The sequence below is a fragment of the Furipterus horrens genome, unplaced genomic scaffold, assembly GCF_987537825.1.
Source record: "Furipterus horrens unplaced genomic scaffold, mFurHor1.1.pri manual_scaffold_6, whole genome shotgun sequence".
NCBI classification, from domain to species: Eukaryota; Metazoa; Chordata; class Mammalia; order Chiroptera; family Furipteridae; genus Furipterus; species Furipterus horrens.
Window position 1 is genome coordinate 86,543,778 of NW_028327176.1, and position 69,928 is coordinate 86,613,705.

General features: G+C 43.3%; 2 protein-coding genes and 1 pseudogene across 2 annotated transcripts; 2 read left to right on the plus strand and 1 right to left on the minus strand.

Moving 5' to 3' along the window:
- Positions 1 to 27,010: 27,010 nt before the first annotated feature.
- LOC150006808 (HLA class II histocompatibility antigen, DP alpha 1 chain-like) lies at positions 27,011 to 28,296 on the minus strand (the record flags this gene model as incomplete). The annotated part of the gene is given in 4 exon segments (XM_090280788.1): positions 27,011 to 27,037; positions 27,040 to 27,161; positions 27,371 to 27,652; positions 28,035 to 28,296. Coding segments are annotated over 4 exon segments (693 nt in total), but the record flags the coding sequence as incomplete, so codon positions are not given.
- Positions 28,297 to 41,230: 12,934 nt separating this feature from the next.
- Positions 41,231 to 53,079, plus strand: LOC150006809 (HLA class II histocompatibility antigen, DP beta 1 chain). Its single transcript, XM_090280398.1, has 5 exons — positions 41,231 to 41,385; positions 50,187 to 50,450; positions 51,213 to 51,494; positions 52,002 to 52,112; positions 52,853 to 53,079. The coding sequence occupies exons 1-5, from the start codon at positions 41,286 to 41,288 to the stop codon at positions 52,864 to 52,866; spliced, it is 771 nt and encodes a 256-aa protein (XP_090136524.1). The 5' UTR covers positions 41,231 to 41,285; the 3' UTR covers positions 52,867 to 53,079.
- A 2,436-nt stretch (positions 53,080 to 55,515) lies between these two features.
- On the plus strand, positions 55,516 to 58,440 carry LOC150006810 (PDZ domain-containing protein 4 pseudogene; annotated as a pseudogene).
- Positions 58,441 to 69,928: the final 11,488 nt, after the last annotated feature.

The following is a 69,928-nucleotide window of genomic DNA, read 5'->3' on the forward strand; positions in this document are numbered from 1 at the left end:
GAAAGTTGGAAACGCCACGATAAGGACTTGAATTTTTATCCCAAAGACTTGAATAGCTCACATTTATTGAGCATTTACTACGCCAAGCACTGTACTAGAAAGAAAGAAAGCAGGAAACTAATCTCATTTAGCTCTGTGAGTAAGTCTTTTCTCCATTTAACAGATGAGGAAGTTAGTTGCCCAAAGTCGCAACAGCCAGTGAGCGGTGGAGGGGGGACTTGAACCCAGAAATCTGTCTCCAGGAGCTACTACACTAGGGTCCCAATACTGTGAGCTGGTGAGCAGCTAGGAGACACATACTTTGAAGAAATTACAGTAGAGAAAATCGTGGGTTTGTGAGGGGTCAGGAATGGACGCAGAGTGATAATTTAGAAAGCAGTTGCTGCACTTGGCCCCGGCAAGTAGGGATACTGGTTTGGGATGGAGAGGCAGTGATGTAGATGCAGAGACACGGAGAGACCCAGAGCTTTGCAGTAGTGGAAGTTTGATAGTTTGTTGACTAAATGAGTGTCACCTGGCTGACTGGCGGTGGCGAGTGAAACCCCAGCAGCTAGCAGAAAAGGCTGGCTCTGAAACACTTGTTGATCTGAGTCACAGAGGGTCTTTGGCGCCACCTGGTGAGCATGTTATTCATGACTTCCTGAATGTGCAGATATTTCTGTGCCCACCCTCCCATCTCTAGGTTCTTTCCTTTCCTTCTTTCTTCCCTACACTTTAACTTTTCAAACATGAGCTTCACTGTGACGGCGCAGAGGCCTCATCTCCTGTGACCTCTGAAGCACCTCCCGTGCTTCCCCTGGTCCCGTGACGCCGCTTGTACCCTCCTACTTTTCACACAGCCTCTCCTAGTCTGCTCCTCAAGTCAGCCTCAGCCTTCCACAAGATATTGTTGTCCCTGTTACTTTCTTTGGTCCTCTTCTCCTTATTTGCACGATGTCACTAAGCAATTCTACCCATTCCTCTGGAGGCAACTCCCACCCATAAAATCTGTCTGTTCAGACCTTTCTCCAATGTTTCAAGTCCGTTTCTCAGCCCCCTGATGGCAATGTCCCACAGGCTCCTGGCACTCAATACATGTCCAGAAGATTCTATCTTTTTCCTGAAACTGTCCTTCTATGACTTCTCTGTTTATGTAATAAGCACTTATACAAAATTCATTAATATGTCAGACACTTAGGAGAACCTTTACAGTTTTAAGTCCTCACAATAACGCCATGAGGTAGTCATCATCCTTTACAGATGAGGAAATTGAAGCTCAGAGATATTCGGTAACAGAGCCAGGATTATTAATGTATCATTGTTCTCCCAGTCATTTAAACCAGAGCCTGGTGATCTGCCAGGATTTCTGCCCCTTGTTCTCTTGCCCCTCACTGTTCACCCATCACACCTGTTCACCTTCCTCTGTCACTTCTTTCCTATCAGCGCCCCCTTTGGGCCATGACTCTCTTCTTACTAGTCTTCCGTCCACAACCTCATTTCTATCTGATTAATCTAGGTCCCACACTGTAGCTGCCAGAGAGATTCTTCAGAAAATAAATCTGCCTGATCATATTGCTTATTACCTTTAAGTTTTAAAGTTCTTTGCAAGACTTACAAGGCCTTTATATAGCCCTTTTTACCTCTATGAGGTTATGTCCCTCATTCACCCTTCCTTGAACTCTGTGATCAACTCAGAGCAAAAGACGGGCATTCTCAGATTCTCTCCCATGCTGTTTATTGCCACTGGGACTTGACACATGCTGTTCGCTCTGCCCAGAATATCCTCCTTCTCCCATCAGCAAATCCTACAGAATCTCCAAGAACAACTTGTTATCTCCAGTATAAAGACTTTTCTAACTGTCCTTTCATCCCCTATGATCTCACACACACACACACACACATACACACACACACACACCCTTCCAAGGGACCTCACTGAGCTAACTATACTGGGCCCTCTCCATTCAACCACTCTCCTACCTCCAAACTCCAGCAGCAGGGTCTTGTATTGAGTTAGCATGGCCTATCGTGGCTGTTCTGCTCATCAGCCATGGAGGAGAACTCTCCCAATGAACAATCAGACTGACCTTCCATTTTCAGTTCACACTTAAGCACTTCCTTCCTCCTTAATTTTGCCCCCTCGTGCATACATGTCTCCCACACCTGCCTTTTGTGGTGGGGACTGTGTCTTGTTCTTTATAGCCTTGACCCTCCCAGTGCCTGGAGACACAGTTTAAATATAAGCATAAATGATGGTTATACCACCTCTTGGCATTTGTATTCATTCAGGTTCCACAGCACAGATTCCAACAGGAGGCTCATGAGCCCTGCTCTAGGGCTTGCGGATCCAAGAGCTGAGGTTTGGACAGGTGTATCATCCAGGTGTGCTAACCACACGGTAACCAACTCTATCTGATTTGCTCGAGGCTGAGGAACTTCCCAGGACATGAGACTTGTAGCAATAAAACTGAGGAGATCCCGGGAAAATTGAGACAAGTGGTCAACTCATGAATGGGAGAGATTATTGTCATTTTAGTCATGTAGAAAGATAGTGAGAACTAACGTACACTAGGCATTTATCATTTTCCAGTCCCTATTTCTGCCACTTTACGTACATCATTTCATGATTCTCAAAATATCCAGTTCCTGGTCATTAGATTATATTATGCCCACTTAAAAGAAAAGAAAACAGAGGTTCACAGGGGTCTATTAACTTGGCCTAAGTCATCGATTCCAAAGTCCATGCCTTCTTGCTGTGCCATGTTGTCTCTGGGGGCCATCAGTCACCTTCCTCCCTCACACCCTGCCCCACCCCCTGCCAATAGACCTCTCTCCCTGAGGACCAGGCCTGTCACCTCCAGTTAAGGTGGCCAAGATAAGAATAGCTCTTTATGCAAGTAAGAGGAACCAATCATCCTTGCCAAATTTCATGTATTTTGAGGTTCTCGTATAACAGGTAAATATCTATACATAATCTTTCTTGTGTGTGTTTGCCAAATGAGGACACTGCAAATCTTGCCAGTTAAGTTAATGTTTGATTCGAGGTTGGAGGAGAAAAGGAATTCTCCAGGAATAAGAATTTTTGTCAGGTATTAATTTGAAAAAAAAGAATGTTTCTAAAGTGAGCCTCTACCAACTACAACTGTCATCCCTCCAAGAGGCCATTGATAATTCTTGAGACTATGAGAATGGGTCAATTGATAGATATTTTCTCCTCTTCTGTACCTGCGATGTATATATCAGAACTGGCTTCCCATAAAGGCAGTTTGTAAAGACACCGAGAGTTCTTCTGAAAATGGTTATTACCTGTCTGTCCTCCTGCCTAGTCTGTATTTCTCAGCCAGAGTTGCTGCAAAAAAGGGGACAGTTTTATAATTTCCTCATCTTTTTGCTTCTTTCTTTCTCTCACTATCTCAAAAAAAGCAGTTATCACAGTTTTCTAAGTTTGTTTGTGTGCTTTTAATTGTAAGTAACCCCAGGGAACTAAAAGCTGAAAAGTTACTAACAGAGTGGTAGTTACAAACAGCCAGGAGTCCTCACCCCTATCAGCCTGAACTGTAGTGCTCTTTGATGGGAAGGAGAATGATGGTTGTTCTAGATCCATGGTTTTTTGTTTTGTTTTTATAATTTATATGTTTGTTTGTTTATGTTTAGAGAGAGGGGAAAGAAGAAAGAGGGAGAGAAACATCACTGTGTGATTGCCTCTCACTTGCACCCCCAACTGGGGACCTGACGTGCAACCTAATCATGTGCCCTGACTGGGAATCAAACCAGCGACACTTGGTCCGCAGGCCGACGCTCAATCCACTGAACCACAGCAGCCAGGGCTTAGATCTATGGTTTTTTATTTGAGAAAGAACAGCGGTGCCCAGTCCCGTAGAGTTCCTGTATCAGATTTCTGATTACACCTGCTGCCTTCCCTAAGGGACTCTCCTACGTGGCCCCCAGTTTTCTAGGGTCTAGTCAATGACCTGTTCTTGAGACTGGCCATGAACCTGTGCTTAGACTTTCCCTTAAAATTCTGCATCCTGTTCTAGACCTGATTCTAACCACAGTGACCCAAACCACTGATCTGCTGTTCTTGAGTCCATCTCCTGCTCCTCAAGCTGATCCCCAGTATCATTTTCTTCCATCACTAACTTTGGTCTCTCAAAGAGATCCTGCAGAACCCCATTGTGACTTGATCAATGATTTGGCCAGGAGAAAAAAATTGAGTGCAGGAAAGAATGATGAGCAACTCCGGGGCCAGCTTGGGGTTGAGAGGCTAGTTCAGAGAGCAGTCTGTGAGTGGGAGTGGTGGTGAGGGCCCATTTCAGAGAGATATACAAAACAAAATAGAAAAGACCTTGTTTCTGGGGAGTCTAAGGAAGCTGAGAGTGAAGAAGAAAACTGGGGAAAAGGACACTGACACTGAGCTCTTGCTAACTGCCAGGTATTTTGATGGACACTTTTTATACTTACCTCTTTCAGTCTACACAACAGCCCTATCACCTATGCATTGCTATTCTTGTTTTAGAGATAAGGAAAATCTAACAATGTGCATAACATCATTAAGCTAGTGAGACAGGATAATGCTGATTTCACAGTTTATATTCTTTCTTCTATTCCAAAGGTGTGTGACTATGTTCTAGATATAAGCAAGAAAGAAATTCAAATGTGAAACTTAGAAAAAATATCCAGATATGGTCAATTCTACCAATTTGAACCAAAGAATAAGGCTGAGGGCGTGCACACACACACACACACACACACACACACACACACACACACAATTCTTTCTCTCTTCTCTCTCTCTCTATCTATCTATACCTTTTTAAGTGTAGCTTCTGCCCAAGATTCCTCCCTGCTGTAGGAAATTAATTTATTTCACCAAGCCCAACTAATTGAACTTAGCTGAAGGACTGTTAGGAAGTGTGAAGACACAATGAAGAAATGAAACAGCCTTTTCCCCAAATACAAGCGAGGGAATTCCCAGCGATTGCTTTTGCTGTGTGAAGAGGAAGAAGGCTAAGTGGAAATTATTCACTTTGGACTGAGTAATACCTGAACAGTGATTATTTGTATCTACTATCTCTCCTAATCCTCCCTTCAGGCTTGGCTTAGACACTGGGACCTTTATGAAGGATAAGGCGTATGGGAACAGGGGTGTAGGAGGTGAAGGAGATGGAGCTGTGACTAGGTGGGCAGGACTGTGAGAGGAAAATGGGGTGAGGTGGTGGTCTCTGGGCTTGCATTGACCATGAAAGAAGGACAGAAAAGGATGACAAAAATTATAGACCAGGAGTAAACAATTACAAGAACTATGTAAGATTTTGTATCTTCTTCATTTTTACTATGTTTTATTAATCTTGTCTGTTTTCTGAATAGGATTGACAGTAAAATCTTTAACATGGAGAAAAGTAAAAAATTATAAACCATCTTATTATTTTTACAATTGAATTCCCTCTTGGTGTTCATAAGATGACTATAGACAGCGTTATAGTACTTTTGACTATAGTAGATTTTTTTCAAAGGATAAGATTAACTGAAGCAATTGTAGGACTCCAAGATAAAATGAGACTGTGCTTTGAACCTATGGATGAAAAAGTCAAATTTCATGTATATATTTAATCATGCAATGCAGCAAAATGTTAAAGGCATTACATAATGCTTGTTTTATTTTAGTTAAAATATGAGAACTAAATATTTTAAATATTTAAATATCTATTACAGAGGAGTAATTACTTGTTCAATAGGTGGCATACATCAATTCATGGGTTCAGATTCCAGTGACCTCTCATTTAGTCTTCTATTTTCAAGTATGGCATAGCATACACACACACACACACACACACACACACACATTGTGAAAATTCTAAACATACAGAGAAGCTGGAAAAAGTACCAAGAATGCTTGAATACCCATAACATAGATTCAATGACTGCCAAGATTTTTCTATTTGTTTCAACTGTGTAAGTTTGTGCATCTGAAACCATTTCAATAAAGACATCATGGCATTTCATCACTAAATACTTTAGCATTAAGATGTCTTGCTATGTATTCATAGTACCATAATCATAATGAACAAAAATGAAAGTAATTTCCTAATATTATTGATTACCCAGTCCATATTTAAATGTTCCTGTTTGTCTCAAAAAGTGTCTTTACATGTGTTTCCCCCCAATCATGTTGCCTAGAATCATCCACTAAATTGTATTGTAATGTCTCTTAAGTCCCTTTTAATCTCTCCTCACCACATTATTTTTAAAAATATTTTTAAAATTTATTTTAGAGAGAGGGGAAGGGAGGGAGGAATAGAAAGAGAGAAACATCTCCCAGGGACTGAATCTCCAAACCCACAACCCATACATGTGATATGACCACGACTCGAACCAGCGACCTTTCTCTTTGTGGGTCAATGCCCAGTCAACTGAGCCACTCCAGTCAGGGCCCCACCTGAAGATTTCTTACGCTGCCTTTTTAAAGAAACCAAGCAGACTGTCTTGCAGAGTATCTCACATTCCGAATCTGTATGATGTTTCTTAATGGTTTCACTTGACTTATTCCTCTAATGTATTTTCCACAAATTAGAGCTTTGAGCCAAAGGCTTGATCAGATTTAGATTAAAGATTTTTGCAATAATTCAGATCTCTCTCCTCTATAAAGATATTCTCTCCCTTTTGCCACTAGCAAGCAATCTATGGGCATGAGACTTTGTCACAATGTGACTCTAGTTCCCCATCACCTGTTCTCCTAATGGTTTAATATCTACAGTGCTGTCCCTGATTGTTGGATCACATTAGAGTGCAAAATGCTAACTTTCTAGTTCTATTATTTTGTCTACATTTATTAGCTGACAGTCATCTAAAGTGAAGAACTTCTCTCTTCGTAGTTCCTTCTGAAAAGTTAGGATAGATAGGCTTGTTTTCTTCAAGTACCAATTTTCTGTGTTAGGAATTCAAATATGACCTCCAGTGGTGACAGTAAAGTTCTGTTGTTGCCTGTTTGTTCCATCTTTATTGGGTCATTATTAGGGACACATGGATTTTTATATATTCAATGATTTAAGTCGATTGTGGTCATTTTTCTGATGCTCAAATTGTCCAAAATAAAACCCCTTCAAGATGGCTGCTCATTTGACAAAACTCTATTAGTCTTTGAACACGTCCTTGTTTTCTAAAACATGCTTGTCTTATATTTTCCCTAATCCAGACTTCTCCAAGAAGCTCCATCTCTTTTGTGAATAGTGGTATTTGGAAACTACAGTTGGTTGGTGCACTAGGGATGCTCATTGCTGCTGAGGTATCATTGGTTCCAGGCTCTTCATTGGTTAGGACTAAGATTTATAGATATATAATAAATTATTATTTAAAGTTGACATTTGTTATAATTCAGCTTCTTTTTTCTTCCTTTATATACACTCAAGATCTTGGTTCCTAATTACATTACATCAGTAATTACTGATTTGCTCTATCCTATAATATACATAACATAGTTTCAAAATGACATACAATATTACTATTAACAATGACTATTAAAACTATTGAGTGATACTTGACATTTTTGGTATTTTTTGTCCTTAAAATAAATTCCACTAAAAATATACAGTATTTTTTCTAATTACCTTAACTAATATTTTAATTAATTGCTTTAACTAACATTTTCTCTGTGTGCTTCTGTTTTAGATTTTATAATTTTTTGTTTAATTTTTATAAAAATTGTAAAGCATTTATATGTTCCAAAAGTCAATGTTGCCCTGGCTGGGTAGCTCACGTGGTTAGAGTGTTGCCCCAATATGCCAAAGTTGCAGATTCGATCCCTGATCAGGGTACATATGGGAGACCACTGATCAATGTTTCTCTCTCACAATGATGTATCTCTCTCTCCCTCTCCTTTCTTCTCTCTCTAAAAGCAATAAAAAATGTCTTTGGGTAAGGATAAAGAAATCAACAACAACAAGAAAGATCTTCCTCATTCTGTCAACTCTTTTTTACCCCATTGTGGATGTGCCATAGCTTTTTCAACTATTCCACTCTTATTGAATATATTTCCAATCTTTTGCAATTGCAAAAAATTGGCATGTCCATCTTCAATGGCAGATGACTATTTAATAATGACTACTTACATAAGTTTGGCATTCCCTTACACATATTACAATATATTTTAGAAGAAAAATATTACTTATTTTGATTTGTTTTTAATTAACATTCTTCAGAACACTTGAGTTTCATGATAATTCAGGAATACTAGGTGTGCTTCCTGGTGAATGTGCAGACCAATAAATTTGACAAAAGTAAGATGTTTAGACTAGTGCTTGGCACAAGAGTTCAGTAAATGAAAGATAATAGTAATGAAAGTAATAACAGCAGAAATTTTATTATTTATTTTTCTTTATTTGGGCATGCCATTAGAAAATTGAGAGCTGAATGGACACATTTTACTTTTTAGTCAGTTTGTGGTTTCAACATTTATTGAGTGATCACCATGGTCCAGGTGTCATGTTTTGAACTTGTACTTGGAGCAGAGTCACAGACCGAAGGCCTGAATGAAGGGGTGAAGGGCAACTGGGAATCCATCCACATCTCAGGAGTGGGTTTGAGGCTCTAGGGAGGAGGCAGCAGAAAGTTTCCAGGGGCCAGAAATGCCAGGAAGTCCTCTCCTTGGGAGACTAGGGCTTGCTCAGATTTGGAGCCTCTGACCAGGGGAAGTCAAACCACAAGATGGAGCCAGATCACAGTTAGTGCACCCTGAGAAGTGACTGCTCCCCTAAAGGCATGGTCACTTCCCAGGAGGCTTCCCAGGAGGTTAAAGAAGAAAAGGAGCCTGCGAGGATGGCTGCAGAAGCATCATCCAGAACTTGTCCAAGACCAGAGACTCCCTGTCCCTTCCCCTCCCTCCCCTGAGAGCCTAGTTCAGTAGATCTGGGTGAAGCCTGCACTTTATAAAGGGCTTCCTTTATGTTCATTCTGATTTGAAAACCACTACTCTATACCACTCATTTGGTCCTTGACATAAACTAGCTTTTCTCTGTGTTTGTATTTTTTATTTTATTCACAGTAAACCAAAATCTTCTAGGCCACATATTTATGAAACCAGAAAAATCAGCATTTGTATTGCCTGTCACTACCAGAACCAATAAGTAAAAACAAGAATTGAATCTTTATGGTTGCTTTATTCAGATGGCCAGCAATCTGAGAAGATGGCAGGTTATGTACCCTGAAAGACCATCTTACATTTCATTTCTAGCTGACCTTTTTTATAAGAAGAAAAGTGTAGGTAAGGGGTTTGGAACTCAGAAAAAAGGTTAATCAAATAGGAGCTGCAGTCTGGCAATTTTCCTAGCATCCTTCCATCTGTTGACTGGTGATTCTTCATCTGTGTCCTAGGCTGCAGACATCACTTCCCTGGAGCACAAGGGCTCAGATATCCTCTTGATTGCTTGCAAGTCCTCCTAGGGCACAAAGGTCAAGTTGCTTATGATCTCCTGGAGTCAGGGTGGGTCATACCTTCGGCTCCTGGAAGAATAGTGTTTTACATGCATTAATTACTAAGCTTATTAACTATAACTTAAAAATTTTTCCAACTCTTGAGTTCTCACATCATTTAGAGTGTTCAAGTCAGTCTTTCTTACACTTCCCTATTTTTTTCTCTTTAATCCTCATCAGAGGAGACTTATTAATTGCTTTTTAGAGAGAGAGGAAGAGAGGGAGGAAGGGAAAGAGAGAAGAAAGGAGGAAGAGAAACATTGATTCGAGAAAGAAGCACCAATTTTATCCAGGCTCGGACCAGGTCTCGCATGTGCCTGGACATGGGACTGAACCTACAACCTAGGCATGTGCCCTGACCAAGAATCAAATCTACAACCTTTCGGTTTTGGTACGACGCTCCACCCAACTGAGCCACACCAGTCAGGGCTAGACCTCCCCTCTTACCAGACACCTGCAGAGCTACTCTGCTGCCTTCTTAACTGATATGACTGATCCCAGGATGAGGAAGTAGCCATCTTATTTAAGCATCAATACACTCTTTGTCATGCAAACATCTCTAGGAAATGTAGAAAAAGATGATGCTGTAGGTCATAGCTAGACACCAATGACCTCTTCATTACAGGGTAAATCTGGTCAAGAATGGAATTCTCATGAAACTTTCCTCTTCCTGCACCTTTCAGAACTGGTGTTGGTTTCACATAGTTGCAACAAACAGACTATTCTGCATCCCATTCACTGCACATCTGAATTCAGGATGCAAATTTCTTGAAGTCCTTGTGAAACAGTTCATTCACAGTAACAGACAACAAGCCTTGAATTAGAGTCAAGTGAAGCTGGACCAGCCTGAAGTTAACTGCCAATCCCTAGTACCAGGTGGTCACACTCAGTGGCCATCACCCAGGATCCTCTCTTCCAAGTCCCAGCATCCCTCACACCCTGGGAGAGGTAGCGAAGGGCTGGTGAAAGGATACAGTGTAAACATCACTAATAAATTTTTTGCTGCTAGCCAGGGCTTTTGGTAGAGCAAGAATGCGTGTGTGTCACCTGTCAGGATGGCTATCATCAATAAACCAACAAACAAGTGCTGGTGAGGATGTGAAGAAATGGGAACCCTTTTATACTGTTGGTGGGAATGCAGATTGGTGTAGCCACTGTAGAAAGCAGTATGCAAATACCTCAAAAAATTAAAAATGGATCTGCCTTTTGACTCAGCAATCCCACTTCTGGAAATATATCTGAAGGAACCCAAAACACTAATTCAAAAGAAATAAGCATCTCTGTGTTCATTGCAGCATTATTTACAATCATCAAGATATGGAAGCAGCCCAAGTGTCCATCAGTAGATGAGTGGATAAAACAAGAATGGGACGTTTACACAATGGAATACTACCTGGCCATAAAAAGAAAATTTTACCCTTTGCAACAATATGGATGGACCCAGAGAACATTATGCTAAGTTAAATAAACCAACTAGAGAAAGACAAATGCCATATAATTTTATTTATATGTGGAATCTAATGAACAAACTGAACTAACAAGGAAAATAGGGATAGACTGATAGATGGAGAGCAGATGACAGCTAATGGGGGAAGGTAAAGAGATGGAGGAATTGAGCAAAAAGGAAAAAGGATTCATGGACATGGACAAGAGTGTGGTGATTGCTTGGAGGAGGGAGGTATACAGGGACTAAATCATACTGGGAAAAAATACCATAAAGATTAAATCAAAAAAGAAACAAAAAAGAAAGTGTGTGTGTGTGCAGCTGCATGAGTATGTGTGTACCTGCGTGTATGTGTCTGTGTGCCTGCGTGTGTCTGTGTGTGTATGTTGGGAGAAGGAAGGGTTGCTAATTGGTGCCCCACAAGTCCATAGGAGTCCATGTTGTCACCTGAGTTAGGTGAGTTCAGGGGTCAGGGAGAGAAAAGAGAATGTGTCAGTCTCATCCAGAATACATGATATGCTGAGTCTCTGAGCTTGTGTCCCATCCTGGGTTCTCAGGAGACAAGCCCTGTACTGACCTGAGCTGGTCCTCGGAGAGAGGAAGGGTTGCTGGGGGCAGAAGGGAAAGGACAGAGGGAAATGAGCGCGTGCCCAGCACCGGCCAGCACAGGTGCACAGGTGCAGCCTGGCCCACCAGGCTGGGAAGAGGAGAGGCTGCCTAACACCATGCTTGGGATCCCCAGGTGAAATCCTGGCTGTGACCCTCTGCTCTAGTTGCGCTATCAGGGCCTGTGGGTGGGATGAGGTGTGTGGTGTGGGGTGAGGAGACGATGATTAAGGACAGGAGCACAGGGGCGCTTTGGGCAGAGATGCAGCGTGAGTGGGTGTGAGGGGAAAGCCGATGGCGGCAGGAGGAAGATTTGTGACACAGAAACCAAAGGGCTAGGACAAGGCAGCCCAAGGTATAGCTGAGAACACTGGAAAAGGAGTCAGAAAGTCAAGGTTCATGTCCAACTCTCCCATCTCAGAGTATCATGATTGAACGAGTCTTCCCATAACTGAAGTTCAGTTTTCTGGAAATTAAGGGTTAGGATTTAATTTTACAACAATAGTGGTTAGACAATCATATACTTTATAAGTTGTTCTCCCAATATTTATTTTTTAAACATTTTTTTGGTTTATGCTATTACAGTTGTCCCAATTTTCCCCATTTGCCCACTACCCCCAGCCCACCCCTCATTCCCACAGTCAATCCTCAGACTGATTTTTATGTCCATGGGTCATGCATATATATTCTTTGTCTAATGCCTTCACCTTCTTTCAACCAGTTCCCACCTCCTATTGCCCCTCCTACAGCTGTCAGTCTGTCCCGTGTTTCTGTGCCTCTGATTCTGTTTTGCTCATTAGTATATTTTGTTCATTACATTCTAGTTATAAGTGAGATCATATGGTATTGTCTCTCATTGACTGGCTTATTTCACTTAGCATAATAGTCTCCAGTTCCATCCATGCTGTTGCAAAAACTAAGAATTCCTTCTTTTTTACTGCTGTGTAGTATTTTATTGTGTAAATGTACCATGGATTTTTTATCCATTCATCTACTGAGAGGCACTTAAGCTGTTTCTAAATCTTAGCTATTATAAATAACATTGCTATGAAGATAGGGTTACATATATTCTTTTGAACTGGTTTTTCAGGATTCTTTGGATATATTCCCAGAAGTGGAATCACTGGGTCAAAAGACAGTTCCATTTTTAATTTTTGGAGGAAATTACATACTGTTTTCCTGTGTGGTTGCCCCAGTCTGCATTCCCACCAACAATGCACTAGGGCTCCCTTTTCTCCACATCCTTGCCATCACTAGCTGTTTGTTGATTTATTAATGATAGCCATTTTGGCAGGTGTGAGGTGATATCTCATTATGGTTTTAATTTGCATCTCTCTGCTGGCTAGCGATGTTGAGCATCCTCTCATATGTCTGTAGGCCCTCTGGATATACCTCTTTGGAGAAGTGTCTATTCAGGTCCTTTACCCATTTTTTAATTGGTTTGTTTGTCTTCCTGGTGTTGAGTCATATTCATTCTTTATGTATTTTGGAGATTAAACCCTTGTCCGATGTTTCATTGGCAAATATGTTCTCCCATACAGCCACTTCCTTTTTTATTTTGTTGATGGTTTCTTTAGTTATGCAGAAGCTTTTTAATATGATGTAGTCCAATTTGTTTATTTTTTCCTGTTTCCCTTGCCCTATGAGATATATCAGCAAAATACTGCTACATGAGATATCTGAAATTTTACTGCCTATGTTCTCCTCTGGGATTTTTATGGTATCACAACTTATATTTAAGTCTTTTATCCATTTTGAGTTGATTCTGGTGTATGGTGTAAGAAGGTAGTCTAGTTTCATTTTTTTGCATGTACCAGTCCAGTTCTCCCAACACCATTTACTGAAGAGACTGTCTTTACTCCCTTGTATGCTCTTGCCTCCTTTGTCAAATATTAATTGACCATAAAGACATAGATTCATTTTTTTATTTAAAGATTTTATTTATTTATTTTCAGAAAGAGCAGAAGGGGGGAGAAAGAGAAGGAGAGAAATATCTGTGTGGGGGGGATATATTGGTTGGTTACCTCCTGCACACTCCCAACCGGAGACCCAGCCCGCAACCATGTGCCCCGACTGGTTTTGCAGGCCAGTGCCCAATCCACTGAGCCACACCAGACAGGGGAAGGCATGGGTTTATTTCTGGGCTCTCTATTCTGTTCCACTGATCTATGTGTCTCTTCTTATGCCAGCACCAGACTGTTTTTATTACAGTGGCCTTATAGTGTAGATTGATATCAGGTATTGTGATCCCTCCAATTTTGTTCTTTCTCAAGAGTGCTGAGGTTATTCAGGGTATTTTTTGGTTTTGTATAAATTTTTGGAATATTTGTTTAGATCTTGGCATTTTAATAGTAATTGCATTGAAGCTATAGATTGTTTTGGCTAGTATTGACAATTTAATGATGTTAAATCTTCCAATCCATAAACATAGTATATATTTCCATTAATTTGTATCTTCCTCAATTTCTTTCCTCACTGTCCTACTGTTCTCCAAATACAGGTCTTTTATCTCTTTGGTTAAATGTATTCCTAGGTACCTCGTTTTTGTTGTTGTTGTTGTTGTTGTTGTTGTTGCAATAGTACATGGGATTTCTTTCTTAGTTTCTCTTTCTGATAGTTCATTATTGGTGTGTAAAAATGCCACCAAGCCCTGGCTGGTGTGACTCAGTATATTGAGCATGGGCCTGTGTATGGAAAGGTCACCAGTTCAGTTCCTACACGGGCTGTCCATGATTGGGGGCATGTGAGAGGCAATCAATTGATGTACCTCTCACATGTCGATGTTTCTCTTCCTCTCTGTCTCCCTCCCTCTCCCTTCCTCTAAAAATAAATAAATAAAAAATATTTTTTAATGCCACTGGTTTCTGAGTATTGATTTTGTATCCTGCTACTTTGCCAAACTAATTTATTAATTCTAGTAGCTTTTTGGTGGAGCCTATGGGATTTTCTATTTACAATATCATGTCATCTGAGAATAATGACAGGTTTACTTCCTTTTTTCCAATTTGGATGCCTTTTATTTTTTCTTGTTGTCTGACTGTTGTGGCTAGAAATTCCAGTACTATGTTGAATAAGAGTGGTGAAACTGGACATCCTTATCTTGTTCCTGATCTTGAGGGAAACACTTTTAGGTTTTGCCTATTATGATGTTGGCTGTAGGGTTAGGTTGTTTATTTGAAATTCTTCTATCCTTTTTAGGTAGGCCTGTATTTCTATGAACTTCCCTCTCAGGGCTGCCTTCACTGTGTCCCATAGAGCTTGGGCTGCTGTGTGTTCATTTTAATTTGTTTCCAGACACTTTTTTATTTCTTCCTTGATGTTGTTGTTAACCCATTTATTATTTAAAAGCATGGTATATAGTTTCCATGAATCTGAATGTTCCTGAGTTTTTTCCTTGAGATTGGTTTCCAGTTTCAAGCCATTGTGATCTGAGAAGATGCTTGATATAATTTCAATTTTCTCGAATTTGTTGAGGCTTGTTTTGTGTCCTGCCATGTGGTCTATCTTTGAAATCATTCGATGTGCATTTGAAAAGAATGTATATTTGGCTTCTTTGGGGTGAAAGGTTCTGTATATATCAATTAAGTCCATTTGATCTAGAGTGTTTTTCAATGCCACAATATCCTTGGTGTTTCTTTGCTTGGAAGACCTGTTTATTGTTGACAATGGCATGTTAAAATCCCCTACTATGAGTGTGTTGCTGTTGATATCCTTCTTGAAATCCTCTAAGATTTTCCTTATGTATTTGGGTGTTTCTATGTTGGATGCATATATGTTTACAAGGGTTATATCTTTTTGAATGATTGTTCCCTTAAGTATTATGAAGTGTTCTTCTTTGTCTCTTTCATGGCCGTTGTTGTGAAATCTATTTTATCTGATATAAGTATTACTACCCCAGCTTTTTTTTCATGTGCTTGAAATATTTTTTTCCATCCCTTTACTTTCAGTCTGTGTAGATCTTTTGTTCTGAGGTGGGTCTCTTGTAGACAGCATACTTGTGTGTCATGCTTTCTAATCCATTTAGCTACCCTATGTCTTTTGACTGGAGCACTTAATGCATTTACATTTAAGGTTATTATTGATAGGTACTTATGCATTGTCATTTTTCCCCTTTGTACTTGTGTTCCTCTCTGTCTCTTTATCTTCTTAAAGCAGACCCTTTAGCATCTCTTGCAATGCTGGTTTAGTAAAAATGTATTCTTTTAGCCTTCTTTTGTGTGGGAAACCCCTTATTTTGCCTTCCATTTTGAATGAGAGTCTTGCTGGGTAGAGTATTCTTGGTTGTAGGCCTTTGTTTTTCATTGCTTAGACTTTTTTCCCATTCCCTTCTGGCTTGTAGTGTTTCTGTTGAGAAATCTGATGATATCGTTATCGAAGCTCCCTTGTATGTTATTAGCTGTTTCTCTCTTGCTGCTTTTAGGACTCTTTCTTTGTCTTTAAGTTTTGCCATTTTAATTATTATGTGTTTTGGAGTGGGCCTGTTTGGGTTCATCTTCATTTGGACCCTCTGTGCTTCCTGGACTTGCATGACTTTTTCCTCTCATCAAGTTAGGGAAGTTGTCTGTCATTACTTTCCAAACACGTTTTCTATTTCTTCCTCCTCTTCTTCTCCTTCTGGTATTCCTATGATATGGATATTATTACATTTCATGTCATCCTGCAGCTGTCTTAAAACCTCTTCATTCTTTTCCAATCTTGTTTTGTTTTTGTTTTTTGCACCGTCTGGGAATTTTTTTCAATGTTGTCCTCCAACTTGCTGATCCAATATTCTGCTTCCTCTAGCCTGCTTTTGATTTCTTCTACCATGTTATTCATTCAGAAACTGTATTTTTCATTTTCTCCTGGCTCTTACTGATAGTTTCTATGTCCTTTTTAATGCTAATGTAGTTCTTAGTAAGTTCCTCATAGCTTCCCTGGCATTTTTTGTAGTTTTCTTTGAGCTTGCTCAGCTCATTGAGCTTCCCTATAATCATTATTTTGAATTCCATGTCTGATAGTTTGCTTATCTCTATTTCATTTAGCACTCTTTCTGGGGATTGCTCCTTTCCTTTTGATGGGGGGTTGGTTTTTTGTCTCCCCATTTTTGTTACTGTTCTTCTTTGTTTCTCTTCTTAGATTGATCTGCTTTGAGTTCCTCTCTTTGTGTTGTGACCTTCTGTGGTAGGAGACCTGTGGGATTCAGTAGTGCAGTCTCCTTGGTCTCCTGAACTTGATGCTCTTGGGATGCCCTTTATACCATTTATTTGGGCTGTCTGGTTGTACTTGGGTTTTGGTTGTTGTTGTCTTGCTCTTTGGTGAGCCCTTACCTCCAGCTAGCTGAATGAGACTCACTCCTCCCACTGTGTCTTGTGTACTGTTACAAAGGTGTACTTTCTTTACTTCCCAGATCTGCCCCTGTCAGATCCTGTCCCAGCCTGGGCCTAGGCAGCCTGTTGGAGACTATGCTTCTTAATTCTTGTACCATCTCCCTCCCTTTCCCCCTTCCCCCTCCCTGCTGACCTCCCCCCATAATGTTCCCCATACCTATAATTCTTTTCACACTTTCATTGCCTACTTAGTTTGCCTTTGTTTCAGTTCCCTAGCTTCTGTTGTTGGCTGTTGTGATACAGTTTCATTTTAATGTTTATAGTTTCGATCCTCTTTCTCCTAAACAAGTCCCTTTAACATTTCATATAACACTGGTTTGGATCTGAAGAACTCCTTCAGTTTTACTTTATCCTGGAAGCACTTTCTCTGCCCTTCTATTCTGAATGACAGCTTCACTGGATAGAGTAATCATCGTTGTAGGTTTTTGCTTTTCATTACTTTGAATATTTCTTGCCAGTCCCTTCTTGCCTGCAGAGTTTCTTTTGAGAAATCAGCTGACAGTCTTATTGGGACCCCTTTGTATGTAATTCTCTTCTCTCCTGCTGCTTTTAAGATTCTGTCTGTCTCCTTTAGTTGTTAATCTATTCAATCTGTGATTAGCCATCAGGTTTAAGCACTGAGGGCAGGGCAGATTAATTCCTGCAGGTGGAACTTTTGCTTCCCCTCAGGTTGACACCACTTAGACGGGAGTGGTCTGCCTGTAGTATGGAGAATGAGTCAGCACTGGGACCTGGTGGGCTGCTCCCTTCGTTCTCTCAAAGCCACTGCCCCAAATTCTCCTTAAGTGTCTCTAGTTCATTCTGCCCTCCCTCTGCTGGAGCCTAGGGTAAGTGAGTGAGAATATATTATTGTATGTGGTCGCTTTATGAGCTCTTTGTCTCCAGCCATTTCTCTCTGGTCAGCAGAAAAACCCGTGGCTTTTTGCTTTTCACAGCTGAGTGCTATTTTATTTTCTGCTCTGTTGCTGTAGGCTAGGAAGCCCAGCTGGTGGTTTAGATCTCACACTTCTCAGGTGGAACCCCTGGCTCTGAGATGTTTCTCTGTCCCTTCAGCTGTCACCCATGGGAACCCAGCCAGCCCTCTTGTGTCTCTGCACTTCCTACCAGTCACATTGTAATGAAGCAGACTTTTCTGTCTGCCCATGTTTATAAGGCTTCTCTCCAGCTAGTGTTTGGTTGGTTATTCCAGATGATATCTCCACAATTAAGTTGTAATTCCAGATTGGTCCTGGGAGGAGGTTAGTGTAGCTTCCACTTACTCCTTCACCATCTTGGATCTCAAATTCTTTTTTTTTCTCATTGTTCTGATTGGTTTTTTTTCTTCCACATGTTCCAAATCATTTGATTCTCAGTTTCATCCACTCTACTGTTGATTCCCTATAAATTATTTTTTATTTCCATTAGTGTGTCATTCTTTTAAAAAATTTTCTCCCCCCACCTGGCCCACCCCTTCTCCCACAGTCAATCCCCACCCTGTTGTCCATGTCCACGGGTCATTTATACATGTTCTTTGACTAGACTCTTCCCCTTCTTACCCCCTCATTTCTGACTAGATCTTTTTTATGCTGTTGAGGTACTCACTAAATTCCTTGAAAATCCTTATAAACAGTGTTTTGAACTCTGCATCCAGTAGCTTGCTTGTCTCCATTTTGTTTAGTTCTTTTTCTGGAGTTTTTCTCTGTTCTTTCATATGGGCCATGTTTCTTTGCCTCCTCATTTTGGCAGGCTCCCTGTGTTTGTTTTTATGTATTAGGTAGAGCTGCTATGACTCCCTGTCTTGGTAGCATGGCCTAATGTAAGAAGTGTCCTGTAAAATCCAGGAGCACAGCCTCCCCTATCACCCAAGTTGGGTATTTGAGGTGTGACCTCCATGTGAGCTGAGTACATTTTCCTCTGTTTTTTTTTTTTTTAGTATATTTTATTCATTATGCTGTTACAGAAGTTCCAATTTTTTCCCCTTTGCTCCCCTTCACCCAGTAACGCCCTTCCCTCCAGCAATCCCATCCCCCTTAGTTCATGTCCATGGGTTGGGCATAGAAGTTCTTTGGCTTCACCCTTTCCTATATTATTCTTAACTTCCCCTGTCTATTTTGTATGAACAAATTATGCTTCTTAATCCCTGCACCAATTCCCCATTTCTCCCCCTCTCTCCTCCCAGCTGATAACCCTCCAAATGATCCCCATACCTATGATTCTGTTGCTATTCTGATTTGTTTCGCTGGATTTTGTTTTTATTTTTTAGATTCAGTTGTTGATACTTGTGAGTTTGTTGTCATTTTAGTGTTCAGAGTTTTGATCTTCTTTTTCTTAAGTAAGTCCCTTTAACATTTCATATAATAATGGCTTGGTGACGATGAGCTCCTTTAGCCTCACCTTGTCTGGGAAGCACTTCATCTGCCCTTCCATTCCAAATGATAGCTTTGCTGGATAGAGTAATCCTGGTTGTAAGTTGCCTTTCATAACATTGAATACTGCTTGCCAGTCCCTTCCTGTCTGCAAAGTGTTTGCTGAGAAATCAGCTGATGGTTCTATAGGCAACCCCTGTAGGCAACTCTCTGCCTCTCTCTTGCTGCCCCCAGGACTCTCTCTTTATCTTTCACCTTTGACATCTCAATCATGATGCATCCTGGTGTGGTCCCCTCTGAGTCCAGATCACCCGGGACCCTCCATGCTTCCTGGACCTGTATGTCCATTTCTTTCGCAAAATTTGGGAAGTTTTCCTCATTTTTTTCAATTCTTGCTTCCTCATTCTGTACTGGTTGACTTTTTTTTTTTCCCCTTATGTTCCAAATCATTGGTTTGAACTCTGGTTTCCTTCACTTCACCATTGGTCTTGTGTAGATTTTCCTTCATTTCACTTAGCATAGCCTTCACTTCTTCTTTTATGCATTTGCCGTACTCAAGCATATCTGTCGAGCCTGTGAGCATCTTTTCAAGCATATCTTTCAAGCCTGTGAGCATCTTTATCATCAGTGTTTTGAATTCTGTGTCTGTTAGGTTGTCTTTTTCCTCATCTGTTAGGTTGGCTATCTCCTCGGCATTTAGTTCTCCCACTGGAACCTTGATCTGTTCCCCCTTTTGGACCATACTTCTCTGATCCTCATTCTGACAGGCTCCTGTGTTTGTTTGCCTCCATGTCTCAGGTAGAGCTGTCATTCCTGTTATGTTGTAAGGGGCGGAGCCTTAGGGATTCGTCAATACAGGGCGACCTGTTTCACCACATTGTGGCGCTGTATGTGGGGGAGGGGTCCTAGAGGAAACAGTGCTGCCTGCCCAGCACTTGCCCCTTTTCCAGGCACCTCTCCTACTTCTGTACCAGACTGGTGCCCTTCTAGCCGCTGCCCTGGCCGTCATTCCCAGTGTGGGTGGGTCTGTGGGCATTCTAGGACCATGGAGCCCTTTAAACAAGCAGACTCTGCTGAGAGACCAGCAGTTTCTGCCTCCACCTCAACCCCACTGGTCTGCACGGTCAGAAGCAATGAGACTTGATTTTCCCCAGTGCTGGGACTGTGAGCTGTGAGGTCTGGTGAGGAGCTGGGAACGCTACCCGGGCATCCCTCCTGAGTTTTTAAAACGTGTGATTGCACTTTCTGCCAGTCTGCTGCCACTGTTGCTGCCATCACACCGCGTCCTCTCCACCCCTCCTACCTGTCTGGATGAGTATTTCTTTTTTATATCTTTATTTGCTGGACTTCCATGTAGTTTTATTTTCTGGAACTTCTGGTTGTTTCTAGTTTTGAGGTAGTTGTATTCCTTCTAGTTGTGGAGGGAGATGCAACATGTCTGTCTACACCTCCTTCTTAACCGGAAGTCCTTCAAGGTATCTTTTGATTTCTCCCTTGATCTCATTGTTGATCCATTCATTGTTTAATAACATGTTATTTAGCTTCCATGTCTTTGTGTGTTTTTCAGTGTTCTTCTTGTGATTGATTTCTAGTTTCATAGCATTGTGGTCAGGTAAGATGCTTGATATGATTTCAATCTTATTAAATTTATTGAGACTTGTTTTGTGTCCTAACATATGGTCTATCCTAGAAAACGTTCCATGTACACTAGAAAAGTATGTATATTCTCTTCTTTGTGTTAAAATACTCTGAAGATATCAGGTAAATCCATTTGACAATGGGGTGTGGAAGTCCCCTTCTATGACTGTATTACTGTCAACCTCTTTCTTTATGTTCATCAGTATTTGATTTATATATTTATTTAGGTGCTCCTATGTTGGATGCATAAATGTTTACAAGCTTTTTGTTCTCTGAGAAGTTATTTAACTCTCCTTCAATTCTAAATGATTACCATGCTGGATAGCGTAATCTTTGGTACAATCTTATTTTTAATCACTTTGAATATTTCATACTAATCCTTCCTGGCATGAAAACTTTCTGTTAAGATATCAGTCAACAGTCTTATAGTAGCTTCATTGTAGGTAACTGTGTGGTTGCTTCTCACTCGCGCCCTCAACTGAGGATCTGACGTGCAACCTAGTTATGTGCCATGACTGGGAATCAAACCAGCCACACTTGGTTCACAGGCCGATGCTCAATCCACTGAGCCACACCAGCCAGGGTTGATCTCTTTATTTTTAACTTTTGGCATTTTAATTTTAATGTGTCTTAGTGTAGCCCTCTTTGGGTCCAACTTGCTTGTGACTCTCTGTGCTTCCTGGACTTGTATGTCTATTTCCTTCATCAAATTAAGGAAGTTTTCTTTCATTATTTTTTCAAATACGTTTTCCATATCTTGCTCTTCCTCTTCTCCTTCTGGCAACCCTATAATTTGGATGTTGGTGCATTTAAAGTTGTCCCAGGACTTCCGGCCAAGATGGAGGCTTAGACAGACATGCTTGGTCTCCCTCTACAACTAGAAAGGAATACAACTACCTCAAAACAAAAGATAACCAAAAATTCCAGAAAATAAGGCTACATGGAAGCCCAATGTATGAAGTTATAAACAAGCGTGCTTGTCCGGATGGGTAGGAGGGGCGAAATCGGAGCTGCAACAGAAAGGTCGGGCGGCGCTGTTTATGGTAGCAGTAGGGATAGCGGCAGGGGGAGCAATCCTGGCTGCAGTCGAGTCCCAGCAGCTCGCGACCCAATGCTGGGAAAGGCAGCCTCAGACAGAGAGGCCCAGAGGGCGGGGGTGGGGGGGTGGATTCCGGTCTGCCAGCGCAAAATAATGGCAGGAATCCAACTTGGACCCCAGCCCCCACACAAAGCGCTACAGCGCAGCAAAAAAGGTTGCGGAGGGCCGCCTGTCGCTGGGTAGTGATGAGTACACAGGGCTCAGCCCCTCACAGCCTGTCCAGGAAGCAAAGCAAAACACAAATCTGTCAAAATGAAACAGACAACGATTGAAATCCCGGTGACATAGCTCACCAGGCAGCAGATGAGGAATCTGACAGATGGACAAATAGGAAACCTTTCAGAGGCTCAATTCAGAGCTATAGTTATAAGGTGGCTTACAGAATTAACAAAAGATTTGGAACAAGACAGTGAAGGAATGAAAGCCACTCATACTGAAACAAACAAAAACACATACAAGACAAGTGGTGAGGAAATAAAATCCAGAGATCAAGTCAACAAACAGGAACATAGGGAAGGAACAAACAGTCATCCAGTACAGAAAGAGGAAACAAAAAGTAAGGAAAATGAGGAGAGGATCAGAAACCTCTGAGACACCTATGAGACTGAACATTCAGATTATAGGATTGCCAGAGGGCAAAGAAGAAGAACTAGAAAATGAAAAATTATGTGAAAATATAACAAAGCAGAACTTCCCGAACTTGGGGAAGGAAATAGACTTACAGGTCCAGGAAGCACAGAGAGTTCCAGAAAAATTGGACCTAGGGAGAACCACTCCAAGACATATTATAATCAAATTGTCAAAAATTAAGGATAAAGAGGGAATCTTAACAGCAGCAAGAGAGAAGAAAAGAATCATGTACAAAGGGGTCCCAATTAGACTATCAGCTGACTTCTCAAGGGAGACCCTGCAGGCAAGAAGGGACTGGCAAGAAATATTCAAAGTAGTGAAAATCAAAAATTTACAGCCACAAATACTCTATCCAGTGAAACTGTCATTCAGAATAGAAGGGCAGAGAAAGTGCTTCCAGGACAAAATAAAACTGAAGGAGTTTATTAGATCCAAACCACTATTATATGAAATGTTAAAGGAACTGGTTTAGAAGAAGAAGGATCAAAACTATGAACATTAAAATAAAAACTGCATCACAAGAACCAACAACAGAAGCTAGGGAATCAAAACAAAGGCAAACTAAATAGGCAACGAGAGTGGAAAAAGGATTATAGGTATGGGGAACATACTGGGGAGAGGTCAGCAGGGAGGGGAATGCGGGAGAGAGAGGGAGATGGTACAGGAATTAAGAAGCATAGTAGGAGGGAATGGAATAGACAAGAAGAGGTTGAGAAGAACTATATGCACAACCAATGGAGATGGACTAAAAGGGGGGATCAACTGGAAGGAGGGGGGCCACCGGGTGGAGGGGAGCAGAGGGAAGGGAAATTGGGGCAACTGTAACAGCATAATCAATAAAACATTTTTAAAAAGAAAAAAGAAAACCAGTAGGGGTTGGGGTGGCAGAAAACACTGGCAGTCTGTCAGAAGAGTCCATTTAGAGGACCCCCACGGTCCTTGAACATATGGAAACACACCCACTCAGAGAACCATCACCAGGGCAGAAGCTAGAGGGGGGCCAATTGCATACGGGAAGCTGGTGACGTGACTGGAAAAGGGGCAAGTGCCAAGCAAGAGGCATTATTGCCTCTCTGATCCCTCCCCCTCATACAGCAGCACAAGACAGTGAAACAGGTCACCCAGCACTGACAAATACCTAAAACTCCACCCCTTACAATATAACAGGTGTGACAGCTCTACCTAAGACAGAGGCAAACACGGGAGGCTGTCAACTACCTAAGACACAAAGGCAAACACAGGAGGCTGTCAAGTTGAGGGGACAGAAACATAGCCCAAAAGAGAGAGCAGATCAAAGAGCCTGAGAGACTTCCAGCCAAGGTGGAGGCATAGACAGACACGCTGCATCTCCCTTCACAACTAAGAAGGAATACAACTACCTCAAAACTAGAAACAACCAGAAGTTCCAGAAAATAAAACTACATGGAAGTCCAGCAAACAAAGATATAAAGAAGAAATACTCATCCATACAGGTAGGAGGGATGGAGCCCAGGCGGAGAGGACGTGGTGTTGTGGCAGCAGCAGCGGTGGCAGTGGCAGTGGCAGTGGCAGGCTGGTAGAAATAGAAATAGATATACAAATCCAAGAAGCAGAGTCCCAAACAAGTTGGATCCAAAGAGGACCACAGCAAAATACATCATAATTAAAATGCCGAAGGTGGAAAGATAAAGAAAGAATCTTAAAGGCAGCAAGAGAAAAGAAGAAGAGTTCCCTACAAAGGGTTGCCTATAAGACTATCAGCTGATTTCTCAAAAGAAACTTTGAAGGCAAGAAGGGGCTGGTAAGAAGTATCAATGTGATGAAAAGCAAGAACCTGCAACCAGGATTACTCTATCCAGCAAAGCTATCATTTGGAGTGGAAGGGCAGATGAAGTGCTTCCCAGACAAGGTAAAGCTAAAGGAGTTAATCATCACCAGGTCCTTACTATATGAAATGTTAAAGGGACACATTTTAAAAAAGAAGATCAAAACAATGAACAGTAAAATGACAGCAAACACAACTATCAACAAATGAATCTAAAAAACAAAAAGAAACTAAGTGAACAACTAGAATAGGAACAGAACCATAGATATGGAGATCATATAGAGGGTTATCAATGGGGAGGGGGAAGGAGGAGAAGGCAGGGGAAAGTACAGGGATCAAGAAGCATGACTGGTAAATACAAAATAAGCAGGGGACATTAAGAATAACATAGGAAATGGAGAATCCAAAGAACTTTTATGCGTGACCCATGGACATGAACTAAGGGTGGTGGTGATTGCTGGGGAGAAGGGAGATACCAGGCAGAGGGGGACAAAGGGAAGAAAATTGGGACAACTATAATAGCATAACCAGTAAAATATACTTTTTAAAAGATGAATAAATTTCTACAAAAATATAGAGGTCAAAACTACAGGAAGAAATAGAAAACTAAAATAAGGACATGAATATCAAAGCTATTGAACTGCAAGGCAAAGAATACCTTCCCAAAAGCCCTGTCCAGATAACAGTGTAGTTGGGTAAATCCAGCCACATTTCAAAAACAATTCATTCCTCTCCTGTGTTTTAAGTGTTGTTCTAGAACATAGAAATAAAAAAAAAAAGCTTTCCAAATCATTTTATGAGGCTGATACATCTTTATTTCCAGAGACAGCTAAGAATAGTACAAGCAAAGATAATAATAGAATAACTTCATCCATGTCACTGAATCCAACACTGTCTTACAAAAGTAATTCATTTTTAGCAAATAAGAGCTATCCTAGCACAGTGTGAGTGCCTGACAATTAGCTTTCTTGATTGTAAAGTAAGTGCCTGACATTAAGCTTTGAATGCAGAGGCATCTATTCAAATCTACCCAACTCAGATACACACACGACCAGCGACTACACAACCAGATAAAGTTCCCCTTTGGAAAGCCCTGAGAGAACTAGACAACTGACTGCTTGAGGGACCCTGTTGTTGCCTTCTCGTGCTTTAGGTCTTGCTCTATTGTTTTATTGTTTTAAATTCACCAGTAGAGTGAACCATGAAACCCTAGGCAACCTACCCTCAACCCCAGTAAAGGAAGACCCCCAAGTCTCTCTCTCTCTCTCTCTCTCTCTCTCTCTCTCTCTCTCTCTCTCTCTCTCTCTCTTCCTCTCTCTCTCTCTCTCTCTCTCTCTCTCTCTCTCCCCCTCTCCCTCCCTCTCTCTCCGCCTCCCTCCCTCCCATTTGTGCAGCCCTGGACATGCTACCACAACACTTCAGGACCTGTCAGTAACAAATCTTGCTTTTCAAAGTTCCCTTATGGTGATTGCTTAGATGCATCTTGCAATCATAATAAAACCACAAGGGCCAGTCCATCCACGACAATGGCTCTGCTTGGGGGAATGTCTGGGATGGCTCTCCACAAGAGGTAAGGGCCCATGTAAGGGTCCCAGGCACTCAAATCTGATGGCCTCACTATTGATAGGCTGAGACCTACACAAAATGCTCAGGAATACAATAATGGTTCAATGTCAAGAGAGCTATAGCGTGACCAAAAAATTAGTAAATCAAAAAAATTCCATATTAATGTCAACTGTATTCAACTCAATAAATGCATAAACAAAATCTGATAAATTCACCACATGGCAAAGATTATAAACCAAAAATCTATAACAAATATATTTGTGGAGAAATTAGATGTGTTCCCTCTGAGAGTATACAAAAAGTAGAATGTCCCTTATTATTACAAATGTGAAACTAGTATCAGAGGTTCTAGACCTCATTATGAGAACAGAAGAAAATCAAGGCTATGAAGATTGTAAGGAAGAGATATACTGGCTGCAGATAATAAAACTAAGTCTGCAGTCTCTGGAGCCCTAATGCCCAAGTTCAAATCCACGCTCTGCACTTATCAAGCTGTGTGACCTTGGACAGACTCCTTCACCACTCCTCATGTCTGTTTCCCCATCTGTACCATGAGAAATAATGGTACCAACATCCAAACATAAGTAAGGGAATACATAAGAAGCATACAGAATAGTGCCTGGTTCATAGTAAGCAGCTCAGCTGAAGTACTTCACATGGCATTTGTTGTTGTTTTCATGTAGCTCAGAGACTAAACACTGTTGAAGTGTTTCTCCTTCCCATCTGTAACACAGAACTAGCTCAAACTGGACCTATGCTGTCTCTAACATGACCCAGACCAGAGTTTAAACTGTAGATGCATAACTTACCAGTAGCAGGTGTGAAATACCACTCACAAGTAACACCCGTGAGAGTGTAAAACCTGGCCCCCAACCTCTATCCCAAGAGACACACTTGATCCAGCCTCATGTTTCCTTGCCAGTTGACTCACAAATAAAGCCTTTTCTTCTCTTAGAAGCTATTGCCAAGGTAATGGCTTCTATGTGGTATGGCAGCAGGCCCCTCTTCAGTAAGACATGCCACCTCCTCTCCCCACTGTGTCCCTAATACTCCCACACTTGGGATGACTCACTGGGGTCCCTGCACCCAGGGATGCTGTTCGGTCTCCTGGTCTTCAGGACGATGGCACCAGCAATGATTCCCGCCAGGCCCACCACCAGGCCCAGGGCACAGACCACAGTCTCCATCGTCTCAGGCACCTGGATCGGCTCCTGGGCCTCTGGGAACAAAGGAGAGATGAAGTCAGAAGTGCAAAGAGCAGGAGCTGGCCTCAGGTGTGGGGGCATTAAGAGTCAGAAACCATGCGACGTGAAGTTTGGATAAAGTGACAATAAACCATGCAATTAAGGAGAGCAGGTGCTGAGGAGAGATGAGTGCCAGGGATAAAGATGGTGTCAGGATGGCATTGGCAAAAGGCGGGCTCCCTACCCCAGTGCCGGAGGAATGGTCCATCCAGGCCCCAGTGTTCCACCTGGCAGTCGTAGACATCATCCGCTGAGGGCACAAAGGTCAGGTAGTGGAACTTGTGGAATTTGAATTCTGTGCTGGGCAAGAAGATGGTCTCAGCCACCCCTTTGGTTACCACCTGCCCATTTTGCAGCCAGGTAACACTGATCACTGGTGGGAAGAACTTGTCCACGTGGCAGATGAGAGTGTTGGGCTGCCCCAGCTCAACAGGCTCCTTGGGAAACACAGTCACCTCAGGGGGCTCTGTGAGGGGACAGCAGACAGGAGACAGGAAACAGGAAGTGGTGAGTCTACTGCCTTCATCTGCAACTCAAAGGTTCACCTCAGGCCCAATATTCTCAGATTAGAGGTCATGTGTGTCCAGCCTACCCTGTGCCCCCAGGGCTCCCGGGTCAGAGTCACAGCTTCTCATGTTCCTGACCTGGCCTTCCTCAGCCCAGTCTCTTTCTTGAGTACAAGAAAAATGCCTCCTCTGATGGCCTAAGTGTCCTGCTTTGTGGACCAAACACTGCTCACTCTTGGGGGCTCCTCACAAGTGGGCACTGGGTTTCCCTTCCCCTGTGCAGCACAGGGGTTCCCCCACCCTGCACGGAGCTGGAGAGGAACAAGCAAGGGGAAGCAGTACCATTTGTGGCCCTGCTGTAGTTGGACCGTTTGATCAGGGTGTTCAGGTTCTTTCTTGCCATAACGATGTCAGCAATACCCCTCCGAGCATCATAGTCAAAGGCATGAATAAACTCTGGCAGATGCCAGACAGTCTCCTTCTTATCCAGGTCCACATAGAACTGCTCATCCTCATTAAATTCGAACATGTACTCTCCGGAGGGTCTGTGAGTCTGGACAAACTCAGCGTACGTTGACACATGGTCCACTGCATGACGTGCAAGAAGGGAGATTGGAGGACAGGTGAATAAGTAGGCAAAGTAAACGGAGCACAGAAAGCAAGTAAATAAAGGAAGTTTGTTGGCAACATGAAGGAATAACACAGAACATGAGAGATGCAACAGGGAAGAAAAGAAAAGAAGATAAAAGAAAAGAGAAAAGCAATGAGAGAAATGACTTCTTGAAAATCAGGTTGTTTCTCTTATTCCTGAAGACTTAAGCATCCATTGCTCCAGTACAATAATAATAATATTGAATACAATAATAAGATAGTATTTATTGAGGACTTACCATGGGCTCAATTTATTCACTGAATCTTCACTCCTTCCCACCCGCTCCCCACCAGGTGAAGCATTATTTTGCTTATTAGGGCACTGACCACAGAGGTTAAGTAACTGGCCCAAAGTAACACAACTCCTGGTAGAAGCAATACTGAATCATCCCGATTTCCACCCCACTCCCACAGTCTCTCAGAATCCTTACAGGACCAGACATATAATTAGTGATAACGCCATAGAGCAGGGCAGAGGTAAGGGGAATAAAAATCCTTCAGAGTGGAAAAAATTTTAAGTAGTGAAATAAATGAAAAGACCTCCAGAGCCTTGGTGCTATTTATAGACTTCAAGTTACCTTCTTTATTTAATAAGAATGGTAAGTTATCTAATTTTTTATAACACAATTCATTTTAGGCATATTAAATTTAAAACTATTAATATTCGCACAGCATTCACAAATTTTCTTATTGAATTTATGTCATAAAATGAAATTGCCATTGGAAATAAAAGTTGTTGCATTCAGAGATCCAAGATGGCAGAGGGGTAAGTAGAAGCTACACTAACGTCCTCCCACAACCAATCTGGAATTACAACTAAATTGTGGAGAAATTGTCTGGAATAACCAACTGAAGACTAGCAGGAGAGAAGCCTTATAACCACAGACAGGCAGAAGAAACCACTTCATCACAACATGTCTCGTATGGAGTGTGGAGAAGACATGAAAGGGCTGGTTGGACTCCCACAGGCGGCAGCAGAAAGTATAGAGAAATATTTCAGTGCCCTGAGGGATCCCCCTGAGAAGTGTGGGGACTAAACCCCAAGCTGGGCCCCCCAGTCTATAGTATCAGAGCCAAGAGTAAAACAGATAGCATCCAGCTGTGAAAAGCAAAAAGCGATGGTTTTGTTGTTGTTGTTGTTGCTGTTGTGGGTCTGAGAGAGACAGCTGGAGACACAGGGAGATTCTTAAAGGGAAAACACACAAAATTTTATTTGCACCCAATTACTCTGGGCTCCGGCAGAGGGAGGGCATAGTGGACTAGAGAGGCTTGAGGAGAGTTTGGGGCAGTGGCTTTGGGGAGAGAACTGAGGGAAGAGCTGATGGGACTCCAGTGATGACTCATCTCCCATACTGCAGGAGCCAAATAGCTCAGGAATACCACTCCCCTTCAAGTGACATCACCTTAGGGGGAGCAATAGTCCCGTCCACAGGAATTACTTGACCAAATCCTGGGTGCTTAAGTCTGACTGCTGATTATAGGTTGAATGGATTAATGTTTGAAGGAGACAGACACAGAAGGTAAATCTCTGGTAGTCTCAAACAGGCTATCTAGGCCCAGACTGGCACATGACCTGACATCACAGGGGGCAGATCAAGAAAGGGAAGAAAGTGGTCTCCTAAACAGAAGATCACACCACAAAGATAGGAAGTCAAAGCAGATCAATCTAAGAAGCAGAAAGAAACAAGAAGAGTCACCTAAAATGTGGAGACAAAGTAACAACCCCAAGCAAAATGAAAAGATAAATCCCCAGAAAGAATGCCAAATGAAATAGAGGCATGCAAACCATCAGACATTGAATACAAAATGATGGTTATAAGGAAGCTCAATGAGCTCTGAAAACTCAGAGAAAACTGCAAATAATTCCAGTGAAGCTACAAGGAACTTACTGAGGAACTACGCCAGCATTAAGAAAGACATAGAAACTATCAATAAGCGCCATGAGAAAATGAAGAATACAATTTCTGAATTAAAGAACACAGGAGAAGGAATAAAAAGAAGGCTAGATAAAGCAGAGGATTGGATCATCGAGCTGGAGAACATGGAAAAAAATTCCCAGACAATGCAAAAAAATGAAAAAAAGAATGAAAAGGATGTAAGAGAACTGCAGAACAACATGAAATAAAATAATATCTGTAGCATATGGATACCAGAAGGAGAAGAGATGCAAGGGATAAAAAACCTGTTTGAAAAAGCAATGACAGAAAACTTCCCTAACTTGATAAGAGAAAAAGTCACACAAGTCCAGGAAGCACAGAGAGTTCCAATGAAGATGAACCCAAAGAGGACCGCTCCAAGACACATAATAATTAAAGTGGCAAAACTCAAAGACAAAGAGAGAATTATAAAGGCAGCAAGAGAGAAACAGCTAATAACATACAAGGGAGCCCCAATAAAGCTATCAGCTGATTTCTCAACAGAAACCCTACAAGGGAATGGCAAAAGATATTCCAAGCAATGAAAAGCAAAGGTCTACAACCAAGACTACTCCACCCAGCAAGACTTTCATTCAAAATGGAAAGTGAAATAAGGAGTTTCCCAGACAGAAGAAGGCTAAAAGAATACATCTCAAAGAAAACAGTTTTGCAAGAGATGCTAAAGGAATGCTTTAAGATTAATAACCTTAAATGTAAATGGATTAAATGCTCCAGTCAAAAGGGATATGGTAGCTGAATGAATAAGAAAATGTGACACACATTTATGCTGTTTACAAAAGACCCACCTCAGAACAAAAGATATACACAGACTTAAAGTGAAAGAATGGAAAAAATATTTCAAGTAAATGGACATGAAATAAAAAAGCTAGGGTAGCAATAATTATATCAGACAAAATAGATTTCACAACAAAGACCATATAAAGAGACAAAGAAGAACATTTCATAATACTTAAGGGAACAATCATTCAAAAAGATATAACCCTTGTAAACATATATGCACCCAATATAGGAGCACCCAAAGACATAAGGAAAATCTTGGAGGATTTCAAGAAGGATATCAACAGCAACACACTCATAGTAGGGGATTTTAACATGCCATTGTCAACAATAAACAGGTCTTCCAAGCAAAGAAACACCAAGGATATTGTTGCATTTAACAATACTCTAGATCAAATGGACATAATTGATATATACAGAACTTTTCACCCCAAAGAAGCCAAATATACATTTTTTTCAAGTGCACATGGAATGATTTCAAAGATAGACCACATGGCAGGACACAAAACAAGCCTCAACAAATTCGAGAAAATTGAAATTATATCAAGCATCTTCTCAGATCACAATGGCTTGAAACTGGAAACCAATCTCAAGGAAAAAACTCTAGAACATTTAAATTCATGTAGACTAAATAACATGCTTTTAAATAATGAATGGGTTAACAATGACATCAGGAAGAAATCAAAAAGTGTCTGTAAATAAATGAAAATGAACACACAGCAGCCCGAGATCTATGGGACACAGTGAAGGCAGCCCTGAGAGGGAAGTTCATAGAAATACAGGCCTACCTAAAAAGGATAGAAGAATTTCAAATAAACAACCTAATCCTATAGCTACAAGAACTAGAGGAACAACAAACAAACAAAGCCCAGAGAGAGTAGAAGGAAGGAAATAATCAAGATCAAGCAGGATTAAATGACATAGAGTCTAAAAGAACAATTCAAAGGATCAATAAATCCAGAAACTGGGCCTTTAACCAGACTCATCAAGAAAAAAAGAGAGAGAACCCAAAAAAGGATATCAGAAATGAAAGAGGACAAATCACCACCAATATGACAGAAATACAAAAGATTGTAAAAAATTACTATGAATAGCTATGTGATGAGAAATTTGACAGCCAGGGTGAAATGGACAAATTTCTGGAAACTTATAATATTTTAAAACTGAATCAAGAAGAAGCAGAAAGCCTAAATAAACTGATAACAACTAGTGAAATTGAAGCAGTAATCAAAAAATTCCTAGCACACAAAAGCCCCAAACCAGATAGCTTCACAGGCAAATTATACCAAACACTTATGGAAGAACTAACTCCTATCTTCCTCAAACTATTCTAAAATATCCAAGAAGAGGGAAGACTTCCAAACTCTTTCTATGAGGCCAGTATTATTCTAATTCCAAAACCAGACACAATAGAAAGAAAACTACAGGCCAGTATCATTGATGAACATAGATGCTAAAATCCTCAACAAAATATTGGCAAACTGGATCCAGCAACACTTTGAAAAGTGGGATTCATCCCAGGGATGCAAGGATGGTATACTATTTGCAAATCAATAAATATAATACACCACATAAACAAAATGAAAGACAAAAATCACATAATCATATCAATAGATGCTGAAAAAGCATTTGATAAAGTACAGCACTGATTTATGATAAAAACTCTTGGCAAAATGGGAATAGAGGGAGCATACCTCAATATAATAAAGGCCATATATGAGAAACCTGCTACCAACATCATGCTCAATGGGCAAAAACTAAAAGCTTTCCCCCTAAGATTAGGAAAAGACAAGGGTGTCCACTCTCCACACTTCTATTCAACATAGTTTTGGAAGTTCTAGCCACAGCAATCAGACAAGAAAAAGAAATTAAAGGCATCCAAAATGGAAAGGAGGAAATAAAACTGTCATTATTTGCAGATGACATGATAGTGTACATAGAAAACCCTATGACTCCACCAAAAACTACTCAATCTAATAAATAAATTTGGAAAAATAGTGGGATATAAACTCAGTATTCAGAAATTGAAGGCATTTTTGTACACCAACAATGAAATATCAGAGATAGAAACTAGAAAAGATAAATCCCACTCACTATAGCAACAAGAAAAATATAGTATCTAGGATTAAACTTAACCAAGGAGATCAAATACTTGTACCCAGAAAACTAAAGAATGCTGAAGAGAGAAATTAAGGAAGATACAAATAAATGGAAGCAGAGACTTCCGGCCAAGATGGAGGCTTAGACGGACACGCTAGGTCTCCCTCTACAACTAGAGAGGAATACAACTACTTCAAAACAAAGGATAACTAGAAATTCCAGAAAATAAAACTACACGGAAGCCCAACATATGAAGTTATAAACCAGCGGTGCCATTTGGGCAGGTAAGAGTTAAAGAGGGCAGTGCTGTTTGCGGTCGCACCTGGGACAGCTGCGGGGCGGCGAAAAATCCCAGCTGCAATCAAGCCCCTGGCAGTGCGCGACCCCAGCGCTGGGGAAAGCAGCCACCGCATCGCCTTGAACAGTGAGACCCAGGGGGGCGGGAGGACGGATCCCGGTCTCCTAGCTGAATAACTGTGTGAATCCATCTTGGACCCCCGCCCCCAAAGAAAGCGCCACAGGGCTGCGAAATAGGTCGCCGACAGGCGCCGGTCGCTGAATTGTGACGCGTACACAGGCGCTGCCCCCTACAGCCGGCCCAAGAAAACAAAACGCATCTGTCAAAATGAGGCAGACAACTATAGAAATCCTGGTGGCACAGCTCACCAGGCAACAGATAGAGAACCTGACAGATGAACAGATAAGAAACCTGTCAGAGGCTCAGTTCTGGGCCATTGTTATCAGGTGGCTTACAGAATTCACAAAAGAGCAGGAAAAAGATAAGAAAGAAGCGAAAAACATTCATAACGAAAGGAACAAAACCACATACGAGACAGATGGTGAGGAAAAAAAATCCAGAGTTCATTTCAACAAACTGGAATATGGAGAAGGAACAAGCAGTCAACCAATGCAGAGAGAGGAAATGGGAAGCAACAATGAGAGGATCAGAAACCTCTGGGACAGCTATAAAAGGCCCAACATAAGAATCATTGGTTTGCCAGAGAGTGAGGAAGATGAACTAGAACTTGAAAAATTGAGTGAAAATATAATAAAGGAGAACTTCCCAGACTTGGGGAAGGGAATAGACTTGCAGGTCCAGGAAGCAAGGAGAGTTCCCAAGAGACTGGACCCAGGGAGAACCACTCCAAGACACATTATAATCAAAATGTCAAAAATTAAAGATAAAGAGAGAATCTTAAAAGCAGCAAGAGAGAAGAAAAGAATTATGTACAAAGGGGTCCCAATTAGAATATCAGCTGACTTCTCAAGGGAGACCCTACAGGCAAGAAGAGACTGGCAAGAAATATACAAAGTAATGAAAATCCAAAACCTACAACCACGAATACTCTATCCAGCGAAATTGTCATTCAGAATAGAAGGACAGAGAAAGTGTTTCCAGGACAAAATAAAACTGAAAGAGTTCATTAGATCCAAACCACTGTTATATAAGATGTTAAAGGGACTGGTTTAAAAAAAACAGAAGCTAGGGAGATGAAACAAAGGCAAACTAAACAGGCAACGAGAGTGGAAAGGAACTGTGGGTACGGGAAGCATATTGGGGGGAGGTCAACAGGGAAGGGGAGTGGGGAGAGGGAGGGAGATGATATAGGAATTGGGGATCATGGTAGGAGGGAATGGAATAGACGGAGAGAGGTTGGGAGGAACTGTATGCACAACTAATGGACATAATCTAAAAGGGGGGGACAACTGGAGGGAGGGGGGCCACTGGGTGGAGGGGAGCAGAGGGAAGGGAAATTGGCACAAATGTAATATTTTAATCAATAAAACACATTAAATCTGAAAAAAAAAAAAAACAAATAAATGGAAGCATATACCATGTTCATGGATGGAAAGATTTAACATCATTAAAATGTCCATACTACCCAAAGCAATTTATAGATTTAATGCAACCCTTATTAAAATACCAATGGCATATTTCACAGATCTAGCACAAATAATTCAAAATTTTATATGGAACCAAAAGAGATCCTGAATACCCTCAGCAATCTTGAGAAAGAAGAACAAAGTAGCAGGAATCACAATACCTGATATCAAACTATATTTCAAAACCACTGTAATCAAAAGAGTCTGGTACTGGCCAAAGAACAGACATATAGATCAATGGAACAGAATAGAGAGCCTAGAAATAAACCCAGGTCTATATGGTCAATTAATATCTGACAAAGGGGGAAGGAACATAAAATGGAGTGAAAAGAGCCTCAACAAAAAGTGTTGGGAGAACTGGACAGGGACATGCAAAAAAATGAAACTAGACCAACAATTTACACCACACACCAGAATAAACTCAAGATGGATTGAAGACTAAATGTAAGCCATGGCAGCATAAAAGTCCTAGAGGAAAACATAGGCAGGAAAATTTCAGATATCCCATGGAGCAGTATTTTCACTGATATATCTCTTAGGGCAAGAGAAAGAAAGGAAAGAATGAATAAATGGGACTACGTCAAACTAAAATATTTTGCTCAGCTAAAGAAAACATCAGCAAAATGAAAAGGGAACCAACCTGTACGGGAAAACACATTTGCCAATGATACCTCAGACAAGGGTTTGATCTCCAAAATATATAAAGAACTTACATGACTCAACACCAAGAAGACAGACAATCCAATTAAAAAATGGGGAAAGGACCTAAACAGACAATTCTCCAAGGAGAACATACAGAGGGTCCATAGGCATATGAAAGAATGCTCAACATCACTGGCCAACAGAGAAATGCAAATTAAAACCACAATGAGATACCACCTCACACCGGTCAGAATAGTCATCATTAATAAATCAACAAATAACAAGTACTAGTGAGGATGTGGAGAAATGGGAACCCTAATGAACTGTTGGTGGGAATGCAGACTGGTGCAACCACTGTAGAAAACAGTATGGAATTTCCTCAGAAAACTAAAAATAGAACTGCCTTTTGATCCAGTAATTCCACTGCTGGGATTATACTCAAAGAATCCTGAAACGCCAAGGCAAAAGAACCTATGCACCCCTATGTTCGTAGCAGCACTATTTACAATAGCCAAGTACTGGAAACAGCCTAACTGCCCATCGGCAGGTAAATGGATAAAAAAAAAAAATGGTAATACATTTACACAATGGGGTACTATGCAGCAGAAAGAAAGAAGGAACTCTTACCTTTTGCAACAATATGGATGGAATTGGACAGTGTTATGCTTAGTGAAATAAGCCAGGCAGCAAATGAAAAATAGCATATGATCTCACCTAATACAGAAATTTAATGAACAAAACAAATGAGCAAAATGGAACTTGAGGCATGGAAATAAGGAACAAACTGACAGTGGCCACAGGGAATGGGGAGGGGGAGAAGGAAGGAAAGAATGAGTAAGGGTCTAGTCAAGGAACTAATAAAAATGACCCATGGACATGGACAGCAGCATGGGGATTGACTGGGAGAGGGGTCAGGGGTGGGTGGGGCAGGAGAGAGCAATGGGGGAATGAAATGGGACAACTGTTACAGAACAACAATATAAAAAATTGAAAAAAAATGTTGTTGCATTTAAAATACCTCTGGGATCTTAGTTTTAACTGATATGTAAGAAGCAGCAACAGGTTGACAATAAAAAAATCTATTAGTATTACAGTAAAACAATAAAAATTTCAGAGTTTGGGGTTGATAAAGGTAGAGGAAGTCAGGGGGGATTGACATCACAGGGTTCAATGGTCTAACTTCCTAATTAAAGATTTGTTCTTACAGCCCCAATCCATGTGTAACAGTGGAAAAAATGTAACGGTGAAAATTGTAACAGCATGTTTGTATAAGAATCATAGGAACTAGTTCCAAAAGATATAAACTCCCACCTTCAATCATCTCGGCTCCAGGAGATTTGCTGACTGACTTTTAACCATGGAGCCAGGATGACATGAAGGCAGGATGACGCACACCAGACCATCACTTGTCTTATCAGAATGGACTGTGCTCGTCTGCACATAGAGAATTTAGCAATTCCCTTCCTTGATCTCTTTGTTCTGGTCCCTTCTCCATCCTTATAAAATCCTCTGCCTCCACTGAGAGAGGGAGGTGGGCTTCGTGACATGGATCCCCCATCTTCCCAAAAGATGGGCTTGAGGCATGAACCCCCCCATCTTCCACGTGGCCAATACCTGAAAATAAACCACTTTCTTTTACATCAGCACCTGCCTCTCAAGCATTGGCTTTCATAAGCAGCTGGCAGCTGGACCTGCTTTCAGTTACACACGGAAAACAACTCTCTCCTTAGACACTTCTAGTGACAGTATTCATTGTCACGCATGGCTGCTTGGGGTCATTTACAGTACTTAGTGGCTAGTTAATTGCTCACCTACACAAAAGAAGCTAAAAGAAAAAGGCTGAGGGGAAAAAATGGTACAGACTTAGCTATATGGATGTAGTTTGCTCACCTTAGGATATTTCATTTTTATCATTTTCACAAATTCTTAAAACTGAAGGTCTGCGTTTTGAAGAAATAAAATGTTGATTCTTATTCAGTCAAGAAAACATTTGTTGTGAAGTTCCACTCTCCAGGTCCCAAGAATATATATAACTCAGAACACATGGTCCTTGTCCTCAAACCGCTTGGGATGCAAAGAATAAGAAAGACAAAGGAAAATGGCTACTGTACATACTACGTACAGTCTGATCACTGCTGAGGAATCACAAGGTGCACCCAAGAGGTTGCTTGGGAGCAAAAGGAAAGCATTAACGTCAAAATGAGATCTGAGTGAGGCTTCCTAGAGGTGGGGTTCACTTGTGGTTAGCGAAGCAGAGAAAGGGGGAAATGGCTTTGCAAGCAGGAGACGTGGGCTCAGGAGCAGAGAGGCGAGAAAGTGCCTGGAGAAGTGAAGACGTCATCGGTGTGACGGAGCTGAGGGGGTGGGGGCTGCACCGTGACCTGCCCTGTGCTGAGCAGGTGCTTGGATTTTATCCCACAGCCCCCGGGAAATCACGGGAGGCTTTCAATCAAGACAGTGACATGGTCAGATTTGTACTTGGAAGTGGCAACAGTAAGGCAGGTGAACTGGAAGAGGCCGGTGTGAAAGCAGGGCCCTACTACCAAGTGTCGCTGGTTCGATTCCCAGTCAGGGCACATGCCTAGGTTGCATGTCAGGTCCCCAGTTGGGGGCGTGTGAGAGGCAACCACACAGTGATGTTTCTCTCCTTCTCTTTTTCCTTTCCCCTCTCTCTAAAAACAAATAAATAAAATAATTTAAAAAAATTTTTTTAAGGATGAATCTTGCACTAGACAGGACTAGGGATGTAGCCTAAGTTCTCTTGTGGGTGAAATTATAAATTTGGATTTGGTCACCCAAGAAAAGTATATAAAGTCATGATAGCAGGGTCTCAGTGTGCGGTCCTGTGTCTTGGCAAAAATGGACATTTTTTTAAAAGGTTGTAAAGGACAGGTTTAAAAAGCAAGAAGAGAGCAAGAAGGAAGTGTGCTCATAAAAGATAAGGAACAAGAGAAAATTTCCAGGCAGGAGGAAGTGGTCACATTGCAAATATTACTAATCACACAGGTAAGATACACATAGAGAAGTGATCACCGGTTTCGTTGTATGGAGACTATCAGAGGTGGGGGAGGCTTAGGGAGAATGCAGTGGGTTAAGGACTCAATGAAACAGGAAAAAGTCAAAAACCGACATTGCAGACTTTTATTTCAAGAAGTTTTCCTCTGAAATGGCAGAGAGACAGACTGTCCTGGAGGATGCAGAGCTGTGACTCTTCAGTCATCAGTGCTGCGACATGGGGCTCATGAGATATTTATTCATCTCTTTGAGCCTCCATCTTTTTACTTCTAAAATGAAAATAATAAATGCCTTCCTGAAAAGGTTGTTGTGAAAATGGAATGAGATTTGGCACTTGGTACGGTTCAAGAAGCGGTGAGTATTACCATTGCTAGAACAAGAGGAAAAAAGATGGCCTCACATGAGAGGGGAAAAAACAAAGAGACTCAGAATGGAAAACAGCACCTGTGGACTACAAAACCTTCTGCAGTCCCCACCCTCTGTGGCCCACCTGAGCACTCACCCCTGATGGCCCCATTTCCATAGGGACTCAGCAGGGCAGCCAGGGCGATGGCGGGCAGGATCATGGCTCTGGTCTGGCTCCTCTGTCTCCAGGTGCGTCTCAGTGGCTAGTGAGCCAGGCGGTGAGGAGGAAAGGAGGCCGTGCAGGGCAGTGAGGAACTGACTCCTGCCTTTACTTCCCTCCCCTGTGGAGGGAGAAGAGGGAGGTGGAACAGCTTGATGGGGCTCAGCCAGCAAGACAAGGTGAGAGGGGGCATCTCAGTCGGAAAGCAGGTGCTGGCCCCACTGGGAGAGGAGGTAGGAGAGCTGTGAGAACCTGCATGTGGGATTGAGGATAAGAGAAGGAACACTAAAAGGACACATCATGATCACCTTCCTTTTATGGGGATGCTTGGAAATATGTCATTGAAGTTGACCCTCAAGTGTTTTTATTTGTAATGACTTTTCTGAATGGATAATTCTTTATAATTTCATGTTGATTTTTAGTATCATATAGGAATTCATTTTATTGTTATCAAATGATATTATATTTATCATTTTATAGCTTTGATAATTTTAGATGAATTCTTTGATGTTTCCAGACATATAAACAGAAGGCAATTATTTCAATCTTTCATTCCCAATTATTACTCTTTATATTTCTTCCTCATGTGAGAATATGCTTATATAAAGTACCTTTATTTAAAACTTATTTTTAACAACAATTTCTCTAATCATTTCATATTAAGTCTAATTTTAGATCTTTCTTTTATAATCTTTGTTTTATCACAGAGAGGTTTGAAACTATAGTAAAGGACAGTAGAACTATAGCAAGTTTCTCTGGTATTTATTGTAAAAAACTAGAACTTATATTGTTGGATTAAATAATGTGTTGTATTGAATAAAGACTTTTTTGGTGTTCTGAACTAGCCTTGCATTGTAACAATTAACATTTCTTGAAGCCTTGCTTTGTGCAAGGCTGTATTAGAGATTCACAAATACTGAGTATGATCCCAATTAGTTTTCCCAATAAACCAGTGCCATGGGACCCACAATAATCTTCATTCTACATGAGAGGAAACTAAGCCACAGATGGTGAAATAACTTGTCCATGGTCAGGAACCCAGGAAGCAGAAAAAAACAATGGTCCCTGGTAACTTTGTTGGTCTATTCAAAACTTCTCAGGTCTTCTTTGAGTTTCCGAGGCATTTCACATGGTGCTCCCTCCTCACCCTCACAGAGTTACGGAGGAGGCAGGTGCTACCATCCCCGTTTCAAAAATGAAGAAACTCTGGCCCAGAACAGACAAGAAATTTGCCAAAAGTTGTACAATTACTTCCATGCCTTCTCTGGTATTAAAACGCAGAGACCTTATTCCACACCTTATAATTCTAAGATCAAATGGAACCTTGGACAGGAGAGGACGGACACCAGACACCTGCATGACTGCTGTACACCCCAGGGTTAAGTCAGAGCTCTGCAGTGGACAGTCTAATCCCCCTGGATTTTTTATCATCACCCAAGGACATTTTTTAATTGATTTTTAGAGAGAGAGGAAGGGAGAAAGAGAAGTATCCACCGGTTGCCTCCCATATGCATCTGGACCAGGGATTGTTCCCACCTGGACAAGAGATCAAACCCACAACCCTTCTGCCATGAATGACACTCCAACCAAGTGAGCCACACCAGCCAGGGCACCCCTAGATCTTTAACACATTGTTTAGTACCCACTTATTCCCAGAACACAGCCATGAGAGGGTGGGGTGGGGGGTGGTATTCACCATGGAGGGAGGATGATGTGCCTGGTGTCTGAACCAGAGCGAAGAAAACAATAAACAAACCCTCGTGATGCACCCAGTTGATCAAAGCAAGGATCACTTTTCTTACACTGTTTCCTTACACCTTGAAGGATAATACACTTTACACCAAACCTCTGCCTAGAGAGTAACAATTCCTACTAATTGGTTCCTTTTGTGGAACCTGGCCACACCCAGGGGATGTAGGAGGCTGTCCTGGCTCATCATCTCTAATGTTTTAGGAGGGACGCCCAAGGAGTGAGAGCTGCTCTGACTGTGATCCTCTCACCCCACCTTTCCCAGGCTCCAGGATGGTGGTCCTGCAGGTCACTGGGGCCCCCTGGATGACAGCTCTGATGACGTCCTTGGTGATGCTGAGCCCCCCTTTGGCTCAGGGCAGAGACACCCCAGGTAAGTGCAGAGCTGCTGCTCTTGGAGGCCCTGGATCAGGGAAATGACCCTGGGGGCTCTCCCATGTGGGCCTAATCCACAGAGAGGCCTCAGGGGTCCGACATCACCCAGGGCCACTGTTCCCAGCAGAGAGAGGAGGAGATCAGTGTGTGTGCATCTGCTGGACACAGTGGTACCCGGTGGTCTGGACTGATTTTGGAGGGACAGGGTTCTCACAGAGGGGGCAAGATGACATTTCAACATTAAAGATCAGGAACGGGAAACCGTGGTCACTCTGCAGTGTCCGGGATCCCAGGAATATGCTGTACAAACAGGACTTCAGGTGGAGGCCCTTCCACAGTCCCGGGCAAGACTCATACAGTGAGCAGCGATGGCCAGAGGAGCAGGAGGGCAGTGGGGACAAGCAGAGGTTAAGGCCCACAGGATAGTTACTGCCGCTGACAGTCCTCACGTCAGGAAATAGATCAGGCATATCAGGATAGGACCACAGAGGAAGTGAGAAACAGGAAACTGCCTCTTTTAGTTCCAATTTACCACCAAGCCCATGCATAACAGAAGAGGGACTAGAACAGTGAAGTCGTTTATGTTAAAATTCCCCAACCTCTCCATCTCCACCCACAAAGCCAGCCCCACTTCTTCCTGAGAATCAGGTTCTCTCAGGTTTCTTCCCCAATTTCCATGGTTAATAGCCTTTGAAATCCCCAATTCATCTGCTCAAACTCCATCCTGCTGTACCCATGTCTCAGCTAGAGGGAAGGAGAAGGTTTTCTGCCGTTCATCACTCAGGTGGGCAGAGAACCGGACAAGGGCAGCCCAGCCGTGCAGCCCGCAGGTGAGAGAAGAAATGGGGATTGAGTCTCGAGGGCAGGACGGGCTGCGGGAGCAGCTGGTGAGATGGGACGATGCCCAGCAGGAGGTGAGAGGAGAGGGGGTGCAGGAGGAGCACAGGAGAAGCTCTCCTGGGAGCGGGGGCAGTGGTGGGCATCGGTGTGAGGTCGTTGAAGTCAGGGCGTGGGGCTTCTTTGGGGTGAATAGTGAGCAGCGTGGTGGGTGAAGGTGGGAGAGACCGATGGGTTCCGGTCAGTAAGAGGAAGGAGATGAGTGTTCATCATGTGAGAGTCTGCTGGGGGAAGGGGAGGAACTCCAGAGCTCTCTGCACAGTTTCGATGCTGAGGAACTCCCTGCTGAGAGGAATGAGTAGTCCAGGGGCTGGACTCCAGGGGGCTGTCAGACTCTTCCAATTCCTTCTTCCAACTCCTCAAGGTTTCTTCAACTTCCAACAGAGCATGAAAAAAGAGGTGGAAACAAAGATACTATCAGCATGAAGTTAATAAAAACTCCTTTTGGAGAGTTAAGGCTGTGCCCCAAGGGCAGCGTTTTTGAGTCATTCTGAACAGACCAGGGCTCTGTCTTTGTCTCCACATAAGCCAACCCATCACAGCTTGACAAGGGGAGGAGCTCTAACCTGCAGTGAGTGTGAGCAGGACAGACACTATGCTCTAACTTTTATTTGCATCATCTTCTTTAATTTTAACAGTAGTCCTTTAAGGTAAAAGAATAAGAATAACATTCCCTTTTATAAGTGAAAAGACTGAGACTTCAAGAGGTTGCTTTATTTGTCCCAGGTTACACAGCTGGTCTTGGACATCCTTTGTGTGCTGCCAACATTGCCTTCCTTATGTCCTGGAGTAATTATATATTCTTAATATGATATGGTCTGAAAAGATGATTTATTTATAGAAGTTTTCAAGCTTTGCTCTAGAAAGTTCAGACATCTTCAAGTTTCACAAACTCTAATATTTTTCTTAAAAAAAAAGATTTTATTTATTTATTTTTAGAGAGAGGGTAAGGGAGGGAGAAAGAAAGGGAGAGAAATATCAATATGCAAGAGATACATCCATCAGTTGCTTCTCGCACACCCCCAGCTGAAGACCTGGCCCGTAACCCAGGCATGTGCCCTGACTGGGAATCAAACCACAACCCTTTGGTTCACAGGCTGGCACTCAATCCACTGAGCGACACCAGGCAGGGCTGTAATATTTTTCACACACACACACAAAACAGGAGTTTTGAGAAACCCTTCTGTGACATTTACCTGCTTTGCAAATAATGTTCATTAAAGAGGGAAAATAAATGCTTTTAAAAATAAAAATTCAAACCACTATTCAGAACCAACAAAAATGTGTCTTGATTGAAAACAGGTGGGGAAAGCTATTAGTAGAACAGGAAATGAAGTTAGACATGAGGGAGTAGAGCAGAGATAGCACGTATATGACAGGTGTCACAGGGACCCCCAAAATGGATAAGGCCAGGAACTCACAGACTGAGGAGCAGGGCATTGGACAAGAAGGCAGGCTCAGAAAGTCAGAGAAATGAAGTGAAGCTGGACACCGATAGGCTAAAAGTTGGGTGTGTGTCCCTGAGGCTTGTGTGGTGGCTCCTGAGGCTAGCTCTCCTTCCTCCCACCTGAGCTTCCAGTGGAGAAGCTTCAACGTGGGGCAAGTGGGACACTGAGGAAGGACAAGAACTGTGACAAGATCACCCAAATCAACTTGGGCCCTCTTTGCAGTGACAGAGACAAAGGCCAGACCCCCCTCATACTCTCTTCCTTCTGTTCCTGGAACCTCCACGGTCCTTGACAGCCACTCAGTGAGGCTCCTGAGCAGCAGGAAAACAGGCACAGAAGTGTCATATGGAGCCTGGTTTCCCTGTCTCAACCCTCAACTGACATGGTGAGCCTTGAGTTGACATACTTTTCAAATTCCTTCCTCTGCCTCTGGGAAGCATTGCCCTCATTTCTGTGGCCTGGAAAGTTGCATGACAAATTCAACCTGGAGTTTCCATTTATGATACATTTTAAGTAATATAGAGAAGCTGAAATTTAAAGACTCCTTCAATAGGCAACCCCCAATTAGATTACAGACAGTCATTTATAATCAATTCTCTCTGGCTATCATCTTGAGCAAGAACAAGGAGGAATCACACTTCCTGATTTCAAAATATATTACAAAGCTGCAGTAACCAAAAGAGTATGGTACTAGCATAAAAATATATACACCAGTTGAATGAAATAGATAACCCAGAAATAATCTACACATCTAGTCAATTGATATTTTACAAGAGTTCCAAGAACATACAATGAGGAAAGGATTAGTCTCTTTGATAAGTGATATTGAGAAAACTGTATATCCACCTGCAGAAAAATATACAATAAGACCCTTACCTCACACCATATACAAAAATCTTCTTTTTCTATTTTACTTATTTACGTTCAGAGGAAGAGAAAGAGGGGGAGAGAGGGAGAGAAACATCAATGTGCTCAAGATGATGGCCCCCCAACTGGGGACCTGGCCCACAACCCAGAAATGTGCCCTGACTAGGAATCAAACTGGTGGCCTTTCAATCTGCAGGCTGATGATCAATCCACTGAGCCACACTAGCCAGGGCATGAGTCTATTTCTATTCACTATCTATTAACTTGTTAATGCTACTTCTGCTTAACAGAAGTATTAAGTTTTAATGTAATCCATTTTGTTATATTTTTGCCTTGTGCTTTTATATTTGCTTAAGAAATGATTCCTCACTCCCATGTTATATTCTCCTGCAAAAGCTTACATTTATCTTATAGTTTACTATTTATATTTATGTCTTTAATCCTTCTGGGGTCCAAGGTGTGGGTTTTTTGTTTGTTTGTTTGTTTTCTTTTGTTTGGTTTGGTTGAGTTTTTTTTTACCAAGGGTTTTTTTTATTGCTTTTCTATTATGGTTGTCCAATTTTACTCCCCTTTTTCTCCTCTGCTCCACCCAACTCCTTCCTCTCCCACAGTCAATCCTCATTTAGTTGTCAATAGCCATGGGTCATTTATACTAGTTCCTTGATTCTGCCCTTTAGGGTCCAAGTTTTTATGTTAAGTACAGATTGGGGGGGGGGTCCTTCACATCAAGGCCAGTTTTTCCCACTCCATCTACTAAGTAACTTTTTTTCTCCTCATCTGCTGAGGACTTCTTTTGTTGTGTGTTAAATCCCATATATCCATAAACTCTGAGCTCTCTATTCTGTTTCGCTTCACTATTGGTAAGTTTTGCACCAGTGCTTCACTGATTTTATTATGTAGGCTTTCTGAGAGGTCATATCACAGGAAGCATCATGGTGTATAAACTCCCAGGACCTAGTTAGAGTGGGAAAAGTAAAAAGAGTTAAAGTTAACTCCTACATTTCCAGTTTGCTGAACCTGATGGATGGTGTTGTTCACTCAACCAGGGATTGTTGGAACCAAATTCAAGGGAAAGAATAAAGATTATGATTCAATCTGTAAACAATGGGAAACAGGATGTAGAGTTATACACAGAGAACATTTACAGGTATACAAGGAGTTACTGTGGATGTGGGAGCAGAAAACGTTGGAAAATCTCTCAGAAAAGTTAATATCCAGCTTGGTATTGAAGGATAATATGGAATTGGGCATTTTTAGTTTGAGCACTAGAGCCAAAGTATATTATTTAATTTGCATTTTATTTTAATTTGGATAATATGCATATATTATGCAATGTGAAATAAGCAACACAAAAAGGCAAAGAAATCACAAAGATAAAACCATAGAATGACTGAATGGAAGGGTGGGGGGCAGGAGGAAAGGAACCTGGTTCAGTAAGCACGGTTGGATTGTAAAGAGCCTTGCTTATTATGTTGGAAGCCTGGACGTCACACTGAGGCAATGTGTGACTTTGAGTCAAAGGATGAACTGGCGGAGGCACAACTGAGGCAGGGAGAAGGTAAGTGGCCACTGAATGAATCTAGGTTGGGAGTGACAGCAGTCTGAGTTACCTATCATGGGGGACAGGAGGGACTAGAGGCAAAATAACAGTCTTGTTATCTGATCAGAAGTGGTGAGTGAGGAAGAGAGTGAGCTCCGGGTGACTGAAAAGTCTTAGCTAGAGGATGAGTGACTGATAACACCACATACCAAGGACTTGGGAGGAAAAGCAGGTGTGAGGGAGAAGTGGGTGTCATCTGCATGGGCTGATGTTGAGGCTCCTGTGGGATGTCCAGCTGGAGGCGCCCAGTGGCCATGTGGGCAGACATGTGTAAGACTCAAAAGAGGACTAGGTGGAAGCGTACACGTGTGAGCTACTAATTATGGTTGATAGGCAATGATATAAGTGAAATAACCCTCATTGAGAATATTCAGAAGTGTGTCAGGAACAGAGCATGAGGACACACCAATGTTTAAGGGGCATGTAGGCGGGTTATAAGATACAGTTGACATTGGCCTTTGACATGGCTGTTTGGGGACAGTAAGGGCTGAGAAGTGTACACTTTAAATTGGGTGAGTTTGGGGACTTCTGGCCAAGATGGAGGCCCAGACAGACATGCTGGGTCTCCCTCCACAACTAAGAAGAAATACAACTACCTCAAAACTAGAGACAACCAGAAGTTCCAGAAAATCAAGCTTCATGGAAGTCCAACAAACAAAGATATAAAGAAGAAATACTCATCCAGGCAGGTAGGAGGGGTGGAAAGCATGCAGTGTGGTGGCGGTAGCAGTGGTGGTGGCAATGGCAGGCTGGCAGAAAGCTCAGTCACACATTATAGAAAGTGAGGAGGGACACCTGGGAAGTGTTCCCAGCTCCTGACCAGACTGCGCAGTTCATGGTCCAAGCACCAGGGAAAATCAAGCCTCATTGATTCTGACTGTGAAAACCAATGGGGGTTGGGGCAGAGGCAGAAACTTCCAGTCTTTCAGCAGAGTCCGCTTGTTTAAAGGGCCCCCACGGTCCTAGAACGTCTGCAGACCCACATACTCTGGGAACGACGGCCAGGACAGCAGCTAGAGAGGCACCAGTCCCATACAAAAGTGGGAGAGGTGCCTGGAAAAGGGGCGAGTGCTCAGCAAGCGGCGTTGTTCCCTCTCAGACCCCTCCCACACATACAGCACCACAATGTGGTGAAACTGGTAGCCCTGTACTGATGAATACCTAAGGCTCCGCCCCTTATAACATAACAGCAGCGACAGCTCTACCTAAGACACAGAGGCAAACAAACACAGGAGCCTGTCAAGATGAGGAGACAGACAAGTATGGCCCAAAAAGGGGAACAGATCAAGGTTCCAGTGGTAGAACTAAGTGACAAGGAGATAGCCAAAATAACAGATGAGGAGATAGCCAACCTAACAGATGAAGAATTCAAAACACTAGTGATAAAGATGCTTACAGGCTTGACAGATATGCTTGAGTATGGCAAAAGCATAAGGGAAGAAGTGAAGGCTATGCTAAAAGAAATGAAGGAAAATTCAAACAAAACCAATAATGAAGGGAAGGAGACCAGGGTTCAAATCAATGATTTGGAAAATAAGGAATAAAAAAACAGGCAACCAGTACAGAATGAGGAAACAAGAATTGACAAAAATAAGGAGAGGCTTAGGAACTTCTGGGACTACTTTAAACGTGCCAACATTTGAATCATAGGAGTGTCAGAAGGAGAATAGGAAAAGCAGGAAATTGAAAGCTTAAGTGAAAAATAGTGAAGAAAAACTTTCCACATTTGGCAAAGGAAATAGATATACAAATCCAGGAAATACAGAGAGTCCCAAACAAGCTAAACCCAAAGAGGACCACACCAAGACACATCATAATTAAAATGCCAAAGGTGAAAGATAAAGAGAGAATCTTAAAAGCAGCAAAAGAAAAGCAGAGAGTTTCCTACAAATGGATGGCTATAAGACTATCAGCTGACTTTTCAAAAGAAACTTTGCAGGCAAGAAGGGACTGGCAAAAAATATTCAATGTGATGAAAAGCAAGGACCTATAACCAAGATTACTCTATCCAGCAAAGCTATCATTTAGAATGGAAGGGCAGATTAAGTGCTTCCCAGACAAGGTAAAGCTAAAAGAGTTCATTATCACCAAGCCATTATTGTATGAAATGTTACAGGGACTTATTTAAGAAAAAGAAGATCAACACTATGAACACTAAAATGACAACAGTCATGACTATCAGCAACTGAATCTAAAAAATAAAAACAAAATTCAACTAAGCAACCCAGAATAGGAACAGAATCATAGGTATAGAGATCATTTGGAGGGTTATCAGCTGGGAGAGGGCAGGGGGAGAAATGGAGATATGGTGCAGGGATTAAGAAGCATAATTGATTGGTACAAAATAGACAGGGGGAAGTTAAGAATAATATAGGGAAGGGTGAAACCAAAGAACTTATATGCACAACCCATGAATATGAACTAAGGCGGGTGGGATTGCTGGGGGGAGGTGGGTACTGGGAAGAGAGGAGCAAAGGGGATAAATTGGCACTACCATAACAACATAATCAATAAAATATACTTTTAAAAATTTGGGTGAGTTTGGGAAGGGAAAGGTCAGGGTGGAAGTGGACCTGGCAGATGTTCAATACTGTTAAGGAGCTTGAAAGTGAACAAACCCGAGTGATGGGTGGCAGCCAGGCAAGAATGTAGTGTTGACAGAACGCTGTCATTCTATGTTCTCACTCCAGCTTCATGAATAAAAGCCTAATGTGATCACAGCCACTGTCAACTGAACTGGTACTTTGTTGCAGGCCCAGTGTTATAGCTTATCTTCTCTATCTCAGTTAATCCTCACGGTGCTATCAGGGAAACATCATTGTCCCGTCCTAGTACAAGGACACTGTATCTCACTGAGGCTGCACAGCTACTCAGTCATTGAGATGGAAGAGGAGCGAGGTCCTCTCCACCCAGAGTCCATGATCTTGAACATCACAGCTACTGCTCTTGGCACTGTAACTGGGAAGAGGCTGTCCTCCCGCTCCCTCGTTCGTATAGACTTTGCTTCATAATCTCTCTCGTTTTCTTAATTCCAGTCTACGCCCGTCACTTCTTGCCTGTTGTAAAAACATCCAACCCATTCCCCACACTCCCCGCAGGACCTTCCTACTGCACAGATCAGATGACACCTATTCCCTGAAGGAAAAAACCCCCAACCTCCTGGGCACAGACAGCTGGCAGCACCATTGCCCACCTGTCCCGTCTGCTGTCACCTCAGCCACCCACTACTCACTTTCCTGCTGCTCCCTCTGGTCCCTGGGCACCTCTGCCAGCGCGCTCTTGCCCTCTGCTGCTCCTTAGACCCCAGATGCAGGTCAGCTCCCTGCACATCTCCCTCAGCCTCCAACTCTCAGAGAAGTACAGACACGCCTCCTGTGCCCCTGCACCGGCCCCCATGCCTCGGAGACCCCGCCAGTCACTGCAGCCACACAGTGTCCCCTGAGGCAGGCCTCTTTATTATTAATGCTGGAAATGACTTCAGATATTATTTAGCTAAGTCCCCCATTTATTGGGTAAGAAAACTTCAGTCCAGAAGGGTCTATGATTTATCCACGATCATGACTGGGTGTGAGAAAAATGTGTATTTTCTAATTTAACTGTGGAAGGTGACAGGAGTAAAGCAAATTACATTTATAGCAACAGTAATAAATAATAGTTATCAGTTTCTTGATTTATTGAGAGTGACAGAGATTAGAGGTGAAGTGAAGAGACAGAGAAAACCCTGAGAAGGTGGTGAACACAAAGAGTATTTCAGCCAAGCTTAGGCCCTGAGTCAGAGGGCAGGGTGAGCCCTCTGGGTTCTATAGTGGACACTCTTCTGGAAGGGAGATGGGGAGCCAGAAGAAAAGACAGAGCCAGGGACTATGTAGCCCTGGCTGTGCCGCTCAGCAAAGAGGTAGGGGCCCACACGGGGACGTGCGCAGCGTGTCTTGCGGGGGCATCAGGGCCTCTCTGGCTCAGCGCTGCCCTGGTCTTTCACACTCACAGAGCTTTATGTGTACCAGAGGAGGAGCGACTGCTTTGAGTTCAATGGGACGCACCACTTCTTAGAGCGATACATTTACAACAGAGACGTGTTCGTCCAGTTTGACAGCAGCGTGGGGGTGTTTGTGGCTGTGACTGAGCTCGGGCTCATAACCGCTAAGAACTGGAACCTCCAGCAGGAGTTCCTGGAGCTGAGGAAGAGCGCCGTGGACACGGTGTGCAAACACAACTACGAGTTGGACAAGGGTTTCACCCTGAGGCGCAGAGGTGAGCGGTGGGAGGAAAGAAAAGACCCTGGGAGGGCTGCGCTTGGGCAGCAGAGGTGGGGGGAGGTCTCCTTCGCATCTCCAAGCCCCAGTGTGTCCCAGACTGGCTGGCCTGACCCAAGGGTTTCATGATGCACAGGGGCCAGACCACAGGGGAAAGGGCCGGACTCCCTGCTAATCATACACAAAAGGACTAAAGACGTTGAGTTTGTGGATCTTGCTAAAAACATTTTTTGGTAGAGATGACCAGGAGATGTACAGGTTAAATGAAGAATGAATCACAGTACTTCATTTCTTCACCTCTTTTTAATGAGGATGTCAGACTAATAGATCAAAGGAATGCTATTGACTATTGAATATATTCTGATTCCAAGATAATATTTGGAAGGAGTATGTCTTGTCCTTTTGAACAGGACAGGAAAATGTAAATTTAGGTAATTTCATAGCTGGTTCAGCATTTCTGTTCAAAGAACATTAGTTACTGCCTCCTACGTTTCTGGCAAAAGTGTTACAGAGTGCCCGCTTTCCCCTGTCCTATTCTTCTCTGCTCTCTCTTCATTGTGTATGACAAGGTCGTTCTTGGAACATTTGAACATTTTATTCTGTTTTTCCTGTTTATTCTGTTCCCCATCTCCTGCCTCCAAATGGCTTAGCAGACAATATATTGATCTTTAACCTCTAGAAGTCAGTTTGGCAAGAAAATTGCTAAATGCACTGTGTTAACTCTCGGTTATCCTAAAAAGGTTCTTTTTCCCACTCCTAGTCCAGCCTAAAATGAACGTGTCCCCCTCCAAGAAGGGGCCCCTGCAGCACCCCAACCTGCTTGTCTGCCACGTGACAGATTTCTATCCAGGCAACATTCAGGTCCGCTGGTTCCTGAATGGACAGGAGGAAACAGCTGGGGTTGTGTCCACCAACACGATCCATAATGGAGACTGGACCTTCCAGATCTTGGTGATGCTGGAAATGACTCCCCAGCAGGGAGACGTCTACACCTGCCAAGTGGACCATGCCAGCTTGGACAGGGCTGTCACCGTAGAGTGGAGTGAGTTATCTCCTGAGGACCCTCTGGGCTTCAGGCTCTGGGACCCACTCACGACCCATCTGGGTCACACATCCCCATGTGTCCTCACCAACCCCCTCACTGTGGTCTAGGCTGGGAGCAGCAGGGATCTGGTGATTCTAGAGGGCATTTATCCCGCCCTGGGGGATCCTAAAGAATCTCCCCTTGTCAGAAAACCCCAGAAAAGCAAACAACTTCATGACTGGCCCTCACACTGGGACCTGGCCTCTGCCTTCCATCTCCCTATAGTCCCTTATTCTTGAACTTAATGTATTGGCCTAAAAGCAGCATTTGCCTCTTACTGGCGACATGTCTGAGATTCAGAACTTTGGGGTGATTTCCACATCTACTCCTCCCCCACAGTGGTTCTATCTGGCACTACCCTCTCCCTTTGTCTCCAGAGTACACTATGTCAGTCCCCAGGTGTCAGGCAGGGCCAGGGGTCACAGCAGGTGGAGGTGAGCCTGATTGTGGGTCTGTTCTTCCCAGAGCCTCAGTCAGATTCTGCCCGGAGCAAGATGCTGACTGGAGTTGGGGGATTTGTGCTGGGGCTCATTGCCCTCGTGGCGAGCTTCATTCTCCATGTTAGAGGCCAGCAAGGTAAGACGCCTCTGGAAAATGGTGGATATGGCCTTTCCACTGTCTCATTCAGTGATGAAGTTGAGACAGAAAAGCGAAACAATAGAGCAAAGGAGGCCACTGAAATGAGGTTCTGACCAGCCATGCACGGAGGAAGATGCCTACATGAAATCTGGGCCCAGTGACACCGCTGAGACTGCTGGCCAGTGACCCCTCCTGCAGGGGCTCCTTCTAGGCCTGGGCTCAGCTTAAGTCCACAGATGGGCCCTGCTTTCGTTCCCGGTGGTGTGGGCATGGGATGCAAAGCTTTGCATAACTTTCCAATGTGATGTTGCTCTTTACTCTCTCAGTCACAGCTTCTCTTTCACTCTCATTTCAGGACAGCAAGGATCTCAGTCAGTAGGTGGTACCGCTGCTCCCTTCTTTCTGCTGGGGTGCAATTCCTTTCATTGCAACAGGAGTTTGGGAGCATTTAATGAGTACTCTGTGTTTAGGATGTATCATAGGAAGTGTCTGCAATGAGGAGAAACACACAGAGGCTGACCCTCTTTCTCAGGTTGGGCCGATGGTCCATTTTCACTTTGGGTGGGTATAAGCCATGAACTTTGCCCCATTTGCTCAAGGAAGCACCAGAAACTCTCTTCCACTGTTCATCAGATCAACACTCAGCCTCTCGCTATAATTTTTTTCTCCTGGGACTCCAGAGAGAAAGGAAATGTAGCCTCTGAACTTGATTTACCTTTAATTCTTTTTCTTCACAGGGCTGCTGAACTGACTTCAAACATCACCTGTGGCCTTGGAACAAGGATTTCTGGTACTTCTGTTGCCCAGCAACCTCCCATCTCCAAAAAGGACATTACGACAGAATTGTGCCCTTGACACCAGTTTCTGAGTCTCTGCATTTTAATTCGATGTACTTTCTCCTTCTCAAGTTCTCCAGTCTATAGAGTGCCCTTTCCTAAGGAACAGAGACCACCTAAATCCAATATTATGGTCCTCCTTTCTTCTTGTCATGTGGACATCTTTATGCTTTGGTGACTGGCTGTCATTGTTATTTTACCCGGGCATGGAGAAATAAACTTCCTGATGGCAATCAATTCTTCTTATTGAATAAGAGGGCAACAGGTAGAAGACCTCCTGAAACTTGCTTTATTTTATTGTAGATGCCCAAGTTCATGTTATACTCTCACCTGTGAGAGTGGAACCGTTATTCGTAGCAATCCCAGGTGAACCCACACTGAGCCTCAGTTTGCCACTGAAATTCACACCAGGCTGATAAAACATGTCAATCACTAAGAATATGCTTTCCAAGTGTAATAATCAACATAAGATCAGGATTATACATAACAGGCATAAGAGCATAAGGTGTTATACTTCTTTTTTGGGGGGGGACCCCGCTCTTTAACAATTCCCCCCTCTCAGACCTAAGACCCTTTATAATCATATAAAGGATAATGGGCGATGGTCTCATGCTCCTCTAGCTGCTTCAAGCTGGACATGGTAATTGTCCTACATACCCTTGGGTCCAGAAATCCCTAATAAGAGTGGGGGAGTGGAGGGGAGGGTGGCCTTCCCACATGGGGAAGGATCTTGCAGACTCCAGGTCAGTTGGCTGTCCCCGGGCAACAGTATGCTCGGTTTACGTGTTATAGTTTTTTATATTGCTGTTTGCATCAGCTCATAGAGGCGGACTTGCCCCGTGACGCTTTGTTCAGAACACCCTAAACTCCCTCCCTCCTGAGTCAGTCCGTGGGAGGTACGTTTCCAGTTTCAAAAGAGTCAAAGATACGTGTAGCTCAGTTTTTCATACATAGGTCCAGTTTAGAATATAGTTCATTATAATTTTTGTAAGTCGTTTTAATTGATATTTAAGACAAAACCAGAAGCCATATTTGCTTTAGCCATTTCATGGCATGACCGCCCACATCCAAACTCTACATAACAGTGACCAGAGAACTTCTAGTCCCTGCAGAGCTCATAGATGAACATCAACCGTCAGACTCAGCAAGGCCCTCACCAAGCTAAAGGGGGTTTCCTTCCTTAACTGACTTTATTGCATGGGCTTATGGGAAATCATTTTAATGAAATATGTTTATGAATTATGACTAGAAGTTGGTTTTTGGTGATTTTAAACATTATGAGATACTAGTTCCTAATAAGGGGTTATGTTGAGGGTCTCCAAGACCAGCCCAGGTCGGATGATTCACTAGGACTCACAGGTCCCATCATGTGGTTGTACTCACGACTGTGATTTATTAGAGCAAAAGGACATAATGCGAAGTCAGCAAAGGGAAAGGGTACATGAGGTGAAGCCCAGGAACCAGACGCAAGCTTTCAATTGCCTCTCCCATTGGAGCCACAAGAGGCACCTAACTCCTCCAGAAGTGAGTTGTGACCACACATGAAACTGTCTCCAGGAAAGTTCAGCAAAGGTGCAGCGCTCAGGGGTTTTCCTGGGGGCTGGTTACATGGGCACCCTCCACCCAGTACAGACCAGAATCCAGACTCCCAGAAGGAAAGGTATCAGCATAAACCACATTGTTTGTACAGTTTAGGGACATCCTTGTCAGTCCTGGGAATGGTGGGAACCCTCCTGAAATCCAAGTTCCTGGCTGCCAGCCAGGGGCCAACCCTGTCAGCAGGCCTTTCACAGGGTGATAGTCGGACCTGCCAGGTTCATGCTTTTCTGCACAGGAGCAAACCATCCATTTTGTTGACAATGTTCAAGGTAATGTGAGAACCCATTTTTATTAAAGAAAGTTATATATTGATACAGAAAACACTCTTAAATCCTAGTTTCCTAGAAACATTGGTTATTGCAGAAGGCAGAGCTAAATTCACATAATTAGTTTTCATTATTATTATTGCGAAATTATTATTGCAAATGTTTTATGAGTCCTGTGAGCATTTAAGCAGTTTTTGAAAAGCTAAAGTTACAAACCAAGGATGCAAATGAAAGTATTGTATGAAATTTTTGCTTTGTGCTCACTGCCATGAGAAACTAAACACGCTTTCTGTTCTGTGATATTTCTAGTTGAGAATCAGTGCCTCAAATGAGAGAGAGAAGTTGTAGTTTGATATATCCACTGTCAGTCATCCTGGTAAAAGGAGAGGCGGTCACTTTGTGCCCAAAGAACTTCACAGCCATGGACTCTGACTGAACGAGCCTCTCACTGTGGGCCCTGCAATGAGAGAGGCTTCAGGACTTGGGATTTTGAGGGAAAAGAAATAAACAAATCCATTAGCAGAGGACTGAGAATCCAGTGTTTGTAACGTCTGATAGTTAATTTAATATTATTATTTAGTAATAATGAAAAGGGACTTAGTTTAAAAACCATTTTTCAGGTCCTGCACAAGGGCCAGTGAGAGGCGTTTACACATTTCCACCCTCTGCCCTCGCCAGCCAGCACCACGGGGTGTGAGATGTGTGTCTGTGGTCTGGGACCCGGAGGAGCGGTCCAAAGTGATGCTTCAGGTGAATGGGGAGGAGCTCTCCAAGCTGTCTCTGGAGCAAACTGTGGAGGCCTTATGCTCCTACAGGGAGTCTCAGGTGATCCAGGTGCTGAGATGCAGCCCCCACCTCCCGGGGGACAGCTCCTGTGACAACCTGCAGCTCGTGGACAGTGGCACTCAGACTGAGATCACCTTCGGGCACATCATGGTGCTGAGCAGGCTGCGCCCACTCACCCACCCATGGTCACCCCGGAGCCTGCGTCCTGTCGGAGCTCCCCCTCCAGCCACAAGTATTATGACACACCAGAGTCATGGAGAGCGGCCCGCAGGAGGCAGCCTCTGTGGACCAGCAAGAGTGTAAGGACGTGGAGCTGTGTAAAGCCAGCCTCCAGGACAAGCTGGGTCTGATGGTTTGCTACCACACAGATGATGAAGAGGACCTGGGCATCAACATTGGAGAGGTGAATCCTAACAGCTTTGCAGCCAAAGACGAGATCTGAGAGGGAAACCGAATGATCCAGATAAATGGTGTGGGCGTCCAGAACCGGGAAGAGGCAGTGGCCATCCTGAGCCAAGAGAACACCAACATCTCCCTGCTGGTGACCTGGTCTGCGATCCAGTTAGCAAAGTGATAGAAGGACAGCGACCGGATGACTTCCTGGATGACTTGGACTCAGAGAGTGAGGGGCGCCTGCATCTTTGGAAGTTGAAATCATCCTTACCCAGCAGCTCAGAAAGGAAGAGGAGCAAGCCTCCGCCCACTGTGGGCCCAGGCCTGAGCTCAGCCAGAAGCCGGACAGTGGGGTGGGTGGATGGTGAGAGCATCCAGGACAAGGAGAGCTCTGAGCATGACCTGCTGGGGAACAAGCCTGTGAGAACCAACATGCCTGGGATCCTGTGCAGTTTGGCCTGCAGGGGGCGCCCTGCAGATCGGGGACTTCCACTTCAGCATGGACTACCTGCTGGCTGAGGGGACTGGGCTGGGGGTGGCCAACACCCAGCTCACCTACGAGGAGTACCACCACTATGGGAAGCTGCTAGAGATCAAGAGCCACCTGGAGAACAGCAACCAGTCCAGTCCGGCCTCCTCTTCCCTGTTCCTCAGGTGGCAACAGAGCCCAGTACTCATCGGCAATGAGAGCCTGGGCCATGAGACCACCAGGCTGGAGGAGGAGCTAAGGCAGCTGGAGTTCAAGTGCCCCAGCCTCCTGTGGGCGAAGAAGATGCAGCAGCTGCAGGAGCGCTGCATGAAGGCCTGGCTTCAGGAGAGGAGGGTAGCCAGAGAGCATCTATGAGCGAGGGCAGGGTGGGGGGGAGGCAGGTGAGAGGCCGGCAGTAAGCCCAAGAAGCAGGAGCTGTCCTATAACTGAACAGCAAGTTGGGATCCTGCTATCATCATCACCCTCTAGGCAAAATTCCAGAGGCAAAGGTTTGGTGATAAAGGAGAGGAATCTTTATTCAGAGGCAGTTACTTAAGCCTATCAGGTCCAAGCTTTAATCACTTAAGCCTTTCAATTAAGGCTAAACTCTAACACCTAGGTTCCCCTATCTTTTCCCCTGTTAATTTCTATAGGGTTAGTTTACAAACTAAAACATAAGATACAAAAGCTACACAACTCCAAAAGAATGGCAGGCTTCTACCTCAGAGCCTGTTCCCTCTAGAACACCCAAAGAATAAACCTGCCACCCTCTGCCAGGCCAGCCTGATCCTACGCTGTGCCTGGAGTTCCTTCCCATCCAAAATACCCTCTGTTGGGAAAGGCAGACAGCTGCAGCATGGTCATCCAGGCATCCTTGAGGAAGAGAGTCTGAGAACCTCAGCCAGAGCCAAAGCCTGAGGGAGAGCCAGCTCAGGAGCCAGAAAAGCTAGTGAGCCAAAGCGCCAGCCCTCTTTTTATTTCCATTGGCTCTGCAGGCATCTAGCTTCTCAGCCAATCCCGTCTTAGACTGCTTTCCATTGCCTCAGCAGACTCCTCCTCTGGCCCCTCCTACTTCTCCCCAGTGATCTTAATGAGATCTCTCTGTACCAGTCTGACACCTCTGAGCTGCCAGACAAGGACAGCTCCAGAGCCCACAGTCAAGCAGGAGAGCCGCTGCAGCACTCAGCTGCTCACCAAGCCCCTGCTGGAAGAGCCCCTTGAAGTGGGCGCTGCGGACAACTCCAACTTGAACCAGAGCCACCACCCACCCCAAAGGAGAGCTCTGCAAAGTTCCGATCCCTCTCCCAGGATCCCGAGGTGGGCCAGAGACAGCACTCAAAGGACCCAGTCTGAAGCCCCAAGATGGGGGTGACCCTGGCCCCGAGGGCAGCCCTTACCTCTGTAGGCGCCACGGAGGCCACGGTCATAAGAGGAAGCACTACCACAGCTGGGTGCAGCGCGGCCTGGAGGATCTGGGCCATGCCCCTTGAGTTGGCCATTGGCCCTCAGGTAGGCAGAGCACCCCGCACGGAGTGGAAGGTCAGGGTGCACAGCGAGGGAACCCGCTATGCGACCAAGCAGTCTATGCACGATCGCCTCCAAAAAGCCCAGGCCCTGAAGGTTTGGGAGGAGTGCAGTGGCATGACTACTGACGGATGCAGGGAGCAAAATGAAGATGGGCAGCTACTGGAACAAGGAGGAGTGAAAGCAGGACCTGATTCAGGCCCAGGAGCAGCAGAAGTGGTGAGTTCCTGAGGCAGAGCTGGCTGGAGGGCCTGAGGGAGCAGCAAACAGGGAGAGCAAGGCTGAGCTCAACATCATTGCCTTTAGCCACTGCAAAACCATGAAAAAGCAGAACAAGAAGATTCCAGACAACTGGATCAGCATCCAGTTGCTTTATTGTTATTCTGGCTCACAGCACTCACTTGGCTGACAGCAAATGGATCTACAACCCTCTGCTCCCAGCCACCGTCTGAGCTGCCCAGTTGGGGGCCAGCTGCACTCCAGGGCATGTCCCTCTGCCCAGCCCAGGTCCAGTGAGCCTCTGGGGACCCCACCTCCTACTCTCCCTTAAAATCCAATGTGTGTCTGTGTGTGCACAGGTGTGCATGCACCTGTCTTCATGTGTGTGCACAGGACTTTGTTGCCAGAGAGAAGCCCCTGAGGAGCAGGGGCACCCCCTCAGTTGTGTGCATGTGTGTGCACAACACAAGCCCAGGCACATGCAGGTGCACGCACCACGCACACTATGCAAAGCTCTCTCATTGTGGGTTCTTGGGGATGGGCAAGTTGAGCTGAAAAGGAGGGGAGAGGATTCATTGTCCTAAACACCAGAGAACGTCCAGTTTCCTAGCTGAGCAGTCTCTCCCCCTATTGGGAGCCTCCACTATTTGTAGACAAAGCAACCCTGATGGGTTTTCTCCCTTCCTGTACTTACCAATTGTTTTTCTGTTTTCGGCGCCTACCCTCGGGGCTGGCCGCTCCTTCAGGCGGCCTGACACAGGTGGTGCTGCCTAGTGAGGGCTGGGAGGGAGCTGGGCGCCAGGAGTCAGAGAGCAGAGGTAGAGGTGGGAGGGGAGGGGTGGGGAGGAGGGGAAGAATGGGAAGCAGCTTTCCTGCTGACCTCCACTCTGAGGTGTGGGGACAAGGAGCCTCTGATGTCGCTTGTGAGGCTCACCCTGGGAGCTACCACCCTGTGAACAAGGGGGAGCCTAGACTGGAGGGCTGAGGGGGCAGTACCCATCCAAGAAGAAAAAACTGAGCCCAGGGCTTGGCCTGACTCCATGTGGAGTGTGGCTTCCCTTCTGAGGGTCCTGCTCAGATGTGACAGGTCCAGAAGCCCAGACCCATGAGTAATAGCAGAAGACCTTCGTGACAAGACCCACATGGCATTAAGGGTGTGGCCTGGACCACAGTAAGAGGCGTGCTCCTCCAGCTGGGCTGACTGGGGAGGTGTCCTGCACCCCACTGTGCAGGTGAGGACTGGGCAGCCCTGGGGACAGGAGCACTGAGTGAGAGCTGGCCTCAAGCGCCCTGGGGCCCTGAGCCTCAGAGCCTCAGCCCAAAGTCAGACACGCTGCTTATTTTACCCCCGCCCCCGCGGGCTTCAGGACAATAAAGCAAGCTGCCTCTTTGTGGTATTAAAAAAAAAAAAGTTGTGACTATTCACTTAGACTCTTGAACATTTCACCTTCTGCTTAGAAAGCAGAGCCAATAGATTAATTTAGGATTTGATAAGGAGAAGGTCTCCCTGATATTCTCTTCTATCAAGAACTCCTCCGAGAAGGAACCCAGGCCTGCACTTTCTAAGGTGAGTTGCTGGGCCCCTACCCCAGCCCAGCACCTCGGGCTGCATGGGGAAGGGACGCTGGCAGATCAACTCAGTAGCAGGGATCCAATGGGGTGAAGAGCGAAGGCCAGGGAAGTGCAGAGGCCTGGAGGCTGCCCTCCCACCTTGGGCGCCTTGTCCAGCAATATCCAGGAGGGACTCAATGAAAAGGTGTGCTGACCTTCCCCTGGGTCTGGATCCTTGGCTTAATCGTTGAGAAATCATATGTATGAGCAGTGGACACTGCCCAGAGTAGATCCTTGTGGCCGTGGGAGGATGCAGGAGGCTGCTTCCTAGTGACCTGTCGGGTGCAGATGGTGGAAGAGACACTGGCGGGAACCCAGTGTTGCCAGCTTGGCGCCTGGGGGCATTGGCTACGGGCACAGAGATTTTCCAGCACCCGGAAGATTTTCCCTGAGAGGTTTGGGGGCTGAAACTCAGGCTATGCCCACACTGACAGAGCTGAGAGAAAGCCAGGAGGGGTCTGACTCTAAGAGGCATAAAGCAAAGTTTTTGTTTGTTTGTTTGTTTGTTTAGTTTGTTTTTGCCAACCAGGGAGGAACAGCTGGAGGCCCAGCGAGATTCTTGAGGGGAGCTGGCATGCGCACTTGCTCCGGACTTCAGCAGGGGCGCAAGGTGGACTTTGAGTGCTCCGGGAGAAATCATTTGGGGAGATCGCTACCTTCCTGGTGGCTCTAAGAGGCAAAAAGCAACGTGTTTTTTTGTTATTGTTGTTGTTTGTTTGCTTGTTTGTTTCTTCATTTGTTTTCACTGAACCAGGAGGAACAGCTGGAGGCTCAGTGAGATTCTTAAGGAGAGCTCACTAGCGCACTTGCCCTGGGCTCTGGCAGGGGCACGAGGTGAACTGGAGAACTTGAGTGCTGAGAGAGAAATCCTTTGGACAGATCGTTCCCCTCCTGGTGGCAACAGAGGGACGGGAAGCAGTAGCCCGGCCTAAAGAAAGTACTTGGGCCCCATGGTGTTTAAGCCTGACTGTGGATTTCAGAGTGACTAGAGTAAACAGTGAAAGAGAGAGACTCTGACAGAACAGCACTGATAGTCGAGATTAGGCTGCCTAGATCCAGACTTGGATACAAACTGAAGTCATTAGGGTGGTTCCAGAAAGAGAAGAAAGTGGAAAAAATACAGAAACTACAGAGACAAATTCCACTGTGACCTTCTGTGGGAGTTGTCTCCTACATATCCTTTTAGTTGTCATTCTTTGTCCTCCCAGTCTATGCATTATAAGTAAATAGTCTTTATGTTATAGTTTATCTTAAATCTCATATTTTGCTTCTCCCTTTTCTCAATCAATTTTACCATTTGATTTCCTCCTCTTGTTTTTGTTTTAAATTCTATATTTTCTCTTACTACCACTCATTTTCTATCTGTACTCATTTTTCTCACCTCTCCAGCCTCTTCTTTTTCCCATCATAAAATACACTTACTCTATCCCCACCTTGATCAATCTGTGACATTCCTGCAACTTTATTCATAGATCTTCACTATTCTGGTATTTCAAATCTCAAATCTTATCGTTCCCCTCTCCTAATCCATCTGTACCTTCCTCCAGCCCTTTCCTTCTTTCACTTAAAATTTGAATTTTTCCCTGTCTGAGCCTGGTTTTCATTCCTCACTTTAAGTATTCCTTCTCCCTCTACCATCTCAAAATCACTTCCTTTTCCTCTAGACATCTCTTAAGCTTCTCTTTATTTCTCTTTTACCTCTTACTCCCATCCCACTTACATTAATCTTAGCTCATAGGTTACCGTTAGTGCTATGGTGAAATTTTTTCTCTAATTTGTGGCCTATTTTTTTTCTTTTTTCTCTTCTTATTAATCTTCCTTTTTATTCCTGGGTATTTGTGTTGGTTCTCTCACACACACTAGATATATACTTACAACTTCTGTTTTAGCCTAATACTACACGTTTCCCCTCTCTTAATTCATTCCATCTTCATCCTTCCCTTTTTAATATATGATATAAATTTTACTTACTTTATCTCATTGCCTTGTCCCTACTTGCTGCTATTACTGCTCCTCCCTCTCCCCTCTCAAAAATCATTTTTCTTTCAGTGAGTCAACTCTTACTTATCTTTCCTTTTTTATAATAGCCTCAATCTCATTACATCCTTATTAATACTGGCTCATTAGCAGTTGATACAATGATTGAGGGTGGGGGATATCTTTGTGGGTGTGGGATTCTTGCCTGGGCAGGTTGCTTTGTTTTAGCCGCAGCTCAACAACTGTTTACAAAATGAAGTGGGTGGAGTGACTCTCAGTCATTTAGGTGGAGGGAAGGACCCACCAAAGAGCAACACAACAGCAAGCAAAACAAAAAATCTACAAGACAGCCCAAATAAATGGCATAAAAGGCATCCCAAGAGCATCAAGTTCAGGAAATCAAGGAGTCTGCACCACTGAATCTCAGAGAACTCCTACCACAGAAAGTCACAACATGAAAGCAGAAAGTTAAAGCAGATCAATCTAAGAAGCAGAAACAAAAAAGAAGAGCCATATAAAATGGAGAGGTGAAGAACCAACACCCCATTGAAAGGAAAGGAGGAATTCCCAGGAGGCATAGATGAAATAGAAGCATACAAACTGTCAGACATGAAATTCAAAACAATGCTAATAAGGAAGCTCAATTAACTCAGTAAACTCAGAGAAAACTACAGCAAACTCCAAGGGAACTACAAAGAAATCCAGAGAAACTACAGAGAATTCCAGAGAAGCTACAGGGGACTTACTGAAAACTATGCCAGCATTAAAAGTGACATAGAAACTATCAATAAGAGCCAGGAAGAAATGAGAAATACAATTTATGAACCGAAGAACACAGTAGAAGGAATCAGAAGCAGGCTAAAAGAAATAGAGGATTGTATCAGTGAGTTAGAGGACAACATAGAAAAAAATTCCCAGACAGTGCAACAAAATGAAAAAAGACTAAAAAAGAATGAAGAAAGTTTAAGAGAGCTGCAGGACAACATGAAATATAATAATATCTGTATCACAGGGATACCAGAAGGAGAAGAAGAGGTGAGGTGGAGGTGCCTCACACACCCTAGGCCCTGTTGGAAGCTGCTCTGTCCAGCAGAGTCTTCCTGACCATGGCGGAACAAACTTTTACCCAGGACATTTCATTATGTCTGGGGAAAGGAAGGTGACTGCTCTCTCTAGTGGAGTACAGCAATTAGACTTTCTTCCCTCATGCCTTTTATTGAAGAGGATACACATGAAAGATACAAGGTCAAGATTCATGAATCATCAATAGTTTGGAGGCGTTAGGATTACAGTCGACAGTAACAGATTACATGTACTAGTACAGAGGGTACAGTGACCAGTCTGTGTCAGGGTCTATCAAACATCTTGATGCCACACCGGCATTAGGTGCAAGGTTTCATACATTCCTATCTAGAGACTGTTTATGTTATACTACATATAAAGAAAGCAGAGCAAGTTCTAAAGCATAATAAGCATTTTTTAAATCTAATTCCCACAGAAACCCTCTGAGTGCCTTTCAGTTATGTCTCCTGCGCAGCCTTATGTTGAGACTTAAAGAGAAGCACGGCCGGGATGCCGGCAGCAGTCATGCTCAGGCTGGGGCTACAATTCCCTAAACCACAAGGAACGGTTCCCTAAAAAGAGGAGCAAGGGATAGAAAACCAGATTGAAAAATTAATGACAGAAAACTTCCTGAACATGAGGAGAGAAAAAGTCTCACAAGTACAGGAAGAACAGAGGGTCCCAATGATGATGAACCCAAGGAGGCCCACTGCAAGGCACATCATAATTAAAATCACAACACTTAAAGACAAAGAGAGAATCCTAAAGGCAGCAAGAGAGAAACAGCAAATAATATACAAGGGAACTCCAATAAGGCTATCAGCTGATTTCATGACAGAAACACTACAAGCCAGAAGGGAATGGCAAAAAATATTTCAAGCAATGAAAAACAAAGGTCTACAACCATGACTACTCTACCCACCAAGGCTCTCTTTCAAAATGAAAGGTGAAATAAGGAGTTTCCCAGACAAAGGAAGACTAAAAGAATACATCTCCACCAAACCAGCATTGCAGGAGATGCTAAAGGGTCCGCTTTAAGAAGAAAAATAGAGGGAGAGGAACACAGGTACAAAGGGAAAAAGTGACAATGAGTAAGAACCTATCAACTTAAGGTTTTAAGTGTAAATGGATTAAATGCTCCAATCAAAAGACATAGGGTAGCTGAATGGATAAGAAAACACCCACATATATGTTGTCTACAAAAGACCCACTTCAAAACAAAAGATCTACACAGACTGAAAGTGAAGGGATGGAGAAAAGTATTTCAAGCAAATGAACATGAAAAAAAAAAGCTGGGGTAACAATACTTATATCAGACAAAATAGATTTCACAACAAAGGCCATAAAAAGAGAAAAAGAAGAACATTTCATAATATATAAGGGAACAATCCATCAAGAAGATATAACCCTATGCACCCAACAGAGGAGCACCAAAATATATAAGGAAAATCTTAGAGGATTTCAAGAAGGATATAGACAGCAACACACTCATAGTAGGGGACTTTAACACCCCACTGTCAACAATGGACAGATCTTCAAAGCAAAGAAACACCAAGGATATTGAGGTATTGAACAACACTCAAGATCAAATGGACTTAGTTGATATATATAGAACTTTTCACCCCAAAGAAGCAAAATATACATTCTTTTCAAGTGCACATGGAACATTTTCAAAGATAGATCACATGGTAGGACACAAAACAAGCTTCAACAAATTTAAGAAAATTAAAATTATATCAAGCGTCTTCTCAGATCACAATGACTTGAAACTGGAAATTAACCTCAAGGAAAAACTCAAAAACATTCAAACTCATGGAGAATGAATAACATGCTATTAGATAATGACTGGGTTAACAATGACATCAAGGAAGAAATCAAAGATTCTGGAAAGAGTTCTGGCCAAGATGGAGGCCTAGACAGACACACTGTATCTCCCTCCACAACTTGGAAGGAATAGAACTACCTCAAAACTAAAGACAACCAGAAGTTCCAGAAAATCGAGCTGCATGGAAGTCCAATAAACAAAGAAATAAAGAAGAAATACTTGACTTCCGGCCAAGGTGAAGTGTAGACAGACACGCTGCCTACACAACTAAGAAGGAATACAACTACCTCAAAACTAGAAACAACCAGAAGTTCCAGAAAATCAAACTGCATGGAAGTCCAGCAAACAAGATACAAAGAAGAAATATCCAGACAGGGAGGAGGGGCGGAACTGTGGTGGCAGCAGTAGCGGCAGCAGCGGTGGCAGCGGCAGGCCGGCAGAAAGCGTGGTCACATGTTTTAAAAAGTCAGGAGGGGACTTCCGGCCAAGATGGAGGCTTAGACGGACGTGCTAGGTCTCCCTCTACAACTAGAGAGGAATACAACTACTTCAAAACAAAGGATAACTAGAAATTCCAGAAAATAAAACTACACGGAAGCCCAACATATGAAGTTATAAACCAGCGGCGCTCTTTGGGCAGGTAAGAGCGAAAGGGGGGCGGAGCTGTTTGCGGTCGCACCTGGGACAGCGGCGGGGAGAACAACCCTGGCTGCAGTCGAACCCCCGGCAGCTCGCGACCCCAACACTGGGGAAAGCAGCCACCACATCGCCTTGAACAGTGAGGCCCAGGGGGGCGGGAGGACAGATCCCGGTCTCCGAGCGGAATAACTGTATGAATCCATCTTGGACCCCCGCCCCCAAAGAAAGCGCCACAGGGCTGCGAAATAGGTCACGGACAGGCGCCGGTCGCTGGCTTGTGACGAGTACACAGGCACTGCCCCCTACAGCCGGCCCAAGAAAACAAAACGCATCTGTCAAAATGAGGCAGACAACTATAGAAATCCCGGTGGCACAGCTCACCAGGCAACAGATGGAGAACCTGACAGATGAACAGATAAGAAACCTGTCAGATGATCAGTTCTGGGCCATTGTTATCAGGTGGCTTACAGAATTCACAAAAGATCTGGAAAAAGATGAGAAAGAAGCGAAAAACACTCATAACGAAAGGAACAAAACCACATACGAGACAGATGGTGAGGAAATAAAATCCAGAGTTCATTTCAACAAACCGGAATATGGAGAAGGAACAAGCAGTCAACCAATGCAGCGAGAGGAAATGGGAAGCAATGATGAGAGGATCAGAAACCTCTGGGACAGCTATAAAAGGCCCAACATAAGAATCATTGGTTTGCCAGAGAGTGAGGAAGATGAACTAGAACTTGAAAAATTGAGTGAAAATATAATAAAGGAGAACTTCCCAGACTTGGGGAAGGAAATAGACTTACAGGTCCAGGAAGCACAGAGAGTTCCAAAAAAACTGGACCCAGGGAGAACCACTCCAAGACACATTATAATCAAAATGTCAAAAATTAAAGATAAAGAGAGAATCTTAAAAGCAGCAAGAGAGAAGAAAAGAATTATGTACAAAGGGGTCCCAATTAGACTATCAGCTGACTTCTCAAGGGAGACCCTGCAGGCAATAAGGGACTGGCAAGAAATATTCAAAGTAATGAAAATCCAAAACCTACAACCACGAATACTCTATCCAGCGAAATTGTCATTCAGAATAGAAGGACAGAGAAAGTGTTTCCAGGACAAAATAAAACTGAAAGAGTTCATTAGATCCAAACCACTGTTATATGAGATGTTAAAGGGACTGGTTTAGAAAAAGGAGGATCAAGACAATGAAATCTAAAATGAAAACTGCATCACAAGAAACAACAGAAGCTAGGGAATTGAAACAAAGGCAAACTAAACAGGCAACGAGAGTGGAAAAAGAACTTTAGATACGGGGAACATATTGGGGGGAGGTCAACAGGGAGGGGAAATGGGGAGAGGGAGGGAGATGATATAGGAATTAAGGATCATGGTAGGAGGGAATGGAATAGACAGAGAGAGGTTGAGAAGAACCGTATGCACAACTAATGGACATGATCTAAAAGGGGGGGACAACTGGAGGGAGGGGGGCCACCGGGTGGAGGGGAGCAGAGGGAAGGGAAATTGGCACAAATGTAATATTATAATCAATAAAACACATTAAAAAAATAAAAATAAAAATAAAAAGTCAGGAGGGGCACCTGGGGAGCATTTCCAGCTTCTTATCAGACCTCACAGCCCACAGTCGCAGCACTGGGGAAGATCAAACCTCTTTACTTCTGACTGAGAAGACCAGTAGGGGTTGTTGTGGAGGCAGAAACTGCTGGTCTCAGCAGAGTCTGCTTGTTTAAAGACCCCCCATGATCCTAGAATGTCCACAGACCCACCCACTCTGGGAACGACAGCCAGGGCAGCAGCTAGAGGGGCGCCAGTCTGGTGCAGAAGTGGGAGAGGTTCCTGGAAAAGGGGCGAGTGCTGGACAGACAGTATTGTTCCCTCTTGGACACTCCCCCACATACAATACCACAACGTGGTGAAACAGGTCACTCTGTAATGACAAATCCCTAAAGACTCCGCCCCTTACAACGTAACAGGAGCAACAGCTCTACCTAAGACACAGAGGCAAACAAACACAGGAGCCTGTCAGAATGAAGAGACAGAGAAGTATGGCCCCAAAGGGGAAATGGATCAAGGTTCCAGTGGGAGAACTAAGCGACGAGGAGATAGCCAACCTAACAAATTAGGAGAAAGTCAACCTAACAGGTGCAGAATTCAAAACACTGATGCTAAAGATGCTCACAGGCTTGACAGATATGCTTGAGTATGGCAAACGCATAAGAGAAGAAGTGAAGGTTATGCTAAGTGAAACGAAGGAAAATCCACACAAAACCAATGGTGAAGGGAAGGAAACTGGGGTTCAAATCAATGAGTTAGAACATAAGGAAGAAAAAAACAGTCAACCAGTGCAGAATAAGGAAGCAAGAATTGAAAAAAATGAAAAAAACTTCCCAAATTTTGAGAAGGAGTTGGACAAACAGGTCCAGGAAACACGGAGGGTCCCAGGCGAGCTGGACCCAGAGGGGACCACACCAGGACGCATCATGACTGAGATGCCAAAGGTAAAAGATAAACACAGAGTCCTGGGGGCATCAAGGGAGAGGTGGAGAGTTGCCTACAGGTGGTTGCCTATAGGACTATCAGCTGATTTCTCAGAGGACACTTTGCAGGCAGGAAGGGACTGGCAAACAGTATTCAATGTGATGAAAGGCAACTTACAACCAAGATTACTCTACCCAGCGGAGCTATCATTTAGCATGGAAGGGCAGATGAAGTATTTCCCAGACAAAGTGAAGATAAAGGAGTTCATCATCACCAAACCATTACTACATGAAATGTCAAAGGGACTTAGTTAAGAAAAAGAAGATCAAAACTATGAACACTAAAATGACAACAAATGAACCAAAGGGGTCGCTGGTTCAATTCCCAGTCAGAGCACATGCCTGGGTTGTGAGCCATGTCCCCAGTTGTGGGCACATGAGAGACAACCACACATTGATGTTCTTCTCCCTCTCTTTCCCTCTTTCTCCCTCCCTTCCTTGCTCTCTAAAAATAAATAAATAAAATCTTTTTTTAAATACTGTTAAAAAATTTTAAAACTCATTTTTCCTCTTTTATCCTGTTTATATATGCATATCACCTATTTTAAAAACTTTTTATTATAAAAAATTTCAAAAATACAAATTTATAGAGAATAGCTATCCATTAGTCATGAGCTGAAAAGAGATTTTTACTCATGGCCAATTTTGTTTCATTTCTACCTCACTCCTTCCTTGTCATTTGGATTTTTCTGAAGCAATCCCAAATATATAATTTCTTTTTTTTAAGTATATTTTATTGATTATGCTGTTGCAATTGTCTCAATTTCTTTTCCCTTCACTCCCTTCCATCCAATACCCGCTTTTCCTCCAGCAATTCCACTCCCCTTATTTAATGTCCATGGGTCTGGCATGGGTTCATTTCCTATACTATTCTTAACATCCCCTTATTTTGTACCTACCAATTATGTTTCTTAATCCCTGCACTATTTCACCATTTCTCTCCCTTCCCCCTCCCAGCTAATACCCCTCCAAATGATCCCCACACCTATGATTCTGTTCCTATTCTGGTTGTTTGCTTAATTTGTTTTTGTTTTTATTTTTTAAATTCTGTTGTTGGTAGTTGTGAGTTTGTTGTCATTTTTAATGTTCATAGTTTTGATCTTCTTCTTTTCCTTAAATAAATCCCTTTAACATTTCATATAATCAGGACTCGGTGATGATGAACTCCTTTAGCTTTACCTTGTCTGGGAAGCACTTCATCTGCCCTTCCACTCAAAATGATAGCTTTGCTGGATAGAGTAATCTTGGTTGTAGGTCCTTGCTTTTCATCACTTTAGATACTTCTTGCCAGTCCCTTCTTGCCTTCAATGTTTCTTTTGAGAAATCAGCTGATAACCCCTTTGTAGGTAATGATCTTCTCTTGCTGCTTTAAGATTCTCTCTTTATCTTCCACCTTTGACATTTTAATTATGATGTGTCTTGGTATGGTCCTCTTTGGGTGTAGTTTCTGTGGGAACCTCTGTGCCTCTTGGGCTTGTATGTCTATTTTCTTTACCAAATTAGGAAAGTTTTTCTTCATTAATTTTTTCACATAAATTTCCAATTTCTTGCTCTGCCTCTTCTTCTAGCACCACTTCGATTCAAATATTGGCATGTTTAAAGTTGTCCCCGAGTTTCTTAATCCTCTCCTCATTTTTTTCAATTCTTGTTTCTTCATTCTGTGCTGATTGTTTATTTCTTCCTTATGTTCCAAATCGTTGCTGTGAACCCTGGCTTCCTTCCCTTCACCATTGGTTTCATGTGGGTTTTCCTTCATTTCATTTAGTATAGCCTTCACTTCTTCCCTTATGCATTTGCCATACTCAGTCATGTCTGTCAAGTCTGTGAACATCTTTATCACCAGTGTTTTGAACTCTGCATCTGTTAGGTTCATTATCTCCTTGTCACTTAGTTCTCCCACTGGAACCTCGACCTGTTCCCTCCTTGGGGCTATACTTCTCTGTCTCCTTATATTGACAGGCTCCCATGTTTGTTTGCCTCTGTGTCTTAGGTAGAGCTGTCACACCTGTTACATTCTAAGCAGCGAAGCTTAAGTATGCATCAGTGTGGAAC

Coding starts and splice junctions, on each gene's coding strand:
- LOC150006809 (XM_090280398.1), top strand. CDS start 41,286: ATGGTGGTCCTGCAGGTCACTGGGGCCCCCTGGATGACAGCTCTGATG. Junction 50,451..51,212: donor TTTCACCCTGAGGCGCAGAG/GTGAGCGGTGGG, acceptor TCCCACTCCTAG/TCCAGCCTAAAATGAACGTG. Junction 51,495..52,001: donor GGCTGTCACCGTAGAGTGGA/GTGAGTTATCTC, acceptor TGTTCTTCCCAG/AGCCTCAGTCAGATTCTGCC.